Source organism: Lytechinus variegatus, chromosome 14 (assembly GCF_018143015.1).
Source record: "Lytechinus variegatus isolate NC3 chromosome 14, Lvar_3.0, whole genome shotgun sequence".
NCBI classification, from domain to species: domain Eukaryota; kingdom Metazoa; phylum Echinodermata; class Echinoidea; order Temnopleuroida; family Toxopneustidae; genus Lytechinus; species Lytechinus variegatus.
In genome coordinates this window covers 340,824-409,540 of record NC_054753.1, presented here as the reverse complement: position 1 = coordinate 409,540, position 68,717 = coordinate 340,824, and the positions used below count along the sequence as shown (strand labels likewise).

The following is a 68,717-nucleotide window of genomic DNA, read 5'->3' as shown; positions in this document are numbered from 1 at the left end:
GGGGAATTTAGGGGGCCCTTTTCTCAAATGTTTGAGTAAACTGGACCCCATGTTGTAGGAATTTAGGGGGTCTCTTTCTCGAATGGTCAAATTATGCGATTACCGACCCAACATGATAACTGATGTGTTGTCATAAGCCATGATTTTGTGACTCATAGGAGGTTGAACTACATGAAGACTTGATTTTTCATATGAATTCTATTCTGTAATTCCCTCTCAGAATTATTATATTCATATTTTTTTTGGAAATGCCCCCTCTGATTACAGTACTTTAAGGCATTTTAAAATGTCATTGTGTATTCAAATGTCTTTATATAGATATATTATATAGGTGTTTTGTAACCAAATTAGCAATCTGTCTTATTTGCGCTGAAAATGTGCCGTGAAATGTGCCATCATTTATGATCATTGTAAATTATGAAATATATTAAATATCAAACGTGCAAATTGTGTTTGAACTTGTTAGTGAAAATATGTACTAGACTGAGTTTTAATTATTGTAGAGAAGGGGGGGGGGGGGGGGTGGCTGAGGAAAGAAGGGAGGGGGGGGGGAAGGAGAAATAGAAGAAAAGGATGTGGGAGGAAAGGGAATAGTAGGAGAAGATGATATTAGGAGGAGAAAAGGGAAGAAGTATAGAAATGGGAGATGTCGAGGATGGAGAGGAGGAAAGGAATGAAAAGATATGAAAGTGGAGCCCGGAAGTGGAAAAGTAGAAGAGAAAATGAATTGGAGAGAGTGATGAGTGGAATGATATGGAAGAAATGAAGAGAAGTGAAGAAAGGAGAAATAGAAGAAAGAGAAGAAAGAGAGGAGACGAAAATGAAGGAAGAAAAGGAGAAAACATACTCTACATAATTATTTTTTATTAATCAACCAAGGGCTAGGGTATATCCTACTTTGAGAAAGATTTCAATGACTTGAATGGGTATATGATCTTATATCAAGTAACAGGAGCCATTTACTTCACCGATGCCCACTTGACTCTGTTTCCTCTAACAAGTTTCTATTTGGGTTGGATTTCTAGTAGCAGTAACTTGGCCAGTAGACTAGCTGATGCAGGAAGCTCAGAAAGTAAAGCTATCGAAAGGGTGGAGGGCATAGGAAGCGAGGGAGGTAATTAAAGGAGGAAACGATGGAGGATAGCAGAGATGCCAAGTTCAAAAAAATTTTATGCGTGAGATTTTCATGACTCGACGTCTCTGTGCGCGTGCGACCAGTACTTACACTCGTACGTTGCGAAAAGTCGCGCGCGCAATGCGTGCGCTCATGAGATATGGGCTTCAAAACCATGCGATGCACGCACGCAATTCATCGTATCACGTACTAGCTGTGCGCTGACTGCACTCTCGATTCGTCTCGCGTGCCGGGCTAGACGCGAAGGCGGTCGGCCAGTCGTATAATCTGGTGAATAATGCTACTTTTTCTCTTTTTTTCTGTCGGGTCCCGATGCGTGAGAAAAATGGGTGCCATGCGTGAGATCGTGAGACGGACCCTGAATGCGTGAGTCTCACGCACAATGCGTGAGACTTGGTAGCTCTGGGAGAGCGAGGGAGTAACAAAGGGGGGGGGGGGGGGGGTTGGGGTGGAGGCGATAGATAAACGATCGAGGAGGATCAGGCAAGGAGCCCTAGGCCCGGAAAGGGAAGAGAATAGATACGAGGGGCGGGATCAGGAAGAGTGTGGACAAAATGAGGGAAAAAACATTAGGCTAGGATGATGAGGAGCTGGAGGGAGGCCAAATGTTTTGGTTTACTGACTACTGCTAGTAGTATGGTGAAGTTGGATGAACTTATGGTGTAGATGTAGCCATTAATCTGGCCATCCGATCCGATGGATCATCAAGCATGATCCATCTCGTTTCAGTTCCTCCGCTGTTCAGAGATCGGCAATTACAACTGCAAAGTTAACTCAATTAGTCTGGTAAATGTCAAGTGCAGGGGGATTGAAAGACAGGCAGGTTGACAGGTTAAGGAACAAGAAAAGGACGTGCAGCTTAAAGATGAAGTGCAGGGTAGCTTTTACTTAGGATCAAGGCATTTAGCTTATGAGGGAGGGAAGCATCATGGGGTAGATGGCTGCTGTGAGTTGGCAGGGATTGGTATAGGAGGTTGCTGAGGAGGGGAAATCTTTTAGGAGATTCCTTATCTTGTCCAAGAGAGTGTTACTAAGGTGGAGGGGCCGTGGGCATTTGGCAAGGTCAGGATATGCTCTGTAGTGTCCTCTAAAGTTTACACAGCTCACATCATATCACAGGTTGGGTCTGTGATACCGTATATACCGTATATACCGTACCGTTCAATACATCAGTCAGACGTGCGCATGCGCGTTCATCAAGTAAGAAGTGCTGTGCAGCGGATTCTGTCACTGTAAGTTGGTCATTATTTGCGTCTTAGTTTCCAAAGTGAATTAAGCAAAATAAACATTCTTAATTCCTTAAGATGAACAAAGATCGATTGATTATTGTAAATGTAATTTTCGTACTCTAGAGTCATGTTTTGCTTGTAAACACAAACGACATTAACCTATTGTTTAGTACAGTCCCATACGCGTATATTTTTGTGGTAAATTCGGCCAATATTTTTTTATATCTGTTTGGGGCTCTTTATATAGTGAGTGATTGTATTACCGACCGGCCTTGTATTACCGAACGCGCGCATCATATGCGTCAGAAAATAATCCAATACGCTCAAACCCTTGCAACTTCCTTCCAAAGGGAACTTAAATAGAAAAATGATGAAAAATTATCAAAAACACAATTTCGAAGTCTTTATTTTAATTATATCCTCGAAACAATAAAATATGGTCAAAATAGCTCATCAGTGACTTTGACTGTTGTTTTCCCAACTTTTCCCATAGAAAACACACGTTCGGTAATACGATACCTTTTCAAGTGACCAAAATTTTTCACTTGCGAAGAGGGGTCCGATTGGAAGCTGATGTCGTAAAAATGAAAAACAATTTCGGCAAAATTTCTCCATATTTATATTTTGTAGGTATTTGTGTATTTATGGTGAAAGTTTGGTAAATTTTATTGGAATAATGTGTTTGATATGATCAAATTCATGAAAAGTGTTCGGTAATACGATCCACTACCATACTTCATTTAGGCCTATCAATTACGAATATAGCCCGACTGACGCTGTGATCTTCTCCGCACAGCTGAGAGGGACATGGGGTATATCTCAAATCAGTATCTGAGCAAAATGACCTCTTAGTCTTATTTAGTTATTTCAGACCTTATGATTATGATGAACCGTGAGCCGAGCATGCAGCTGCAGTGCAAGAAGTCTGAACTTGAACTGAAGTGCAAGTCAAACTTTTTTCTCATGTCTGTTTGTTGGAGCTGGATTTTTATTAACATTGTTTTTCTGGAGATTTAACAATAAAGTTTTAATGTTGCTTGGATGTAGTTCCAACCAAATGATCAGTCTGTTGCACCATCTGACCATTGGCATTTGGACTAGTAATATTAATAAGCACTTTACTCGGGCGAGCAATCGTGCGGACAGATGACAGAGCACTAGACGTAGATATTTGCATTGCAGTGAATGGCGAGCGCATGTCTAACACACACAGTTTGCTCCGCTCAACTCTTCGGCCAAGTGCTGGAGTTGCATTCGGAATTGCTTGAAAAAAAACAATCAGTTTCCTCCTTTATTCTGCTAGTTTTGAAATCAATCTGTCTTTATCTTTTAAAAATCCTAAGATTATTATTTGAATTTTCTTTCTTTGATCACAAATTATATTCATTGAAAACTTAATTTCTAATGTTCAAGCAAGAAATAACAAGTCATGTTTACCCTGTGCACAAACCTACCACAGGACACTTACCCACTTAACTGGGCGTTGTGGAGTGCGCCTGTAATCCAGGCTGTGGGGAAGTTACAAATTGATGCAGAGGTTCGAGGTTCGAGCCCTGGTCACGTCTTTCGGATGGTGACGTTAAAGGTCGGTCCCAGACGTAAATAATCATATCTGATTGATACACGTCTGACAAAACTCAAATTCACACACACACCCCGAAATAGGGATAGGCAGGGCTTGACACTAGCGGCGGTCCGACGGTCCCGGACCGGTAAAAATCGCTGTCGGGCCGGTAGATTTTCAGAAATAGGAAGATTTACTGGTCCGACATGACCAGTAAAAAATATCATTGTCGGGCCAGTAATTTTTCCAAAAATAGCAAGATTTTAAGGGTCCGACATGACCAGTAATAGAAACCATTGTTGGGCCAATAACTTTTCCAGAAAATGAGAAATGGTCAAATTCACTGCAAACCATTCCCCCGACAAATTCTGTCATTCACACACAGAATGAATCGCACGTAATTGCTACTAGAGCAGATACAGTACAGTGTACATATGTAGCTAGCCAGCCACACAACTCACGTGGTAAATACTGGCTGCGCGAACGAAGCTTGGCTAAACTCTGGCAGAAAACTCTCACAGAACTGTCAAAATTCGCGGTTCATACTCATGAAAGGCTCTTATAATGTCCATATTTCCTAAAAATTGGAGTAACTCTGTCATTTGTAAGCAGTAAAAGGATAAATTTTCACTTCTGTTTGGTTCAAACAGATCGGGTTTCGGGTGATATCGTCTGAATACAAGTTAGCCCCACATATGCATTTATGTGTGTGTTGATACACTTGGTTTCTGACTTTCTTTCGTAGCTACCGTATTTTAATTGAGCCAAAAAGAAATTGATAAATTATTTATGATGATAGTTTTAGCTTTCTTCCTCTGTTTTATTCCTATTTTTCTTTCCTTCTTTCTTTTCAATCTTTCTTTGTTTCTTCCCTAATTTTTTTGGTTACTGTCTTTCTTTATTATTTTCCTTTTTTTCTTTCATTCTTTCTATCCTTTAAAAAAATATTTTTCTCTATTTCTTTTTTTTTCTCTTTCTTTCTTTCTTTCTTTCTTTCTTTCTTTCTTTCTTTCTTTCTTTCTTCTCTCTCTCTCCCTCCCTCCCTCCCTCCCTCCCTCTCTTTCTTTCTTTCTTTCTTTTCCTTCCTTTCTTCCTTTCTTTCTTTTTGATATTTTTCTTTCTTTAATTCTTGAGTCCATCCATCCTATATTCATCTCTTCTTCCTTTCTTTCCTTCCTTTTACCCTTTTCTTTCCTTCATTACTTTGTTTCTTTCTTCCTTCCTTCTCCCTTTCTTCCTTTCTTTCTTTTTGATATTTTTCCTTTCTTTAATTCTTGAGTCCATCCATCCTATATTCATCTCTTCTTCCTTTCTTTCCTTCCTTTTACCCTTTTCTTTCCTTCATTCTTCATTACTTTCTTTGTTTCTTTCTTCCTTCCACCAATCATTTATTTACCTTTTTTTATTTCTTCTTTTCTTTGTCTCTCAGTCTTTCTTTTTTTCTTCCTTTCATCTATTCTTTTACCTTTTCTTTTTTTTATATTACTTGCGTCTTTCCTTCTTTCCCTTCCTTCCTTTATTTCTTTCCTGCTATCTATCATTTTACCTTTATTTCTTCCTTAATTCCTTCTTTCAATCCTTCCTTCCTCTTTCTTTCTTTTGTCCTTCTTTCCATCTCTCCTTTAACCCTTTCTTTTTTTATTGCTTCTTCTTTCTTTCCTTTACTACTTTCCGGATTTGTTCTTTCTTTCTGTATTGCTTGCTTCATTTCTTTCCTTCATTTCTTTTTTCCTTTTTTCCTTTCTTTCTTTCTTTCTTTCTTTCTTATTTTTGTTCCTTCTTATTCCTTCCTTCCTTTCCTTCTTTAGTTCTTTCTTTTTTCCTTCCTTCACATCTATCCTTTCTTTACCTTTTCTTTTTTTACTTCCTTCCTTTTTTATTCTTTCTTTCTTTTCCTTCCTTTCCTTCCTTCATTCCTTTCTCTTATTCTTTCTTCTTTTCCTTCCTTCCTTCCTTTAATTCCTTATCCTTCCTTTCTTTCTTTCCTTCTTCGTTTCTGTCTTGCTTTCTGTTTGTCCTCCATTCCTTCATTTCATTGCGGGGGGGGGGGGAGGGGGGTAACGAAAGGCTAGACAAATAAACTTGCGCCTTTTTTTTAATGTTTTCTTTATTTTGGGGGACCAGTAGATTTTAGGTTCGGACCAGTAAAATTTTGAAAAACTGGGTATCTACTGGTCCGACATGAATAGGTTGGACCAGTAGAAAAAATGGGTTAGTGTGAAGCCCTGGGATAGGTGTAGATTTTTGGATAGGGGTACAGTGTAGTTGTCCGGGGGGGGGGGGGGGTAATCGTCCAGGGGTAGTTGCCCTTGAACCAAATAAATCATATGCCAATATGTCAAATCAATCTGAGTACTTTAAGATTCAAATAAAAAGCTTGTACAATTCCCCATAAGCTATGTATTTTAAATGTGCCATGCCCAAAACAAAGAGAATAATAAGATTTCGCAATCATCTTTTGTCCACAAAAAGCCCTGTTTTTGTATCACAAAGATGACAATAACTCGACTTTTAGATATTGGAAATTGAAAATTCAAACAGTTTTGTGAATCGTAGATATTGTGCACATTCTGAGCATATCAAACATGCTGGAACAGCCTTTCCTAATTTTCACCTGAAGTGCCTAGAATTATTAAGAGATTGCCAGTTGAATAGATGCCGTAAGATGTATACACCCTTTCTAATAATTGCAAATGTGGCGGCCTAGATGTGCAGAAAGTGATGGATCGCGATTGTGAGTGGCAAAATGACTAGTCGGTACTTGGTCTCGATGCAGGCAATTGGAGAGCTGTAGCTTTCTACTAGCGGAAGGTTACTCTCAAACATGATTTGTATTCTTGTAATCAATCATATGTCACAAATAATTGAAACATCACAAATATCACAAATAATAACTGCACTGTCTGCATGTACACTAAACAAGTTTCAAAAGTTAACTTTTAAATATACAATATTTGTTCTGCATGTTTTTACAAAATGAGGATGGAAATCTGACTTTCCATTTAAAATCAGTGCTAGAATAAAAGATTTTTTATAAAAAATCATAGACATGGCAAAATTCATTGATGGTTATGCAGCAATTGATCTTGGTTTTCGTCATGGGAAATAATTGTGCGATCTTCTGGCCGATCACAGTCAGCAAATTAAAAACATGAGTGTTTTGATTTTTCAGCTATTGTCACTGCAAAACTGTGTAATGGATCAGATTTGTGATGTAGATCATGTTTAAATCTCATTAATAGCCAAATTCAATTATTTATTAACTATTGTCCACAATGTCAGTTGCTCTGTATAAAAAGAAAAAAAAAATGGAATTTAGAATAGAATAACAATAATCCAATTTAAAGGACAAGTCCACCCCAACAAAAACTTGATTTGAATAAAAAGAGAAAAAATCAACAAGCATAACACTGAAAATTTCATCAAAATTGGATGTAAAATAAGAATGGCATTTTAAAGTTTCGCTTATTTTCAACAAAATAGTTATATGAACGAGCCAGTTACATCCAAATGAGAGAGTTGATGACATCACTCACTCACTATTTCTTTTGAATTTTATTATATGAAATATGAAATATTGTTATTTTCTTGTCATTGTCATGTGAAATGAAGTTTCATTCCTCCCTGAACACGTGGAATTCCATTATTTTAACATTTTGTGCTTCAGGCAAGGAGGTCCTAATCGTCAAATTCGTAAAAATTGAAATACTGTATAATTCAAACAATAAAAAACAAAAGAAATAGTGAGTGACATCATCGACTCTCTCATTTGGATGTAACAGGCTCGTTCATATAACTATTTTGTTGAAAATAAGCGAAACTTTGAAATGTCATAACTTTCTTATTTTACATCCGATTTTGATAAAATTTCAGCATTGTGCTTGTCTGATTTTTCTCTATTGATTCAAATCAACATTTTTCTGAGGTGGACTTGACCTTTAAGTAACATTACTAAACCTATTACATGAACTTACTTTTATTTGGTTACTTCATTCACTTTATAGGCAATTGAATAAGATTTCTGGTCGGGATTCAACAAGCTGACTCAGACATGAACAACAAGACAATGCTAAACAGTCCTTGTTCCTTGGAGCAGTATCTTCTCCTGGCCAAGACAGCCAAGGGAGCAGCTATGGTGGCCCTTATCAAGCAGTGTGTGGAGGCCCCAGGGGTCTATGTCTTCGGAGAACTCTTAGAGATGCCAAACGTTACTGAGGTAAAAGAATAATTCCAGTGCCCATTTCTGACTGTATGATCCTTTTTACCTCCTTATTACCAGATGTACTGAAAAATGCAGAGATCTGCAACCAAGTTTCCAGGGCCCCATTTTACAAAGAGTTACGATTGATCTGATCAATCGTAACTCTATGGAAATCCATCCATGACAATTTTTTCTACAAAAAAAATTGTACAATGTCCTTTGTATGCAAAGAGAAGCTCAGTGAATTTTTTTAGAAAACAATGAATGCACGAATATACATCATAGATGTATAATATTTTGAACAAACATGCATAATAGATGTTAACATTGCTGGCCTCCCATAGTTGCAATTGATCAGGTCAATCATAACTCTTTGTAAATTGGGGTCCCTTGCTTTCATCCTAGCTCGATCTTCCTCCACAAGTTTAATGACAGTGTCAGTGTCCAGTGTACATCATGTGCAATGTAAAATCAGAATATATAGACAACCATTTACTCACATAAACCCATAGTAATGAATTCTCACAGGTGGTTTGAATTTTACTGTTCAAATGTTGTGGCATAAGTAGGCTAAAAACACAAATATTATTTATCAGGAATCATTGGATTATTCCAAGTGCATAAAGGTGAAATGAAGCTTACCTATCTGAAAAAAAGTAAGAGGCTACAGTCTATTAGCCCCCAATAATATTCATAGTGCAATAGAATCTCTGAACACAATGGATGGACTTCGATGTTCATGGGTATGTTTGAGGATGTAAAAAAGAAATGTGACCTATAGAGCAGTACATCTTGTACATGCCAATACCCTGTGAGTAATCCCTACCCCCCTGGCTTCAGAATGAAATACACCCAAAATTGTTTTAGGAACTGAGAAAAGATTTTGATCCAATAGCAAACTTGTATCGTTTCAGGCAGATTATTTTGTAAGTCTTCTATTAATGAAAGAACCAAAACAAGAAAGAGTTTTTGGACCAATTTACTTTGTTCTGGTATTGTTATCCTAAGCACTTTATATTTCTTTGATTGTTTCCTCTCTTGTTATGTTTAGCTCGCCAATGGACCTAATGTAAATTATGTAGAACTGTTAAACCTTTTTGCCTTTGGAACTTACAGTGATTATTTAGGTAAGTAGAAAATGTGAACTATATTCATGAAGCATGTAATTCCACAAAAGGAAAGGACTATAAATGTATTAGTTTGCAGTAGAATTAACATTCAAAATTGTGCAGATTCTATACAGTGTAAATATCTGGTGGTCAACCTCCCATCTTTATTTAACAGATCAAATGTTGTTTAATTTCCAAGTCAGTCAACATGAATATTTTTAGATCAAAGTTCAAAGCACACACCGTATCATACATTTTAGCTGTAGCTAAGTACAATATTATCCTTTGAAATGGACAATGAATATATGAATTGAATTAATTTTAAGCAATTAAATCGATTCAATTTACATTAAAGCAATTACATGTATGTTGGTAGTCTTAGGTGATGTTTAAACTAAATGTAACTAAGTACCATGAAATCCTTTAAATTATGACAATGAATAAACTTTTTTGAATGCTTTTTATGACTGAAAATTTATATTCATGACTTGAACATTGCGATTATGCTGTCGGTACATGTATTTCCTTGCTGAAATTGCTGAAAGTACATACCAGTACCTTTCATTTCATCTTTGAAATTGTGGCATATGTACAAATGTATTATTTGAATTATAGAAACCTTCAAATAAATGGATGAAACAAACAAAATTAACAAAATGAATAAAACAAAGTTTAAATTGAGGGAAATTCCAAAATTAACTATATGAACAAATAAATGAAAGGGAACAGAATGATTTATTAAAGTGGATGATATTTATTTACTCTGTTAACCTCATCAGTGTATTATTTCTCATTGAATTGTAACTTATTTTTATATTTCTTTTATTTCAGCTAATGTTAATAAATTCCCAGAATTGACAGACCCAATGGTTTGCAAGTTAAGGCATCTGACAATTGTGTCATTAGCAGCCAAGTTAAAGAGGATACCTTATTCTGTACTACTCCAAGAGCTTGACATGAAGAACCTCAGGGAGTTAGAGGTACTAATATTTTTTTACATTTTATATGAAGGCTTTATTTTTGTTAAAGGTCAAGTCCACCTCAGAAAATTGGTGGTTTTAATCAATAGAGAAAAATCAGACAAGCACAATGCTGAAAATTTCATTAAAATTGGATGTAAAATAAGAAAGTTACGACATTTTAAAGTTTTGCTTATTTTTCACAAAATAGTTATGTGCACAATTTAGTCACATGCAAATGAGAGAATCGATGATGTCCCTCACTCACTATTTCTTTTGTTTTTTATTGTTTGAATTATACAATATTTCATTTTTTACAGATTTGACAATAAGGACCAACTTGACTGATCCATAAAATGTTAGACAATGGTAATTCCACATGTTCAGGGATAACTTTGTTTCACTGAACAATGGGGAGAAAATTAGAATATTTCATATTTCATATGATTAAATACAAAGGGAATAGTGAGTGATGTCATCAGTTCCCTCATTTGCATACTGACTAGGATGTACATAAATAGTTTGTGAAATTAAGCAAAACTTACAAATGTATTAACTTTCTTATTTTACATCCCATTTTGATAAATTTTCACGTTATGTTTGTTTGATTTTTCTCTATTTATTCAAATCAACATTTTTCTGGGGTGGACTTGTCCTTTAAGCATGATGATGGAGTAATAAATAATGTAATGTGGGCAAGACCAGACGCATCAAATGTGAGGTTTGATCAGACACTGTAAATGATAATTTGATGTACAAAGCACCAAATCCACTCTGTAGAGTGCTCAAGGCCCATAGAGAATCATTACTATTTATTAAATTCTTTTATAAATTAACAGGAAAAGTATTATATTTCATACTTTTCATAAAATATACATTCCAGGTTTTTTTTAGTGCTGGGTTTGGTGCATAAAAATTGAGGTTTGGGTTTGAGAAATGGGCTCTTATATATTATGTGCCTTGCCAAATTTCAGAAGTAAGAATCAACTTGATTATTAATCTCATTTCACCAACAGGATCTGATCATCGAGACAATATATTCAGAGATTATACAGGGCAAACTGGATCAGAAAAATCAACTCTTAGAAGTCGAGTTTACTATCGGACGAGACATCAGACAAGACGCTATTGCTGATATTGTTACTGTTTTACAAGAATGGTAAGATGATGCAATCAGTATTTTGTTAAAAGATTGTATGCAGTATTGTCTCTGAGTGGACCTTTATGCACCTATAAATATTTTCAATTACTTCCCTCCCCCATCAGCTCTTATCAAGTCAATTAGGGAAGTATGTAATTCTCAATAGAATTGTGCATGGACCTACCGTTTCCAGTAGAAATTGGGGTCAGAGTCCCAATTGGGATTAGGTTGAAACAGGTCTTAATTTTTGAGTTGGTATATTGGTGTACTCCTCTTAAAAATATATTCTTACTCATAATTCCTGACTAAACAGTGATCTTCACTGTAGACTCAAGTCCATACCACAACTGAAAATCCATGCATCCTTTAAATTAGGCCAATATCTTCTAATTATCATTTCATCAAATGCCAAATATTGGTATCCTACTAAGATTTTACTAATCAAGCATCATGTTGTATTGCAATTTCAGACCTGACGGACTATTACCAATGATACATGATGTCAATGTAACATTGGTAATCAAGTTGATTTAAACTACAACAAATCCAGAGAGGATTTAAAGATCAAACATGAATTACTATGGTAGGAGGCCTTCATGTTGATACATCAACTCTAAGCCACATCTGAAGTGATCTTTACTGTGAAATAGAATAGTTCACAATAGTTTTTTACCTAACCTGATGGAATTACCCAATCACTCTTATTCTTAATGTAGGTGTGATGGTTGTGATACAATGCTGAACAACGTTGAAGAACAGATCCATAGAGCAAACAAACATAAAGAAAACTGCTTTAAAGTGAAGTCACAGATAGAAACAGAGGTAGGTCATTATATTCCTTTTGTTGAATCTCATGTTAGAGTCTGGATCATGTTACGCTTGTGTGTTAATTTAGGTTCTTTCTCGTTACTGTATTGTTATTTAGGGAAGTTATTTGGGTTTATTTCCAACTCGGCTAATGCCAATTGCCAACTCGTCTTCTATCATTTGGTCTACCATCAATTCGTCCACTATCCACGTGGTCTAATTCAGTTTGTCCAAAAGCCATTTAGTCCATGCCATTTTGTCTAATTGAACTTAATGTTAATTTTGCAAAATTGTGCAAAATGAATGAAAATTAATGGATATTAGACCAACTGGTTATGAGATGAAATGGTCGTAGACGCAATGGTGATTAGATGAAATGATGATTGGACAAAATGTTTATTGGACCAAATGGTTATAAGATGAAATGTTGATGGACGGAATGGCTGAAAATGGACCATGTGGTGAGTGGTCGAGTTGGCAGTAGACGAATTGGCAATTTACCCTTATTTGCACTTTAAAGGACAAGTCTACCCCAACAAAAACTTGATTTGAATAAAAAGAGAAAAATTCAACAAGCATAACACTAAAAATTTCATCAAAATCGGATGTAAAATAAGAAAGTTATGACATTTTAAAGTTTCGCTTATTTCTAAAAATACAGTTATATGAAGGAGCCAGTTACATCCAAATGAGAGAGTCGATGATGTCACTCACTCACTATTTCTTTTGTTTTTTATTGTTTGAAATATGAAATATTTTGATTTTCTCGTCATTATCATGTGAAAAGAAGTTTCATTCCTCCCTGAACACATGGAATTCCATTATTCTAACATTTTGTGCTTCAGGCAAGTAGGTCCTAATCATCAAATTCGTAAAAATTGAAATATTGTATAATTCAAACAATAAAAAAAAAGAAATAGTGAGTGACATCATCGACTCTCTCATTTGGATGTAACTGGCTATTTTGTTAAAAATAAGCGAAACTTTGAAGTTTGAAATGTCATAACTTTCTTATTTTACATCTGATTTTGATGAAATTTTCAGCATTGTGCTTATCTGATTTTTCTCTATTGATTCAATCAACATTTTTCTGAGGTGGACTTGACCTTTAAAAGTATTTATTCAAAGTTGATTATCAGCAATCGTTCTCATGGAGCATTGTGGCCCAGTGGATTAGTCTCCGGACTTTGAAACAGAGGGTCGTGGGTTCAAATCCCAGCCATAGCGTAAACTCCTTCGGCAAGAAATTTATCTACACTGCGCTGACTCGACCCAGGTGAGGGAATGGGTACCAGGTGGGATTTATTCCTTGAACGCTTTAGCACCTATTAATATGGCAGTTCAGTTACAGCCAGGGTAATAATATGATACCAAGTATCAAAGCGCAGTTGAGTATGTGCACATAGTAATTGCGCTATATAAATGGACATATTATTATATTAACACAGATATCAGTGAAGATTCAAATGGACAGGTAACAATGAAGTAGTTCTGTCTCTAATCATCAGTAAATCTTATTAGTATTTGGGTGTAACAATTTGGGTATGAGTGATCTAAACACGGTCTGATCGGTCTACATTTAACAATCTATCAAACTTTCTCTGGTATAAGGGTTGTGTTAATGTTTAGTGCAAGTGACTGGGGTTGGTGTTATGAGTCACGCCTCTTAGAAAATTTCTTCCTTGAAGATAGCTGACTCACTCAAGGGGTTAGTCTTTCATAATCATGGTAATAGAGGATCTGGGAATCTTAGATGTCATGGGGAGTCGGTAAACAAATGACTGACTGGTGTCAAGTGACTGTGAACGACTGAAAGGATAACAGGACAGTTATAAATGTATAAGAGTAGACCCAGTATATATCCCACCGCAATACTTACGTCCTTTGGCAAGGCGTTTACATTTGCCACACTCTACCCAGGTGTATGGATACCGGGTAGGAAGAAATTCCTTGAGTAGCCATGCTAAAGCTGTGGTATTAGTATGCAGTGCTTATAAACATTGTATTAAGCACTATATAAATGTTACATATTATTATTATTACAATATACGTGTACATGTAAACTGAATCAATTGTTGACCAAATTGGCTACACCTCTTGTATGAGACGATCTGAGCATTAGACCAACTGGTTGTGGACCAAGTTGATATAAACTCAATTTATTGTTATCCGTAGGTGGTGAACATCAAGAAAGCCATCAAAGCATCGTCAGTGGTCCAGGAAGGGGATGAAGCAGATATGGGGGTGGATACCAGAGAGATGGAGGCTCAATCTATGAAACCTTCCAAGAAACCATCCAAGATGAAGAAGTAAGAAAACACAAGGGCCTGAATTCACAAAGGTGGTTTTGAAAACCATCAATTGAACCCATGTTTATGCAGATTTCTTGTATAAATTGCGCTTATTTACTGCTTATGTTTAAAAGTGTCCAATGCTGATGCACGCTTTTGTCACAGTGTGCTAAAATGATGTCTGTTGCCATGGTTAAGTACGCTATTTCATTCTTGAGTCCTCGGTTTAAAGAGTGGACTCATTAATTCAAAACAGTGGACTCATGATAGCATACTTTTAACCATGGCAACACGCATCAATGTTGACACACTGTGACTAAAGCGTGCATCAGCATTGGACATTTTTAAAAATATATGCAATATATAAGCGTAATTTATACAGGAAATCTGCATAAACCATAGTTTTAATCGATGGTTTTCATACCCTCCCATCACAAGAAATATGAGAGCACTTGGAGGTGTTTCATGGAGTAAATACATGCAGTCAGAGCAGCATTTCATCAACACTTCTTGTCTGACAAGTTGTCAGATCTGACAACTTTCCTTGATTTTGATTGGCTGAAAAGTACTGTTACTATGGTAACTGGGATAAAACAGTACTTGTCAGAGAGAGCATCCATCAAGTCCTTTCATGAAATGCTTCCCTGAATTCCACAGACTAATTTGTTTTCAGCCAATCAGATGTTAGGATTTCAGTAGCTTGTAACAGTTGTCAGTGATGATCTCTGACTATTTGTTTTAATATATGTTCCCCAATTGCATAGAAGTTATGTAACTTAAAATCCAAGTGAATTAAACTCCAATAGTTACTAAAATGGTAGTAACCAATCAAAATCAAGGATTTCATGGAAGTCATGATTAGATGGCAAAGATCAGCTACATGTATTTGAAAACCCCAATTGAATGTTGCGTGACTCATCCTAGAAATTATGCTAGATTGGGTGGGCTGGAGGGGGGGGCTAATGGTCTGAGCAAATTACATGTAGCTTTGAACTTGGAAACAATGGCAAGTGAATGTACATTAGATTAGCTTGGGATGTCAAGTTTGCAAATACATACTATTATGCCTCGACATTAAAGAGGAAGTTCCCAATGACAATAAATTGGTTTCGATAAAAACAGAAAAAATGGAGAAAAATATTGGTGAAGGTTTGCTGAAAAAACCCCAAAACATTAAAGGAGAAATATATTGATTATGAATGTGGTCTTATTATATATCAACGGAAAGGTAATGATGTGGGGATCATCAGTGGGTCATTAAAAAATACCGAAATAATACAAAAAGGTGAAAATCGCTGATTAAAAAACGCTAAAATGCCCCTCCGAAATATGCCTCGCATCGGTCTCTGAATTGACTGGAATTTGATGACGTCACTGTCTGTACGAGAGGCGTGATTGGCTCTCCCACGTGAAGCTCCACTTGCATGCAAAACCTGTTGCATGGGTACGTTTTCTCCACACTGTCACTGAATACTTCTATCACGAAATGAAAGAAAACCCAGAATTTTATCTAGATTTGGATTTTCAAATTGATGATTTTAAAGATGAAGAGAATGATGATGAAGTGAACAACACAGTGACGTAGTTGGAGGTAAATTGGGGGAACTATGCCGATGATGATGATGATGAAAATTCAACTTGCCTGACGATCACAAGTCATGTACATGCCGATTCGCTACCAACTCATGCAGCTGCTGCTACAAGTGCTAGCTACACCGCGCGGGCCAAATTAAATCCATGAAAATGAATAACCACATCCAGACAGAGTCTATCATAAGAAGGAAAATAATGATATAACTGTACTTACAAACAAGTGAATAATCCGAACCTGAAGGCAAATCAACTCAACGAATAGCAGCAGACGATATGCACCGACGATAAACTTCATGTGGCTGGGATAGATTGTCACTCGTTCTGTTAGATGTAATTTGTAACTCATTAATTCGACAAAATTACGAAACTCTGGAATTATTTATAAATATAGTAACATCTCTCATTATTTTTTGTATTACGATAAAACCTGTTTTGAAGGAAAACGTTGAGGTAAACTAAAATTACATGTAAAAGATCATCCCCCAACATGCGTAGCTTGTATGTCATTGCAAACAAACCATCGCAAACATGCACGTATTCCTTCCTTGCTGATTGAGAGCTGTGCAACACGTGCATAGATCTATTCTCTCAGTCTCAGCCAAGGTGAGCAAACAATACGGCATGTGTTGTTGTTGTGGTTTGTTTACGATCACATTTTGATGGGGATGACCTTTTACATCTAATTTTAATTTACCTCAACGTTTTCCTTCAAAACAGGTTTTATCGTAATTCAAAAAATGATAAGAGATGTTACTATATTTTTATATAAATAAATAATTCCCCGAGTTTCGTAATTTTGTCAAATTAATGAGATAAAAGTTACATCTAACAGAACGAGTGACAATCTATCCCAGCCACATGAAGTTTATCGTCAGTGCATATGCCATATCGTCTGCTACTATTCGTTGAGTTGATTTGCCTCCAGGTTCAGATTATTCACTTATTTGTAAGTACAGTTATATCATTATTTTCCTTCTTATGATAGACTCTGTCTGGATGTGGTTATTCATGTTCAGCATGAATTCAATTTGGCCCGCGCGGTGTAGCTAGCACTTCCAGCAGCATGAATTGGTAGCGAATCGGCATGTACATGACTTCACTTGTGATTGTGTTGCAAGTTGAATTTTCATCATCATCATCGGCGTAATTCCCCCAATTTACCTCCAACTATGTCACTGTGTTGTTCACTTCATCATCATTCTCTTCATCTTTAAAATCATCAATTTGAAAATCCAAATCTAGATAAGATTCTGGGTTTTCTTTCATTTCGGGATCGAAGTATTCAGTGACAATGTGGAGAAAATGTAGGTTGCAACAGGTTTTGCATGCAAGTGGAGATTCACGTGGGAGAGCCAATCACGCCTCGCGTACAGACAGTGACGTCATAAAAAATCCCCAATTTCGCGGACGTAATTCTGCGTGTTTGAAGCATTCAGAGAGAGAACTTTAAACTATCAATTAACTGAGTTTCATCGGTCTCCATGATAAGTGATGTACACCATCGTGTTCTCCTTATTTTCTCCTTTATTGTGATATATGATTCTCCATTTTTACGATTTTCAATATAAATCTACTTTAAAGAATAAAAGAGGTATAAATTTTTGAAGTTTTAATTTAAATCTACATGTAAATCATGAAAAATATGTTTTATTTATTAGATGTCAATCCCTCTCATCTCTCTTCCCCAACTTTCTTGCTCTCTGTTTGCAGCTTGAGAGGGAGCGGCAAATTCTGGACAAAGTCAAACTGAGAAACTGCCAGGAATACGAGAGCATGCTGCCATCACCATGGTAACGGCCATGATCTTCCAGAAAAAGACTTTTTTGAGAGACATTGATCTCAGAGACATGACTAATACCAGGCTTATTGTGCTGGAGGAGATGTATATACTAAAGGATATTCACTCAGTGAAATTAATATGGGTGTGACCCAAGATGATGATTATATCATGGAAAGCTGATCACCATGGAAACTCCTTAGCCAGGATTGGAGTCCGTTTGGACTTCTACTGACTCCATAATGAGGGAACATCTCTACACACTACACATGTTTGATAGTATACCAATATTGACTGCTTTTAGGGGTATGGTAAAAATCATTTACAGTGCTATGCCCCGAGATAATGTCACCGATGGCAAAAGTTTTAACATGATCTCCCAAAAAGCAGTCAGTAGTTGTGTTGTATGTCGTAGCCCCATTTAATAAAGAATTAATGCTATATTCCGGCACTGAAAGTAGAATGTGTTTGAATAATTCCCTCTTTTTTTTTCAAAATGGCAATGTTTAGACGATGAGCAAGTCTAGCTGCACACATGCAAGATGAATGCATGCCTACAGATCTCGTTGCGGGCCACTAGCTAGCTAGCTTTCTTGTCTGGTACTAATATCTACACGCAGCTGTTGTCTTTATAGTATTCATTACATGTATTGTGGATGCAGGTACAAGTACAACTAGGCCTCTATACCCAGTCAATAGTTTTCATAATATCCTACATAGATTAAATCCTGTATAGTGATTGGTTCAAATAGCATCATGTTAATACCAAACATATTCTAGCTATACTGTTGACACAATGCCCACTGAAGAATATTTGCTTTGATGTAAACGATAGAATAGTGCGCTATTCCATCAGTGACGTCACAGATCATGCAACCTCTCAAACACACTGATCAGCGAAGTGTCTCTACCGGGCAAGTCCCATGAAGGAACGGCTGAGGCACTAATCAGGTCCCATTTGGCGCACTGGTTTCAGGTAAAGCAAGTCAGCCACCGCAATCATCGATCGCAACCGGGCTCTGCAACAGCAGCGCATTACCGGTATCTATATTTTGGTTCAGATTAGTGATGAAATACGAGGACTAGATAATCAAGGTCTAGTATTATGACTTATTAAAATCAATCAGGCATTGAGCAAATATAGATGGTATTATTCATCCTCTGTTGTACGAGCAAAATTACTATTCTCCCTCTGGGCTTCCTCCTCTGGAAAAAAAGTAATTGCCAGTCAAACCTCAAACAAATAATTCCCACTGTACTTCCTCAAAGCCTGGTATATTTGTATACTGTAATTCCGGGTAGTTAGTACTTGTTTCCATATATTGACCAGTCAGAAGCCTAGAGTATTTATATTGCAAGGTTCAGTCTTACCTGTACATAAAGACCCTCCAAGAAAGACAAGAAGAGTGGTATTTATGGACAGTTTCTTTTGATGCATGTTTCAATCGGAAATAAAGATTTGAGGGAAAAAAATTTGGATGGTCTTTATAATCAGGCAGTTGTTCTAAATAAAGCAGATTTGTCTGCTTTTGATGGTAAAATACAGAAGTTTGATTCCATGAGACAAGATGGAAGTGTGGAGATAGGAGAATATGCAGGAAATTTTGCAATTGATTGCAAATATGAAGTACAATTGATTTTACAAATATATAGATTAATGATATACTCTTGATGGATCATGTTAAACTGAAGCAATTTTTTTTAATTTTACTTTCTGTTGTAAACAAAGACCAGCAATCAGTTACACATTTGAAATTAATTGCAGCACTCACAATCAACATTTTAATTTACTTTTGATTTATGACCAATTTCATTGTTTTTTTTCTTGTATGAATCTCCTTTGAACATTAAGGACTTGTCTCATCGTTCCATGCAAGCCTTGCATGTGACTTCTGGGTATCTTTTTTGCTACCCACAGGTCACCCACAGTGATAGTATCTTGCACACATCTTATACACCAGTTGCCTGCATAAGCGCACTTATGTCTGATTTGCATGCAGAAAAGTTTTGAACATGCTCAAAACGGGTGAATTGCAGGCAATCACCCACACTCACCCGGAAGGATTGCAGGCAATCACCCACACTCACCCGGAAGGCTTGCATAGAATTGAAGTGACAGGGCCTCTTTTACATACCAGTTTTAGACAAAATTACTATATTTTGTGGTTTGTTTATGGACTTATAAATACAAATACATGAGAAAAAGAGTGGCAAATTCTACACATACTCCGCCAATTTTTGTTTATTGAATTCATTTAAATGACTGTATTCTACATTATTGTTAGCTCTGGGGTCTGTTTCAGAAAAAGTTTTGATCAAGGGCAGCTATAAACATCAAACGCAACTTGACTTTGCAATGAAGTGCAGCTCTTTCTGCAAAAGGGCCCCTGATGAGATTTTATTTTTATTTTCTTGCTCGTAGGTAGATTTACTAGCTAAAACATGTTCATCACTTGGGCTGAAATATTGCATTTAATCATTCTATGATCGCAACATCTGGCCCCAAAAACAATCTAAAGAAAAAAAGAAGAAGAAAAAATCTTAAATCTGAATGGAAAATTTCCTCTTGATCATATGTACAAGAAGTAAACTGGTATTTTAGAGTACCTTATTTAAAAAAATCCCAGTTTAATAGTGAAAACTGAAAAATTTCCTCCTATGCATGTACTATGTAAAATAGGATCTGACTGTACCAGCTAAATGTGGAATCTTCATTGTAACTTGTTATGGTTAGATCACAAACTTTAAACCTACAAAAATGGAATTATTTGTTATTCCATATAATGAAATACAAAAGAAAAATTGTGATTATGTGTCATAAAATCTCTCTTCTGTATATCACTTGTTTGTTTGTTTTAATTTATTTAGAACCCTTTAATGAAAGTCATGTTATTTGGGGGGTTTGGGTGAGCTTGAGCCATGGATCGGTAAGTGGCCTGCAGATGATATTTCAAATAAAAAATGGAAATAATAATCGTAAGTAAATATAAGATCTCACATTGTTGTATCATTTTTGCTTTATGGGTGCATGAATGGATGAACTTTACTTTGCGATCTGTGTCAGATTTTTTAAAAATTGAACCGTGTAAGGATTTTTGTGAAATAATGTAGAGACATTGGGAGGGATGGAGGGAGGGGAAAGAGGGAGAGGGAGAGAGATAGGTGGGGAGATTGAAGGGATCGAGAGAGGGAGACATTTGAAAAATAATGAAACAAATTGAATAAAAGCAATCAATTAAAAGCAATAAAAATGGAGGCGGGGAGTGAACGAGTATGCGCGTGCCTGTGTTTGTGGTTTGTACATTGGTTCAGCACAATCTGCTATCAAAGGACGGGCTAGAGAAAGGTAAAGGGGGGGGGGGGGGTAAGAGATGAGCACACCTTGCCATAGGAGAAACGGTTATATCGAGGGTTTTTTTTCACAAGAGAAATTGGAATAAAAAAATCATTTGAAAAGAAGGTACGTGGCTTCTTTCACTATACTTCTTGTGATTTTTTGCTTTTATTTTTGTTTGTTGTTGTTTTATCGGGGGGGGGGGGGGGGTTACATCTACAAATATACCGTACCTCTATTATAGATTTTATGTATATACCCATATAAAAAGGACATGTTAGTAGCACCCCACCCTCTCAGTGTTGTTGTGTAACCCATTTCTTATGCTATCTTTGTTAATAACGTTTTACTAATTACTAATAATGGAAGATCCGATTCGATTTAGGAACGGGAAACACGCAGTGTTAGATGGATCCACCTTCCTTCCGAAATCAATAACATGGACGTTTTTAATTGATGTAGATGATGTGATGGATGGTGTGTCTGGTCATTCCAGAACTTTAAGAAAGGAGAAATGTGTGACAATCAACCTCAGGCGTAACTCCAAGCGGCAAACCTATTGTTCAAGAGAGAGGGAGAGAGAGAGAGAGAGGGGGGAGTGATATATTTTCACCCCCCTTGAATAATATGACGTCACCGTGATTTACGCTAATGCTGTCAACTCGAACATGAATTCACTCTAAGACATGTGAAACGTTTGGTAGAAATACATGGCAACATACAACACGGCCAGCCCACCTCCATACCCTATACGCTTGGATTACGCTGATGATGATGATATTGGAGGTGGTGGTGATGATGATAATGATGATGTTGATGATGATGTTTACAATAGTTATATAATAATAATAATAATAATAACAATAACAGTAATAATAATAATAGTAATAATAATAACGATAATAACAGTAATGGCAATGATAATATCAAAGCCCAGCGAAAGCCTAAAGGAAGCTTGGTAGCTCTTAGTAGCTGTAATTGGAATCAAGCTCTTTTTATCCTTTCTAATCAATGCCGTCCGCTGATAAGTAGCCACTCTGATTTTTTTCTTCAAAATTTACTTTTTTATTGATTTGGAATATTTTCTCTTTGTTCTACATCCTGGAGGGGCCACTTCCATTGACGAGTGGCGTGTGAAACCCTACACTTAACAAGTATTGGAAACAAAACGATGCTGAATGAACCCCTAAACAAGTATAGCGATATTTAAATTGTTCTGTCACGGACGTCGCGTCGGTCGTCAGTTTTACCTTTACCTACATCATTGGGTTTAGTACAGCCCCACCTCCCAAACCCCTAAACAAGTATAGCGATATTTAAATTGTTCTGTCACGGACGTCGCGTCGGTCGTCAGTTTTACCTTTACCTACATCATTGGGTTTAGTACAGCCCCACCTCCCAAACCCCTAAACAAGTATAGCGATATTTAAATTGTTCTGTCACGGACGTCGCGTCGGTCGTCAGTTTTACCTTTACCTACATCATTGGGTTTAGTACAGCCCCACCTCCCAAACCTCGCACAAATAGTAATCTACATATAGTGTTGACTCTTGGGGCAAAAAGTACATCCTTTATAAAACAAAGTAGTATTGATTTTGTGTACTCTTGCAAATTTGACCCTAAACACGTAGCCTGATCTTAGCGAAAATAGGTTCCTTTTTCATTATTTTGTGTTTTTGACACCCTTGTCACATTACGTACGTAACGTGCCCTATCGTGAAAAGGACATCCTTTTTACGTGTTTTTTGGTCGCGCATGGTATCCACTCGTCAATGTAATTGTGCCCCCGGGATCTTACGATTTCAATATTGGCGGTCTGTGATGAAAAGTAACTGCAGCGTTGCCGCACGAACCGCTTCATTTCATAATTTCCTATTGCCACAATCTGCTGGATTATAAAATTCTTGAAAAATTTGATTTCTGTAGATTTTATTCATTCACTCTTCATTTTGGAATAAGATCGATCGCTGAATTCGCTGAATCAATTGGAATTAGTTCAGGATCCAATATCAGCTAGAGAAGGTAAGTTAAGGGTAGGGAGGTAGGCTTATAGTTACAGAAAATAAACGTGAGAAATTATTGACAGGCCTATGCAGGGATCCAAGGAAAAAAGCAAGCAAGGTGACAAATGTTGCGGTGTATTATCATAGGCGGCGGAAGCGGGGGGGGGGGGGGACAGGTCCCCCTAAATTTGAGGTGGAGGGGACGATCCCCCTAGATTTTTAGTTGATAACTTTTTTTTTTTTTTTTTTGCTTTTCGATTTTGTTTCCTGCGTCCCCCCTTAATTCCGACGAACCTCCCCTAAAATGTTTCTGGCCCCCAAAAAATTTGGTTGATAACCTTTTTTTTTTGCTTGTCAATTTTTTTAGTGAGCTAGTGATATAAGCTTAAGAGGATCCCAAATACTTCCATATCATGATATCGATCACGGCCCTAGAACGATGGGGGGGATGGGGGTGAGTCAAAAGTGGGGGAGGGGCTAACCATACAAAAAATCCGAATCAGATGGTACGTTTTTGAACACGGTTTTGGAAAGGGGGGGGGGGGGGAGGCTGAAGCCCATCCACCCCTCGTTCTGCGCCCCCTGTATATCCCTACATCTTTGGCATGCATCGTTTACCACATGAAGTTCGTCGTTTATTTTCAAAGCATAAGATAGTGCATTGCAATATGCACAGACACAAACTAAAATCTTAATGGATAAATTATTATATTTCTTTTTCTTTATTTATTTTTTAAATATGTACTTGATCTTTTATCTTCCTTTAATTCTTTCTCAGGTTCATATACATACATACACACACACACACACATATATATATAGATATATACATATATGGTTATATATAAAGGGTAGATAGCTCTGGGGAACTTTGATTTAAGCTACGCCTACCCTTGTTCTCTTCATACATTTCTTTCACAATAATTATATATATATTTCCCAATTCAATCTCTCTCCTCCTCTCTTTCATCTCCTAGTACATTTTTGTTGGTAAGGAAACCAAACCACACGCTTCCTCTTCACCTCAACTTCCCGATTCTTTATCCATGTTTATACTTGACGGAAATTTATCAATTCCATTGTGTCAAGTCTGTCAATTTAAAGGGGTAATCCGGGCTGAAAAAAAAGTTAATCTATTTATGAATAGAGTCAAATCTACAGAGTAAAATGCTGAAAATTTCATTAAAATCGGATAACAAATAACGAAGTTATTGAATTTTAAAGTTTAACAATATCTTGTGCATAGTTATATGCACGTCATCATGAATATTCATTAGTAGGGCTGATGATGTCGAACACCCACTTTCCCTTATCTTATGTTGTTACAGGAAATAATTTTTGTTTCATTTTTTTCTTACATGAGTGAATATTGTGTCTTCTTTATAATGAAATAAGTTACAGCAATGAATATCTAATAGATTAAATCAGCTGTCAAACCTATTTTTCAGTTCTTGGTAGAAATTTTATATAATAAAATACAAAAGAACACGTGGGGATATGACATCATCAATTTGCCATTGAATATTCATGAAGACATGCCTATATAGAACTGTTTCACCGGAATAATGCAATTAGGGCCTACGAGTATTTAAAATGCCATAACTTTGTTATTCCTTGTCAAATTTTGATCAAATTGTCAGTGTTTTATTTGTCTGATTTTCCTTTATCTGTTTATATCATATTATTTTCAGTCTGGATCATCTCTTTAATTGTCAAGAGTTTCTTCAAAGTTTATCATTCGAAATAACTAATGGTATAGCGTTATGTTTCCTTTTTTGTGTGGAGTTAACGTACTCGTTTTCTTTATTGTTTTATGAGAATGATGACCAAAACATTATCTACTGGTATATAAGCACGATATTTGTAATTCAATAACTTTACGAGGTTAAGACGATCATCTACAATGGTTATGATCAGGGGTGGATCCAGGTCTACAATAAAGACGGGGGTGGGTTGGTGGGCACGTAGCCTACAGGAAACTAAAACTCGTTGTTACTCGAAAGTCGATCTCTGATATATTAAGAATATTTACAAAACGCCACCACCCCGATTAAAAAGAGATTTACACATCGAGACTTGGCATATAATAACTGAGAAAAAATACCATCATTAAATTAAATTTGGGAGCAATGGGAGCATTTTCCCCTTGCCCCCACGGATTTATCGACGCAGGTGATACGTGATCATCTCCACTGATGAAACTGCATGACGCACGATCTATTTACATCCGGGAGTCGAGTAATATTCATATTCAACATTTTTTTTGCTCCTAATAGACACTTGGGTCTAGTTGATGATGTTCTTTACAATATACCCTTTCCCTCCTTCACAGGTCCCCTATGCACCCCCAAAATAATATGGAAGCGTGCACCAATGGAAAATAAAAACACTTTATTTTGAAGTTATAAGGGTAAAGAGGCAATGACGATAGTTTGATAGCTAGAGGTGGATATATCAGAGAACTAAAAATAAACTATCCCAGATCTATTTTCAATTCTTTCATTTATTTATCCTCTATTCCCTTTTCTTGATTTTGTCTTCTTACTCCTCCTCATTATTTGTAAAATTATATGGGATCGTTCTCTTCCCCCTGTAGCTAGGGCCGCACCTCAAGGGTATAGAGACGGCAAATGAAAGCCTGATCGTTTCATTTCAACAGTGAAACTTAAACCCATGTATAGATCATTGATGTAAATTATACTTGAGAAGTATTCCAATCTTGCAAAAGTGCAATTACCTTTCAATAATTCAACGGTTTTTTTTTTTGGGGGGGGGGGTGGTGGTGAAAATTTGAAATTGGTTGAAAAAGCAATATTTTGCGGTAAAGTTGTATTTTTCTTAAGAAAAATGATAATTTGAGCAATTATTTTACAAATTAAGTGATTGGATATCAAGACCACTCATTAGTTTTATTGGCATATTTCAATGAACACAAGGTGGATTATGATATTGAAATAATTATGATCTTAACATTTCAACATAACGATTCAAGAAAATTGAAATAAATGGGGATTTTCAAATTAATGGATTTTTTCTTACAAGTGTACACGTTGGAACTCATTAACTCTTAACTGTTTAGTGATTTAAAAGCAGTGCATATAAATGCCTTACCCAAGGTGCAATGACCAGTAATCGAACCCCGAATTTTCATATGTCAGGTCAGGAATCTATAAATGACCACTTGGGCATAGATTCATCCGCACCAATTGATTAATTTCGTATACTTATGGAAACATAATTGCAAGTTTTGCTTAGTTTTGACATGTTTTTTTATTATTATTTCCAGAGAATCGTAGATGAGGGCCTATTTCTAACCAAGATCAAAGGATGGACATTGTCAGGGTACAAGCTTGTTTAATGTTTCTGGGTGTCCTGTTGTCACTCTCCTCAATTGTAGCTGAAAACCTGATATCCAAGACGAAAAATGTCAACAGAAGAGACCATGGATCAGCCCGTATGGCTAGAAGCTACCCCATATCTTGCAATGAGGCAGATCTACCCTGCCTCTGCAACGGACCTACCCAAGAGACAGGACCTCTCATCGAGTTCACCAGCATTTCGTGTTTCCTCTCCAGCAATTGGAACGTGACCTTGCAAAGGATTCCCCGCACTCGGTCGCTCACTCTGAACTGCTACTCCCATGGTAATCGGACGAACGATCCAGCAGACCTGAAGGTGGATCTGTTTGACAACCTCTCAGGGGTTTTGCAGGAACTCACAATGATTGGGTGTAAGATTGGTAGTTTTCCAAGCGAAATTTTCGCAGACATGGCCCTTCTCCAGAAGCTGCTTCTGGTGTCTGCAGATTTAGACGGTGATCGCTTGGAGGCGATAGGAGGAATCAAAACAAATGCCTCCGTCAAACTTTCCTTAAATCACCTCCATTCGCTGGACGCACATTCCTTTGGTTTTCAATTAAGCAATATATCGACACTTGATCTGTCCTTCAACAACATAGCAGAGATCGGGATTGATACATTTATGGTGTTTCCCTCACTTCGAAAGCTCTTCCTGGGAAACAACAGCGTCAGTGTCGTCACTGGAGATGGGTTCCGTGGACTGCAAAGTCTTACAGAACTCAACATTAGAGCCAACAACAACCTATTTAACGATGAAAGCCGCTGCTTGTTTCAGAACACTGCGTCCCTGATCACTGTCGATCTATCTTCCACCGGCCTAACTAATGCAAGTCATTTCAACTGTGCTCCTCTTTTACATTTAAGAAGGTTGATTATCCATGATAATAATTTGCCGTCACTTGATGGTTATGTTTTCGTTCACATGCCGAATGTAACTTTCATTGATTTGTCAAACAATGCTTTAGAATATATCCATCCCAGCGCGTTTCACGGTGGACTAAATGACTTAAAATATGTAAACATGAGCGGTAATGATCTCCAAGAGTTCCCAGTCTTTGCTTTCGAGTCAACCCCAAATATAAGATTAATCAATATCTCTCACAATCATCTTCGTGTGATTAGGATGGGGACATTCAGCAGCCTCCCTTCTCTCCAAACGATAGATCTTTCATTCAATCGGCTTCAGACCATAGAAGTCCTTGGAATAGTCAACCTTGATAGCCTGACCATGATTGACCTCAGATACAACGACTTTGTCCTCTTTCCCGACGATTTGGTTTGGCCTTTCGATATCCGACCGCCACATATACCGATAGATACACTCCTTCAAGGTAATAGATTTACTTGTGGGTGTCCAGTGATGTTGTTCATACGAAGAGGTGATTTTGAGGATACCTATCCGTTTTTCCATCTTCCCGACAACTCGAGTTGGACTTGTAATGCTCCATCACCCGTAGCTGCCAAGTCTATGATGACATTACCCCTTGAGGATTTTTGGTGTCCATACGAAGACAACACATGTAAGCAGGGGTCGTGCGAATGCTACAGACGTGACATTGATCGAGCAAATATATTCTTCTGTCCTAATAACTCGCTGCACTCCTTGCCAAACATTCCTGCAGAAACTCTCATCTTCGACTGCAATGGATGTCTTATTGACGATCACTATACATTGCGTGCAGAAGATTTTCAAACAAGTGCTAAGCTTGCTGTTCTTGCTCTGCGTGATATTGGTCTCGAAACTATTTTATCTGATGCTTTGCTAGGATTTCCCAATCTACAACAGCTGAATCTTTCAAATAATGTTTTAAACAAGTTCGACGTTGATATTCTTACTGATCTAACCGATCTAAGAGAAATAGACCTTTCTAGGAACGGAGTAAATTCTCTCAGTTCCCATACATTCGAAAGAAATCCCAATCTCACGACTATTTACATCCATGGCAACAGTCTCCAGTCCCTCGAAGACGGCATCTTCAACTCTACGTCGCATCTGAAGGTTCTGACCTTACACGACAACCCTTTCATTTGCAACTGTTCTCTCTTTTGGTTAAAACAGTGGCTCCAGTCACACATTGACGTTGTTCCTCGGCTCTATGATGTCGAGTGTTACGTCAATTCCTCGGACAATGCAATGTACCCGATCATCCAGGTGGCTGACCAGGACTTCGGATGCTCATCTCCAGATGTCTTGACAATTCAGGAGTACAACGCAGTCATTGCTACATCAACATTAACCTTGTTTTTCCTGATGGTTATGGCAGTGATCTTTCGGCATAGAAGAGCCATACGCGTCATTCTCTACACCAGATACGGATTCCACGTCCTGCACGATGACGACGACGATGATGTCGTCTTGGACAACATCAGGTGGGAGTACGATGCTTATATTGCTTACAGCGATGAAGACATCGATTATGTGCTCAAGAACATCATACCAATCTTGGAAGAAGATGTCAACCTGCCTTACAAGCTGTGCATACGCCATCGGGACTTCCCGCCCGGCGGATGCATCGCTACGACCATTGTTACAAGTCTTGAGGCAAGCCGACGTAGCATCATCGTCATAAGCAGAAGTTTCCTGCAGGATGAATGGCGTCTCCTCGAGTTCAAGACGGCTCACCAGCGTGTCCTTCAGGATAAGCGAAACAAGAACCTCATCCTCGTATTCCTCGAAGACTTGGACAGGGATGAGATGGACGAAGACATGAGGTATTACGTCACAGCCAATGCGTATTTGTCGGTCACGAATCGTTTGTTTCGTGAAAACCTTCTGTACGAGATGCCAAGACATCCTCTGGCTGAAATTCATGGTGATGGAGATCACCAGAGGTAGAGTCTGACCAATGTCAGCGTATAGCTGATCATCGATGATCGCCACTACTACTTGTATTACTTATATATCTGGTGCATGTTATAATATGTACACTCTAAAATATCAAGGATTATTTAATAAAGTCAATGGTTTGGTGGATATGCTCGACTGACTCTCAAATGTTAAAAACTGTGTTAATGACCATCAAATCTGTAATAATTTACCAATAATTGTCTACAGACACGTGATCCATCAACAAATGTATTATGCTAATTTTTTAAAAAGAGTGCCACACTGCTTAATCATAACAGCATTTTTTAAAAATAGTATTTTGTTGATAGAAAATAATGTAGTGCAGAAGATGACCCATCATTGCCCATGGCCATCCATCGGTCAGAAGAGTCGGTATCGTTAATGTTGGGACAGCAATATGGCAGGATTTTAAGTGTTGATGAAAATAGAGTAAGACTAATTTTTGCTCTTATGCCTTTTACCCTATCAATGCATTTTCAACTGAAAAGGAAAAACAGAAAAGTTTTTAATTTTCTTCTTTTTTTAATTTGCAGGACATTGCAGGACATTGCTAAGGTTGTACTTATGTTGGTCTTGGCAAACAAAAGTAGTTGTCTATAATACATAGATAGAGAAGACAATAATAACGAAACTATAAGACCGAGACGAATTCTACAGATGACATTAGATTCTTTATTTCACATTGCAGTGGATCAGTTCTAGGCGTTTAAAGTCGCATGTAATATTTTAAGATTATGTTCTTCCAGTAGCACGTAATCTAAAGTAAGGCTCAATTAAGATATAGGTTAAAGATATGGTAGAACTTTCAATGGTAAATATAAAAAGCACAATATTTACCAGAAGAGGTTTTTTCAGCAAAGTTGAAACTTCAATTAACATGATTTATATTAACTGTCTGCGAATAATGAATAAATAGTTTCCATGACCCGCATTTCGAATCTCTCAAGAGGAATTAAGAATTAGGTTTCAGAGGAGCTGTATTCTTATCCTAAATTTAAGACTCTTGTCTTAAATAAGTATTGGTCAACTATGAAAAGATTAATTTGGCATGTATATCTGAGAGCAGAGGTCAAATCCAATGTAACAACGCAATTAATTGGCACTTATCGATAATTGTTTCGAAAAGATAACTGCAATAGCTTTCTACCATTAAAACCATTCTTACACAAACAGACAAAGTTATACAAATAATATAGATTTATAATGCTTGACACTCATGGCGTAAAATAATTTTGTCACAGAACGTGGCACCGGCTTCCGAATATAGGCCCTGCGTATCGCCGATCATCTTGTGAATAATACTTTATGATTAAACTTTATTTCCTTCCTTTTTTCTCATGGTGGAGTTCCTGATTAGAAGTTTATCTTGATTGGCAGGAAATCTTTCTATCATCACCATTAGAGTTCAGTTTTATCTGTTGACAAAAAAGGAAACAAAAAAAAATAAAATAAAGTGATATGAATATGGGGGAGGGGTGAAATAAAGATAGAGAGAGAAGGGGGGGGTGTGAGTGGGAGAGAGAGGTGAGGTGTGTGGGGGGGGGGTATGCGTGCGAGTGAGTGGGGGAGAGAGAGGGAGTGGGAGCGTGCGTGTGTGTGAGTGGGGGAGAGAGGGAGGGAGATGAGGTGTGGGGGGGGGTGCGTGCGAGTTCGTGAGAGGGAAAGAAAGAACAGGGAGGTGTTTGTTGGTGCATGTGTGTGTGAGAGAGAAGGGGAAGGTTGTGTGTGTGTGTACGAATGGAGGTGAGAGAGGGGAGATGTGTGAGTGGGTGAATAGGAGGGAGAAGTGTGTGTGCGTGCGTTGAGGGAGAGAGGTGGGTTCGTGTGTGTGAGGGAGTGAATGGGAGTAAGAGGGGGGGGGGGGGGGTGAGTGAGTGGAAGAGAGAAAGAGAGCAAAGGCGAGACATACATACAAATTTGAAAGGAAGAGGAATAGTACCTAATAGATACAAATTTGGAAATGCCGGGTGCGGGGGTCGGATAAATATATAAAAGATAAGGAGGAGAAAAGATAGTATAGGCTCGATAAACTTTGGCATAATATATATATATATTTTTTTTCAGAGAAATGGAACATTCAAAGCCGGCTGTTTGTTTGTTTTTCTAAAGAACGGCACTTCTAACAGTTATTTCACGAAATTTTTCATTGCATATCGCAGGGGGGGGGGGGGGGGTAGGAATGTATTTCGTTTGGGGGCAAAGAAAAAAGGGTACTTATTATGTCAAAATGGGGGCATTTTGGTGCAAACAGATTTTTCCGCAATAAAGCGTAGCGAAGGAGCGCAGCGAGAGAGCGCTATGGAAAAAATAAAATTCTTAAGTTGTGAAAATCGCTTTTTGGTCAATTATGACGCAAATTAGTGTTAAAAGCGCATCCTTGAGAGATGTGGCAAGCACGGAGCGCGAGCTCAAACTTCTGGACATTTTATGCAATAAGACCTGAAAATTAAACATCCCGAGCAGTTTTTGTTATTCATGAAAAAGATTTGCATTTGACTATACAATTTTATTGACGCGAGCACGACGTCTGAGCTGATTTTTAATATGCTGACCAGAAAAGGATGCTGATAAGAAATGCATTAATAACTGATGAATAGGAAACATATCTCACCAATCGTATAATAAGGGCGCGAAGCGCGAGCTGAAAATTTGCAATATTCAAACCAGAAAACTGGACAATCTAAGCACTTTTTGTAACCAAGAACGGAATGAGTACCTTACTAAACAATAATTGGTACGAACGCGAAGCGTGAGCAATTTTTTTTTTGATTTTCTAACCTAAATTGTAATATGTTTTACTTCAAAACGTGTATCATATTTTGAAAAAGGGCACATTTCATTTGGAAAAATAGGTCATTTTCCCTTTTTGAAAAGAGGCATTTTTTTCCTACTGGAATTTTTGAGGGCAATTGCCCCCCCCCCCTCCAGGTTCCGCCGCCTCTGCATATCGGAGAGATATGTGCGCATTCTAAATTTTGCACTTTATCATTTCCGCTGAAAAAAAATAATATACATTGACAAAAAAAGTCGGGCTCTCAATTTTTAAAAATTGATTTGCTTCGATGTATATGTTTCTTCTGCAATATTTCCGTAGCATAATAAAACAAGTGGAATGCCTCTGGCCGTCTCACCTGCATCACGCGGTTCAATATAGCAGCAGTGCTGACTTTGAAAACTACTCTAACTCGCACAAGATGTTCAGTGATACATGGTTACTCTTATGTCCACTTTTTATGAATTAGACCAATAAACTTACAGAGATATGATGGTTATTCAACAAAAAACCCCAACATGGCCAAAGTTCATTGACCTTACATGACCTTGGACCTTGATCATGTGACCTGAAACTCGCACAGGATGTTCAGTAATACTTGATTACTCTCATGTACAAGTTTCATGAATCAGATCCATAAACTTTCAAAGTTGTGATGGTAATTCAACAGATACACCCAATTCGGCCAAAGTTCATTGACCTTTGACCTTGGTCATGTGACCTGAAATGTGCACAGGATGTTCAGTGATACTTGATTACTCTAATGTCCAAGTTTAACGAACTAGACCAATAAACTTTCAAAGTTATGATGGTAATTCAACAGATACCCCCGATTCAGCCAAAGTTCATTGACCCTAAATGACCTTTGACCTTAATCATGAGACCTGAAACTCGCACAAAATGTTCAGTGATGCTTGATTACTATTATGTCCAAGTTTCATGAATCAGATCCATAAACTTTCAAAGTTATGATGGGAATTCAACAGATACCCCCAATTCGGCCAAAATTCATTGACCCTAAATGACCTTTGACCTTGGTCATGTGACGTGAAACTCATGCAGGATGTTCAGTGATACTTGATTAATCTTATGTCCAAGTTTCATGAACTAGGTCCATATACTTTCTAAGTTATGATGTCATTTCAAAAACTTAACCTCAGGTTAAGATTTGATGTTGACGCCGCCGCCGCCGCCGCCGTCGGAAAAGCGGCGCCTATAGTCTCACTCTGCTATGAAGGTGAGACAAAAAACCAATACTCTAACAATACTTTCGACGGGATATGCTAAACAAGTAAGCTCTGACTAATCTGAATAGAATTTAAAGTACCAAACTGATAATGAATTCACATTATGCTTAACCCTAAAAAGACTGGGGGGGCCTTTTAGGCCCCCCCTGTACATAAATCGCGATAACTTTTTTGCGCATGAAGCGTTCGCGCCGCCATTTCATGACTTTTTTCTCTTGAGTTTTGCGCAACTTTTGATACCAAATTTGTATACCCCCATGCCGCGGTTGCGGAGTTACGTAACAATTTCGTATCACATGTCACGTAAGAAATTGAAATTTGTATTCGTTTGTGTGTAAAGTGTATGGTATTTGAATGAATGTTATACACATTGTTTTCTAACTACATTTTTATTTGTTTCTTTCTATATCATGTCACTTGTGAATTCAAGTAGCAGTTCTAGGATATGAAAATAATGAAAAACATTGCATAAAAAATAAAGAAATACATAAGAAATGCAAAATAAAGAAATACATAAGAAATTAAAATCAAAGAAAAACATAAGAAAAGTAGTGCAAAATACCAGAATCGCTTGCACAACTATATTTAGTAATTACTAATTTGCATAAGCATATCTAATAATTCAAGCATGAAAAAAAAAAATTCCATGATAAACAACCTCTTCTTACAGCTGAAAACCTTGAAACAGGAATTTATGGACCGCAATAAGTACCAAAATATGAAAAATTCAATTTTTTGATAAAAATTTGCATATTCACATAATTAATTATGAATATAATTTGCATAAATTATGTGATATCTCTTATGCTTTGTTTTCACCAGCTAGTGTACATGTAACACATCACTTGTTTATCTTCCAAGATTGCTTTGGCTCATTGCAAGAGAGTGTAATGCAATAAAACATGCCAAATGTTGTATTTCTCTACATAACGCGTGCAGAGTACTTATTTGCATATTTAGTGATTACTAATTTGCATAAGCATATCTAATAATTCAAGCACGAAATAACACAATTCCATGATAAACAACCTCTTCTTATAGCTGAAAACCTTGAAACGGGAATTTATGGACCGCAATAGGTACCAAAGTATGAAAAATTCAATTTTTTGATAAAAATTTGCATATTCGCATAATTAATTATGCATATATTAAAAAATACAATGAATATCAGTATTTTGACTATGTTTTCTTTTAGAGGACATGACAAAGGATGTGTGTGCCAAATTTGGTTGCGATCGGACGACCAACGGCCGAGATCTTAGGGGGGGGGGGCAAAAGGCCCCAACTAGTTTTTCTAGCCTCCAAAATAGCCCAGTCTTTTTAGGGTTAAGGAAAACTGTAATTTAGCAAATGCATGCAGCCCGAAAAATTGAAATGTATACTTTCTATCTGAAAGCTGACCTTAATAAATCTCTGACAGCACATGTATGGTGATACACTAATCAATCTCATTTCACAAAACTTTTAAATAAGTACTATTGATAATATCCAAATTTTTATTTTAAACATCACCATATAAGAAAATCTTACATTTGCAGAGTACACTTGGTTTCCAAGACCCGTCGTTGCAGAAAGTCTTCGGTCCACCGAGCCTGACCATACCAGGTTCATCAACGCATGTGATAACTTCAGAATGGCCATGGTTAAACGTTTGACCCTCCATCAATGTATTCGACGGGGCTGTGCAGTTAGCTGAAATATATATATATAAATACGTTGCATCATAAGACAACGGAAGCGGTTTGCGGCGTTCAGTTCAATTTCTAGAATAAGATTAAGTTTGAGTTGTTATTTCTCTCTTTTATATGGAAATCATGCACGGTTGTTCCTAAGATATACACAAGTAAAAATCTATGGGATTTAGTGACCCGTCTCGTGCCCTTGGGGTTAAGACCATTTTTTTTAGAAAGAAATAGAAGAGCAATTATAACTCATTATGAATGATAATCGTTTTTGTACTTTTTTGGTGCCCCAAAATGTTGAAACCCTAATGACAGCTTCTAAAAAAACCATGAAGTTTCATAATAGCCCTTCATGATAAGGTGAAAATGACACAGACGAAGAGGAAGGCGCTTCTGGTCATTCAAAAATTTATATAATTAGATATTGAGGGTTTTTTTTTTAAAATGTGGAAAAATAAGGAGAAAGAGAACGAAAGAGGATAGCCAATCGATGTCTGAACCAACACTGAAACAAATAAACGTAAAAGTAAAACAAATAAACAAACAAAATCATAAAAACAGATAATAAAAAAACAGAGAAAAACAAATGAACAAAACAAAAAGAAATATACATCGACGCCCTCACCCCTGCACGTTGGGGAATCCCCGCCTATGCCGATGGACCACGCCCCTTTGTTACAGCTGGTCTTCCACGGACCATCCACGTAGAGACCTCCTGTACAAGAAAATCTCACAGTGTCCGCGTGGTCGTAGTAGGACTCGCCAGATAAACCAGAGAGGTCAGAGGTCACGATCAAGTTCGAGTCGGAGAACGTCGGCACCTTGCATTTATCTTCAGAAAGTGAGGGAGAGAGAGAGGAGAGAGGGAGAGTGATCATGATGAGACGGGATGGGGAGAGGGACCCAGAGGGAGGGATAAAGAGAGGGAGAGAGAGAGAGAGGGGGGGGGGGGAGAGGGGTAAGCAAATTATTTCCGTTTTTTCGTCTTTAAATTCATACAAGCTCAGGGGCACATTCCTCACCATGAGGTATATTTTTTTTATTTATTTATTTATTTGTTTCTGCATGTCATGATAATTTACATAGTGTAACCATCACAAAATTGATTACATTGAATTTTACATAATAATAATGTATAATTATGATGATTAACATAACATTAACATAACTGATTATAACAAGGTTAATTTTTGCAGACATGCAGTGGTATGACAAAATAAGCAGATGCTTGAGCTGTTGTCAGACCTTTGAATATATGAAATGCATACATAAATATAAAAACAATACTGAAAAGTCAAAACTAATGATTACTCAAAGAAGGGAAAGAATAAGAAAAACTAAACAAAGAAAACTAAATAAACAAATTATTATGTTCCACAACTATTTACAAATATTTACAAGGAGTGTATGAGGCGTAATAATACTTGAAATTATATCAATCCTTAAGTTTAAAATGTACAGTACAACAAAATGTGTCTTGCTAAAGAAATTACATCTTAGAGACAAGTATGCGTTTTACCGCATTTTTGAAGGAATGCACTGATAATATATTCCTAATACTAGTAGGTATCGAATTCCAAACATCAGGTCCATAATGTCTGACAGATTTGTGAGCCAACAGTGTGCGAGGTTTATACAAATGCATATTAGATGCTTGTCTTGTGTGGTAGGTATGGATAGTATTATTTTGTTGAAACATATTGGATATAGGGATAGTCCAGGATAGAAGAGGCATATATACAATATTTTTTTATGGTTTCTTGTCAATTCGAGGGTGCTGATTACGAATCTGGATGATGCCACTCGTGTAACCTTGAGCATTTTCCGCAAATTGGCAAAATCCAATATGGCCGCCAAAATATGCAAATTACCCATGAAAATCATAAAATTGTCCGCACATTGGCTGTGAAATGCATGCAATTGTGTGGCAGGAGTGAAATACTCTCTGAAAAAATAATTTTTAACAAAGTATTTATTTTTCTGATATTCAAAATGGCCGCCGAAGGTCATTGTATACCTTATTATGTACAATATGAATAGGGAAAACTAATTTTCACAAAAATGAGCACTAAATTGCAAAAAATCGCGATGTATGAACAAAGTAATATATGCAAATCATTATTACTAACGAGATATATCATTTATAATGTCATATATGAGAACTTTGCTGCATTTTGATATCTAAAATAGCCGCCACTGGCCCAAACAGTATTGCGCACAATGGCAATGGGGGCCAAAAAAATCACAAGAGTGATCACTGAAATGCTTATTATGAAGATTAAACAGATGGAATACTGACTATAAACATAATTATTAACGAAATATATTATTTATATGCCATGTATGTGGTGAATGTTGTATTTTGATATTCAAAATGGCTGCCAAAGGCCCTAAAAGTATAATGCACAATGAGAAATGGTAGAAAGGAAATCACAAGAGTGAGCGCTAAAATGCATATATATGTGATAGATTAATTGGATACTGTCTAAAAACGTATTTTCTAGCGAAATATATCATTCAGGTTTCAAGTTTGTGTAAAATACTGTATTTCGACTTTCAAAATGGCCGCCATCGACATTAACTGTATTATGTACAATGCAAAGAAGGAAACCAATATTCACAGGAGTGAGCACCATAATGCACGTAACAGTGATCTATGAGTAAAATGTTGTCTGGAAGCATAATTTCTATTAAGATATATCATTTATTCTGCCAGTTAGCTGATAAATACGGTTATTTTAAAGTCAAAATGGCCGCTACAGTCCCTTACGGTATTATGCACAATATGAATGGGAACAAATCATTTCAACAGAATTTAGCTTTGCTTGGTCAAATGGTGATGTATGAGTGGAATGTTGTCTGAAAACATGATTTATAACAAAATATATCATATCTTATGTAATTTAGGTGATAAATACTGTATTTCAACATTCAAAATGGCTGCCATATGCCCATTTTGTGAACATTATTTGTCTCCACCCAAATTGTATATTATACGATAAGTGCCTATGGTGGCCATTTTCAATTTAAAAATGCAGCATTTATCACCTTAATTACACAACATTATGATATATCTCGTTAGAAACCATGGTTTTAGACAATAATTCACCCTTACATCACAATTAACAATTATATGCAATATTTAGAGTCGAGCAAAGCCAAATTCTGTCAAAATTATATGTCCCATGTTACAATGTACACAATACTTTTAGGACCTATGGCAGCCATTTTGGATTTCAAAGTACAGCATTTATCATACCTCCATCATGTCCACGACCCATATGTGATGTTTTTAATTAGAAATAATGTTTCAGACAATATCTTTACTCGTACATCACAGTTATATGCATTTAATGATTCTCACTCTTGTGAAAATTAGTTTCCCTGTTCGCATGTTACGTAATTTAGTTAGGGCTAGTAGAGGTTATTTTGAATGTAAAAAAAGTATTTATCATCTATATATATGGAAGAAGAAATGCGATGATTAAAAAAAAAAGGTTTTCGAATAACGTGTTACTCAAGCAACAGGATTATTTAGATGTCATAGTCTAGCATAATCCAAATTATATGTCCCAATTCACATTGTAAATAATACTGTTAGGGCATATATGGGCCATTTTGAATTTCATAATACAGTATTTATCTCATGTATGACTAAAGAAATGATATATCTTGCTATAAAACATGTTGTCAGGCAATATCTTACTCATAGATCACAATTACATGCATTTTATGTTTCTTACTCGTGTGAAAATTAGTTTCTCAATTCGCATTGTACATGATGAATATAGGGGCTATGGCGGCCATTTTGAATTTCAAAATACACCATTTATCACTTAAATGGCATATTTACAATTATGTTTTTATTCAGTATTCCACTCGTTTATCTTAATAATATGCATTTTAATGCTCAATCTTGTCATTTTTTGGCCCCGGCCATTGCCATATTACATAATACTCTTTGGGCCAGTGGCGGCTATTTTAGATATCAGAATACAGCAATGTTCCCATATTTGACATAATAAATAATAAATCTCATTAGTAGTGATGATTTGCATATATTTCTTCGTTCATACATCGCGATTTTTGCAGTTCAGTGCTAATTTTTGTGAAAATTAGTTTTCCCTATTCGTATTGTACATGATAGTGTATACAATGGCCTATGGCGGCCATTTTGAATATCAGGAAAATAAATATTTCTTCAAAAATTATTTCTTAAGATTGTATTTCACTCCTGCCATGCAATTTCATGCATTTCACAGCCAATGTGTGGACAATTTTATGATTTTCATGGATAATTTGCATATTTTGGCGGCCATATTGGATTTTGCCAATTTGCGGAAAATGCTCAAGGTTACACGAGTGGCATCATCCAGATTCGTAATCAGCACCCTCGAATTGACAAGAAACCATCAAAAAATATTGTATATATAAAAAAACAAGGTTTGGTCAATTTTCTATGGGGCCTATCCTGGACTAGTACGGCAAACTTATGTCAGCTATTCCATTGCCACACACTTCACTTCTTAAACATTGTAAAAGGAGTCAAACACCTATGCTTTAGACTTACCATAGCAACGTAGTAAGAGGGGGCTGGGCTCCCATTCTCTTGACGAATTACAGTAAGAGAACTCGGGTCCGAAGGGCGTGGTCTCCCCGTCACATGACAATGAAATTCTGAAGTTTACGTCATAAATCGTTTCATCCGGTGCATACGTCACATTGGTGGGCACCGTGGGAGGTATACAACCTAAGGGAATGGGAGGGGAAATTCGCATCAACGTCATATACATGTACATAATTGATTGGAAAAATTGAAAACAGGGTTGAAAACGCAAATGTATAGATAACAAGTTATGTAAAATGAAATAAGAGATATAGTCATAATGGCATATGCGATTACACTGTTAAAAAACCCTGATTTTACAGAAAAAAAGAAGATTTTGCAAAAAGCAATAACAGAATCATTCTGTAAATTCATAAAATTGAAATTTTTCTGCAATCTGCAAAAAATGGTGTTTTATTAAGGGAAATTTGTAAGGTTAAATACACCAAATACCAATTTCCTGTAGTTTTACATGATATAATGTAAGATAACACAATGGGGGTAAGATTACAGGTGTTCTCGAGACTCTGCTGCAGGATTTTTTGTTATTTTAAGGATAAATTTTCTAACAGTGTAGAAAGAACCTGGTCTTTATAATGTTGTATATGATCAATCGAAACTTGTCCAGAACTTATTCGTATATCTAAAGATAAATGTATTGCTATGACCAATAACTAAAATAATGTAGACCAGTGTCACAGTGAGACTAACATTAGTAATTATATTTTCATTACAAGGCTAGTTGAAATTCATGAAACAAAGGGTGAAGAACGTCACTTTTGTATTTTCATACAAATATTTAATTTGATGCAGGTGTATTTTATAAATAATCAAATGCTATTTTATTCATACCACTGCTTGAGCATTCGACATTCGGGCTCCACGAACCATCGTCACAGGTTGTTTCTATTGTGATGTCACCGATGGAAAGCTGATAACCTGTATCGCACATGAAAGTTTCTGTGCTTGTGTGTTCATATGAACCTGTTCCATTTGAATTATGAGGAGCCGTGCAACCATCTGAAAATAAGGATAAAATGGATATCTTGATGTAATCATTCTGTTGATAGCTCAATATTTTCTGTAAGTTCTATTTTCTTTTAGTTATTTAGTATTCATAACCCCACTCTTGTAAAAAATAATAAGATTAAGAATTAAGATCAAATTTCATTTCCGATTAGAAAGAAAAATAAGTTTGAAATTATGCGTTCATTCTTGAAAACGGAACTTAGACTTGTTTGCAATTATGAAACGGTCAACGCAAGCACCTTTTTTTGGGCCCTCTTACTTTTTGGCCAACATGGCATTTTACTCCCCTTAGTCTAAAATTTGGCGCCCCATGTACATCTTTTTGGAACCCCCTAAGTTGCACTCCAAATATCTCGAGACCCCTATAAGTTAAGATAAACTTGGCGCCCCTATGCCGACATTCTCCCTATACTCTATTTGCTCCATAGTACGTTTTTCATCCATCCATTTTCATCACCTTTTCTTACATTTTACCCCTTTTTTTCTGTTTCATTCCTTTCCCCTTTTCTCTCTTTTCATCCGCTTGTTGCTGCATAGCACGCCAAGGCGGGGATATGGACCTGACCCCCCCCCGGATGCGCGCGTGGAGATATCTAGAGATAAATGGGTGCAAGTAATGAAATATATGGAGGGCAGGGGTCAAGTGTATATGAAGAGGCATATGAGCGTAGAGACCTATACGAGAGAGAGCATCTAGGAACGAGGAGCCTCTACTATACCCCCCCCCATTCACCCTCACCTCCACCGACCCCACCTTACCTAGACACGATGGTTTGGTTCCGATACTCCATGTTGCATTGCTGCCGCAGGTCCCTTCTTCTGAACCGACCAAGGTTCCAGAGGTACACGAGAAAGTCACCTTCTCACCGATCGTGTAGGTCGTTTGTTCCGGTTCCACTGTGACGTCAGAATCGATGTTGGGCAACGAGCAGGGTTCTGTGGTTCAAGCAATTTAATCATGATAATTATTTTTTGACCATTATTAGATGTCTTGATTTATAAGATCGATAATCACTTTTGGAAACAAATTGAGAAATAACCGTAGGATATATAAAACCCTTTAGGGAACATTAATTAGATGAATCAATTAGATAATCATAAGTTGGCATTATATAGTCTAACAGCGAACTTCCATCTATTAAACTATAAATCGAATCAATCAATCAATCAATCAATCAGTCATGAAACTTGGAGGGGGGGGGGTGCTCCACGGCCCCCAAGTCCCCCTGTACTTCAGCGTATCTGATCTGATCTAACTAACATTAATGATTATCATTAGATATACATAGTTGGCATTATATTGTCCAACCGAATTTCCATCTATTTAAACAATAAATCGAATCAATAAATCGAATCAATAAATCGAACCAACCAACCAACCAACCAATCAATCAATCAACCAGTCATGAAACTTGGAGGGGGGGGGGGGAGGTGCTCCATGGCTCCCAAGACCTCCCCCCTTCCCTTCTCTTCAGTTTATCTTATTTGGCGCCCGTAACAAAAAAAAGTAGCAATGATCGTAGAACATTTGCTACGATCGTAAAAATGAAGCGTATGTTCAATCACTAAATTTTGTGTTACAGGACCCAAATGTAACTTTCATGGTCTTACGTTGACATTCGACAGTACTAGGGTCAGGATCCCATCCTGTTCCGGGGTAGCAGTAACTATACGTAGTCCCTGATTGCGTGTAACCATCTTCACATGATATCTGGAGGTAATAGTAATCATAGTAACTGCTTAACTCGGCGCTTAATACCACATTATCGCCAGTTGTTGGCCTCGTGCAAGCTGGAAATATTAGGAAAATGAAAAACGATATATACACGAATTTAGAACCATAATCTCAATAAGTTATTTTATTGAATATATAGCTAGATGAAAAGTGAAAAAAAATAAAAGAATTTAAATCATAAGAACAGCAAAAAATTTGCAGTTAAGATATATGACAGTGCTAGAGGTGAAGGGGTTGGAGTAGGGTAAATAGAAATATACAAAAAGAAAGAGGAATGGCCGAGTCGTACAAGAAAAAGAGGAAGAAGAAGACGACGACGAAGAAGATGAAGAAGAAGAAGGAGGAGGGGGAGGAGGAGAAGAAGTTACACACATTAACCAAAGGCCTATCCAGCCCAATCATTATTATATCGTTAACATGATTATATTAATTGAAAAAATATACATATTTTGTAAAACTTACCTTGAAAAGTTCCTGGCAATGATGTCACTGCCAGCAAAAAGATGAAAGCCAATCTTTCCCTCATCTTGATTCGGAAACGATTTTTGAAAGTTGAATTCCTCAAGCCTCCATTCATTGAAATACTAAGACATTCGGAAAATACATGTATTTCTCATTGATATTCCTCAGTACATGCAGACATGTCTCTCATTTTCAAACATTCCATGCAGAATTAATATTCAAGACCATTCTGAATATTGACGAATCAATACAATTCTCTCTAGTTCATTTTGGATCCTAGAATGGCAGACGATATATTTTTTTTATTTCCTGTCGCACAATAAAAAAAATAAGACCGATTTTAATCCGTCTAACCTATAATTGTCGTATCATTTATAAGGCACATTCTGTTACAGTGAATTGAACCATTTGTGAGATGCAGAGCGAAGATTCTTGTTTGCCTAAACGGGAATGTCCGTATTTATATTGCAAGATCGTTATCAATTCTTAAATCACGATTTGTTTCATTGTGTATAGGTCTACCACAATGATGATGATGTGTACAAAGATTGGTCAATTATTAGCTTGTAAGTCCAAACAGATTATGCCGTGCCACTTCTTCCTTTTTCATTAGATGTAACATTGGTGGGTCTTCGGCAAGGACGAGGGCTGTATGTATAAACACTAAAACTAAAGATTGGGCTAATTTGCAGGAATTGGGTACCATGCCGGATCCTCTTCTTGTCTCAGCCGCCATCTGCGCAACCGTGCCGATATGCGACTCTCACATCATTAATATAGTTACCCTTCTTACTCATTTCACATTTTCTATTGATCACCACTTTGGAATTTCATTTTTCAGGTGTAGGCAGTGGCGTAGCTAGGACTTTTTTCCTGGGGGTCCTTGCTTTTTCAGGGGGTGGGGCACCGGCCATTTTTTCTGGTGTGTGTGTATGTGTCACAAGGGCGGATCCAACTTTCGCCAATAGGGGACGGGGCCCGAAATTATCTTCACCTATAGTTTCCCCGATCAGTCACTTCTTAGTTTTATTCTTATAAAACAACATAAACATGAAGTAATCTCATAAGCCTTATAAAAAAGTGCAAGCGAGAAGCGCGAGCGATTTTTTTTCTTTTTTACTTTCATGTACAGTCCCAAAAATTTAATATTCTGGGCAATGTTATGTGTGATCCTGAACAAGATTCGTATGTAACTAGATGGTTACTGCGTACACGCCAAGCACGAGCAGAAATTTGTATTAACTGTTCTAGCATTATCTAAAAGGGACCTGTTAAGGACTGCTTACAGTTACCCACGAAGACGGTATATATTTCAATAATGCGAGCGCGAAGCGCGAGCAAATTTTTTTGACATTCCAACTTAAAAAATGGTCATTCTAAGCACTTTTTGTATTAATAAATCGGATAGGTATGTAACAAAACAATTGATGCGAGCGCGAAGCGCGAGAGGAAGAAAATTGAGATTTTAGACCTAAAAGCAGGGCACTCTATTCATATTTTGTAAATCATTAATAGGATATAGTTAATTGGGTATCATTAATAATGCGATCGTGAAGCGTGAGCAGACAATTATTGATATTCTGATGTGAAACTTGATAATTTAAGTACATTTTGAATTAACAACATGCAGGCTATCGCGCATGTTTTAGATTTAGACCTAGAATCTGGGCATTCTGAATACATTTGCTTAATGGAACATTATGGAATACACGTAGACAATATGAACTTGGCAAATCAAACAATGTGACAACGCAGCGTGAGCTTAAAGTGCTGATATGTAGACCATATAAAACGGACATTTTACAGACCTAAATTTGTAAATGAAAAAAATAATGAAAGGTCGATATCCGAGCTAAAATATGTTTTGTATATTGACTTCAAAACTTGCTCCATATCAGCCTATTGAGCAAGATATGAATCTCATCGAACAGGCAATTCTTGAGCGAAGCGCAACGAAAATTTTATTGAAAGATTTTTTTGCAAGTCTTCCCCTCACATTATTTCATTCACTCGTCTTCCTCCTCTTATTTTTTTCTTCTGTCTTTTTTCTTCTTTTCCTTTTTTCTTTTCTTCTTTCTCCCTTTTTTAGCTCTGCCAATTTTTTTTTCTGGGGGGGGGCACACCAAATCTCAGGGGGGGGGGGGCACGTGCCCCCAGGCCCCCCGTAGCTACGCCACTGGGTGTATGTGTCATAATCTTAATGATGGATTTTCTAAAAGAAAATTGTGTTAAGTCAACATTTTCCTTGTTTCCCATAATCATTCTCATTATCATCATGATCATTATTATACTCTCCATTACGATCATCGGTCAACATCACTATCATCACCACTATCATCACCACCACCATCACCACAATTGCCACTACCACCACATTCACCACCACCACCACATTCACCACATTCACCACATTCACCACAAACACCACATTCACCACAAACACCACCACATTCACCACCACCATCACCACCACATTCACCACCACCACCACCACCACCATCACATTCACCACCACCACCACCACATTCACCACCACCACCACCACATTCACCACCACCACCACCATCACCACCACCACATTCACCACCACCACATTTACCACCACCACCACATTCACCACCACCACCACCACCACCACCACATTCACCACCACCACCACATTCACCACATTCACCACCACATTCACCACCACCACCACCACATTCACCATCACCATCACCACCACCACCATCATCATCGCCAGTCTTTTTATGTTGACGATCATCCATGCATCAAGTCTTTGATCAACTAAATGTCGATCATGGCCCTGGGAAGCGGGGTTGCTGGAAATCAGGTGAAGCTTTTTTTTGGGTCTTTTTTGCTGTCCCTTTTTTTAAATGACCCAATTTCCCTACATTTGGAGCGAGATGGGTTTTTTCGGGGGGGGGGGGGGGATCTGAATGAAAGGGAATGGCATAAGCGTTACAAATATGTATCATTTTTTTATTGAAATCATGTATTTTAGTATGATAGTAATATAAAACATCCATAATCCCCTTTATATTTTTTGACGCACTGTACAAATATAATTTTGGAGACGGTAAAATAGATAAAAAATAAAAATAAGAAGATACAAGAAAATGAGGACATGACAATCATCGGCACACTCCAATGCAGGACGTGAAAACAAATGTCTCACCAAAGAAATAAAAAATAATAATAGAAAATCAAAAAGTTATCAATAACGTTATTTCATTATTTTCTTGCTGCTTGTTATATTACATAATTATTATATTTACTACATAGAACCTTGCATACCTCTTACACCAAGACGCAATAAAACAAAAAGTTTCTAAAACTTCACCCTCACTGTGCATCTGGCTAACATTATTTTCCACTAGCAAAAAAAATCACAATCAAACAATAACATTCTCTAAAAGACGGAAGTTTAAGGAAAGTTATAATAGAATTGTGGAATATTTTATTTTTCTGATGATACAAAAATAATATAATCTTGTCTAAACACATAACCACTACCACATAATTAAACATCAAGGCACAACCGATCACTTGCCTTAAACGAAAAATACATTATCAATTTGTAGTTGATAATGTGACCTACTTTGCACATCCACTAACAGTAAAAAAAAGATACAAATAATACCGGTAAAAAGATTCATTAATGAAATCTGCATTTAAGTACAATTGAAAGACATAAATATTTCTGATTAAATAATGGCTAAAGGAACAATTTTTCAATGCACATTTTTAGAGTCACGCAAGCATGTTATTTCTCGATCATAATATTTGAAAATCTGTGGTTTGGTTCTTATGTATACTTATATATTTATGTACAATTACCATTCAAATCTCATGAGAAATATTTTAATAATCTTTTCAACACAACATGTGTCATATCTTCCAAACACCAAAATTACCAAAGATTCTCTAAATTGTAGAGGAATCAGCCTATGGAATTATTTGAATAATGATATTAAACAAAGTAAAACTCAAAATAAATTTAAAAAAACTTTTGCAGATGAAATTCTCTCTCAGTATAGCCAATAGCACACTTTGGGTCACTATGAATAATTATTATTTCTTGTTTTTTGGTTTGTTTATTTCCTCTATATAATTGTGTTTTGCATTGTATCTCAATGTCGTTATTTGTTGTTAACTCTTTCTGTATGTTTTACATTAATTTGTATTTAATTGTATCATGGTGGTGCCCCACTTACAAGTTTTTTATAACGTCCAAGTGCTCCCAATCAAATTTTTTTTATCATAAAATTTGTATACATTTGTATTTTTATGATAGATTGAAATGAACTTTGAATTGAAAAATTGAATTGAATAAAACATTACCTTAATAGTTGTAGTATTATTAGTAGAAAATATAGTCATAATAGCAAAGGTAGTAATAATAGTAGTAGTAGGTAGAAGTAGTAGTGGCAGCATCAGCAGCAGTAGTAGAAGTGGTAGTGATAGTCATAATAGCAAAAGTAATAGTAATAGTAGTAGAAGAAGTAGTAGTACATGTAGTACATGTAGTAGTAGCAGCAGTAGCAGTAGTAGTAGTAGTAGTTGTAGTAGTAGTAATAAAAGAAGTATTAGATGCCTAAATTTTCTTTCTCAACTGAATAACAGTAATAGTACAATATGATACCGATTGAGTAAAAAAAAAAGAATTTACACCTCAAAATGTCAATAGAATGACATTCCCAGTCTCAAATACACTAATGGGTAGACTATCTTCTCAAAATATTTGATACCATGTTTATGTAGTGCATATTTACATCTAGATAATCAAGAGGTACCCTTTGTTACAAGTGCTAAAGTAAGGTATGAAGACAATGACTCCAGATGTCAATAAAATCATAATCCTAGTGGAGTCAGGGTTGGGCTGAATTACAAGGTAATTGATCAATCATATATTTTTCTAAGTAATTATACTTTTAACCGTAATTGAAGTTTTGAAAGGGAAAATAAATTGCAATTGAAAAAAATGTAATTGAGTTCGATTACTGTTAATTGCTTTTTATTAAATTCAATTACATGTACTTTACAGTAAACTTACTGAATTTATGATTTAATCTAATGACCTTTTTCATGCCAAATGCTTCAGCATAAAAAAGAGTAACAGGCAGAATCTTTAACCCAAACCCTTGTCTTGTCAGTATCTCTGTAACTTAGAATTATTTTGAAATAGGTGGTACTATGTACAGAATATAAACTGATTTCATTTATGACTTTTATAGAAAGTAATTGAAACTGTAATTGACAAAAGTAATTGGGAATAAGCCAGTTCTTAGTTCCTTTCTCCACATGATCAAAAGATTCTGTGCATGATCAGAGAAAGGTTATTGGTACTAAAGTGACAAGGTGGTTTAAAATTCAATGAAATAAGCACTGACTTTGATGTCTTGATTATTCATATATTCTTTTGAATTGTGTTTTTCATTTACATCCACAAAAAACAACAATGCCTCCACGAACGACTGGTATTTCACAGTTTGCCAAGTACATTGAGCAACATGCTATAATATGCATTCAAAGTAGAAATGCAACAAATACCTTCATAAAGTGTTCATTGAAGTGCTATTCTAATCTCCTGGTCTATTCAATTTCTTCATCCTGCTATGTAAGGCATGCTTAGTAACATCTTGCTTTGAAATCTGCCTATCATAATGAAAGAAATGAAAGGTCATTTGACCAAAACTGTCCATGAAGTAACTACGAACTGGTCTATTGTAATTGAACAAATGTAATTGAATTGAAAAGTAACTGTAATTGAACATTTCTTCAATTATGTACATGTAATTGTAAGTGTAATTTCAATTGAAGAAAGTAATCGAGCTCAACCCTGACAGGAGTTACAGTAAAATTAACAGTATGATACACATAAGTCCTTAAAAATAACATTACAATTGTTTATAAACACAATATATCATCATTTTCAGGTAAATTCAATTATGAAGGTATTTTGAAATGACATTTACTATTACATGAAGGATCATGGCTTCATCAATGACTGCAGTCATGCACTATTTTGGCAAAAGTCAAATTTTTCATCACAAATGATACCACCTGACTATGCACACGTAAACAAATACTAAATCAAATTGGTATCAAATCATTTTGGAGACAATAGGCCTACTCTTTCAGGAAATTCAAAATTGTTTTGTGTTCATGACAATTTTTACAATACATTAACTAAAACATAGCAAACATGCAGTATGGGATATGCCAGGAAATGGCATATCCAAGAATTGCACGTTCATAATCCAATTTTCCCCAAATCTTTTTTATTCATAAATAAAATGTTCTAGAAAATATAGATTTATTTCATGATTAATTCTACTTCAAGGTAAACATATAAAGGTACATAATTTGTGCTTTATTTTCAGCCTAAAATGCATAATACGGGCCTGTGTGTCTTTTCAAAGCGCCCTTCCTGCATCCCCCATGGTTTTGTCTTTGACAAAGTTTTATTATTAGTAATGAAAGGCCACCTGCAGGATCCCCAAGCAAAAGATGCTGCTGTAACCTTGGTACCCTAAAGAAATTTATCCCTTGATGACTCACTCGTGCTTGAGTCAACAGAAAGTCGACTTGACCTGCTACTCCCAACTGTCCCACGTGTTGTTGTGAAGAGCCGGGTTGGCGCGGGCATCTGGCTTGGGGTAGTTCACTGGAAGCGCACCTTGCTGTAATTCGTACAGTCGGTTCAGAAGGAATTGGAGGACAACGCCCTCCTCATCGGAGAGGTCTTGCACCTCGTTAGGGTCATCTTTGATGTTAAAGAGCCAAACGCACTTGCCATCGGGTACAATCGGTACAACTGGGGATAATCCTGACTCAGGAGGGGGTATCCAGTTACCAGGTCCTATAAGTATTATTATAACAAAAATATGATATAAATAATTACGATGTTCATTATGATTATGATATTAATAAGAATAACAATAGCAATAAATATGACAATAATATTAATGATGACAACAATGATAAAAACAATTAATAATAACAATACTCATACAAATTACATGTATAATGATAACAAAAACAATAATAAATGAAAGTAACAATAATAATAATACTAATAATAAACTTATTCCTAATTAATTAAGCTAACTGCAAACTTTTTGTGCAATGACTCTGTGGGAATCTAGTCAAAAATCTTCTGAGCAGAGCAGAAATAAACGGCATCAGGGAATCTATTGAATCTCCTCTTTTTTAGCTTTTATTACTTCAAATTTTGACAGTATGAAGAAGAAGAAGAATTATTCTTTCAGATGTGCTGATTATTTTATTTTTACTCTTTGAAGCTCTGGGTAATATTTTGGCTATTTAAAATAAAACTCTTCCCTGTTATACCAGATTTTTTATTCGAGACCAGTCTTGGGGCACCCTGAAAAGTTGACCTATATTTATGACCCCCTATTACACCGGAGTTGTAACGAGTCTCGGGGCACCCCGAGACAGCTTTCTTTGTGTTTACACCGAATTATCAAGCTGTCCGAGATAGGCTGGGCAGGGCACCAAGCGCGTGCTGTGTTTGTTGTTTGGATAATTTATCCACATTGTGCTGCACTCGACCCAGGTGAGGTGAATGGGTACCCGGTAGGATTTTTCCTTGAACGCTTTAGCGCCTATTAATATGGCGGCTCAGCTACAGTCGGGGTAATAATATGATACCAATTATCAAAGCGCAGTAGAGTATATGCACATAGTAACTGCGCTATATAAATGGACCTATTATTATTATTATTATAATCGTTCCACGTGTAGCGCATCAAGCAAACCTGTCTCTGACCAGTCTTGGGCAGGTTTGTGTTTACACCAAATCCAAAGCAGTCTCGAGGCGCCCTGAGACCGATTTCGGAACATATCTCGAGGTGGTTTGAGATAGCTTTGCTCAGAAGGGGTCTCGGGTAGGTTTGTGCGTTCACCCCAGATTAGAAACCTGCCCGAGACTGGTCTCGTGGTGCCCCAAGACTTGTTACATGTACGAAATCCGGTGTAACAGGGGGCTAATTGATCTGATTAATTGTTACTTTTTGGGTAGTGGGTCACCAATAACAAATAGAATCACACTTACCAGGATTGCCGGTGATAAGTTTCCAATCCTTATATCGTATGGCTGCCCTTATAGACACATTGAACTGTGTCTGGAATGTGAAGTTACAGTCAGGGATCTGTCTCATAGGGTCTATGTTGTGGAGAAGCTCATATCGTGGTGAAGGGGACCCAATCTCACTGTTTGGAGATGAGAGGGGAGGGAGGGGCTCTCTTTTATTTGTCAAAATGAAAATCATGCAGAGTTTTCTGGATGAAAGATGAGTTATCTTTGTCCCTTTTTTGCTTCATGGGAATAAAAACAGTCGCTGGAGTTATATCTTGACTTTTGTGAGTAGATACAAAGTGCAACTATCATCACCCTGGCTTTAGCTTGAGCTACCACTTTCTCAGCAGCGCGCTCAGAGCATTCAAGGAATCAATCGTACCAGGTACCCATTCACTTCACCTTTGTCAAGTGTAGCATAACGTGGATAAGGTTCGTGCTGAAGGAAAACACACCATGACTGGGATTTGAACCCATGACCCTCTGTTTCAAAAACATGAGTGGGAATCACTAGACCACGACATGCCCATGAAGATAAACAATTTTCATTGATGTCCTTGGCATCTAGTAGACTTTTAGTTCTTAATCCCCTGCAAATCTACAATTACATATGATATCTGGTTTAAGATCAAATAGTTGCAACAATGATTTCATGGGAAATTCTTATTTAAGGTCAAATGTCATCATATCAAAGTATACCCAGATCTAGTATGCTCACGTTTAAACCTAACTTTGAAACCCATGAATCATGGAATCTTAGCTGATACTCAAGGACACTGAAGACCCCCTATGGGTGGGACTGTGCTTTGAAACCCATGAATCATGGAATCTTAGCTGATACTCAAGGACACTGAAGACCCCCTATGGGTGGACTGTGCTTTGAAACCCATGAATCATGGAATCTTAGCTGATACTCAAGGACACTGAAGACCCCCTATGGGTGGGACTGTGCTAATGCACAGTCCTACCAATAGCTTTGCTTGGAAAAGTTGGTCTGCCAACTAAGAGGAAAGCAATGATGCTTCTTTTGCTTATTTCTCAGCATTTAAGCCTACTATAATATTTCTACAAGAATCATTTGGCACATATGGGTACATTGTGATATAGAGGTTCTGACTACTATATTTCAAACAGAAGGCCTTGGGTTCAAATCCCAACCATGGCATGAATTCCTTCAACACAAATTCTTCCACACTGTGCTGCGGTGGACCATTTTGAGGTGAATGAGTTCCTGGTAGGACTGGTTCCTTGCTTGAGAGCAATGAGTGCTGCTGTCTAAGCAGTAGCTCAAAGCCGGGGTGATAAAAGATGTGTTTTTTAATCCTCTGTCAAAAAGCACTATATAACTCCAGCTATTATTACGATTTCATTTTGATATCTATAGATACAAACTTACCTCATCTTTCATCCATAATTCTGCATAATTCTTATTTTTACGAGTAAAAGTTAATCTTCTCCCCTTAATCTTCAAAGAGTGAGAAGGAATACCCAAAGGTTTCCTCACAACATTGATCCATTTAAGCCATGCCTGAACTCTTGTTTGATGGGCAGTTCTACCTATCTATGAATGAAACTTCAGATTTCTGACTCAATGTTTTAATATTGGCAGCATATGATATAAGGATTGGAAACTATAAATAATCACACAAAATATTTTGTTGCTAAGGAATATAAATTATTGATTGCTCATGAGAACATATAATAACCTATTGCCCTGGAGTGATCTTTGACTATAGGCATACTATTGTTCCTGAGACTGAAGGTTGAGGGAAAATAGGTCCTTTGTCTCAAGATTATTATTTTAGGGTAATGGTTTTTACTAATGCCTAAATAAATTTGCAGTCAATATTTGTTTTATAGTTATATACTGAATTATTGCTTTTTTGGCAGGGCAATAGTAAAAAGCTAATGCCCCACTCAAATCCTGCCAATCAGTAAACATGCAGAATAATACTTACCAGGATTGCCGGTGATAAGTTTCCAATCCTTATATCGTATAGCCGCCCGTATTGACACATTGAACTGCGTTGGGAATGTGAAGTTACAGTCAGGGATAGGTTTGGGGTTAGGATTATCCAGCATGTGAGGATAAGGATTATCCAGCATGGGAGGATAAGGATTATCCATAATGGGAGGGGTATCACCTGGTCCCATAGGATCAATGTTGTGGAGGAGCTCAACTCTTGGTGAAGGGCTGTCCAACTCACTGTTTGAAAATTTAAAGGGAGTGGTTATCTTTTTTGTAATGAAACAAATTATGCAGTGTTGGGTTCCCTGAGACAGCTTGAGACAGTGATTGTATGTGTCATGACTTGTCTTGGTCTCAACAAGCCATATGAGACAAAGTAGGTGATGTGTAATGTGTTACAAACATTACTTACATGTACAAGCCCAAGACCAACAACTCCTAGACCAACAACTCCTAGGCCAACAAGTCCTTGACCAACAAGTTCTTGGCCAACAAGTTCTAGGTCAACAAGTTCTAGATTCCATGAATATCAACAGATCAACAAACTAAATAAATCACCAGGGGTGTAACTGATTTTCAGCAAATCTGAGTTGAGATAAATGCCAGTTGTGGTAACAATCTCAAAATGACTCTTTACAGAATCCAATATAATGACCCCCCAAGTGTCTGTTTGTATGACTAAAAAATATGTGCCAAAGGATTCTGGAAGAAATTGTGGAATTGCTGAGAATTAAGCAAAATAAGTGAAATTATTTCCCTTAAACCAGTTCAGGTAACCAGTTTAGAAGATTGCTTTCCTAGCATTCTCATCGCAATCTACTGAACTGGAAAACTGGATTGAGTAAAGTGATCTCGTTGCTTTAAGAACTGGGTAAATGTTTAGCGTGAAATTTGCAACCTTAGTAGCGTAAGCATAATTAAATGTATGCAAACTCAACCTGAAACTAGAAAATAATAGGTCTTCCAGGGGAAATCTGATACATATACAGTACAGAATATCATTAACAATGCATAAAGAGGCAGTATTCTGCATACAAAGATAACATATGAACCGAGTTGTGCAACCAATATACATGTACACACTATATTTTTTCCGGGTAAAGAACACTTTCTGAAGACCGGTTGTGTCCTCATTTACTCTTAACTCTTTGCATGATGAATTAATTTTGGGGGATAATAATGACGATTGTTTTCATGTTATTTTTTTTAATTCAAGATTTCCATATTGCACCGTTGATGCTTATTATTATCATATAAAAATCCAAAAACTATTGCCTTTTATTAGCTTATCTTATTTGAAGGTAGGGTAGAAAACTAATATTTATGATTTTGTTTTATTTTATTGTACGAATATGCGGTTTCCAAAATGGTTTCCCAGACCATTTAAGATTGCTTCCAAGACTGCTTCAAATGTTCTCATTCCACATTTAAATTTTCCACTCAAATGGTTTCCACTAGGTGAAGGAATAAAGACGAACATCTACATCTGGATCTACATGAAAGAGGTGAAACCAGAAACAGTACTCCTTTGTGGCTGACAACTATATGCATATATATATCTACACTCTCTTATTCTTTGCATTTTTCTTGTGCACCTCAGAAGAGAATACTTCTAGATAGAGGGCGCTACATAAATACCTATTATCATAATTATTACCTGATGGTTTTCCAAACATTGAATCCATCCAGCTTGGTTCCTTCAAGGTTCCAGCCAGCGATTCCTTCGACTAGAGTTGGGTACCAGTCACTCACATGTATTAGCTCCCTGTTGACAGTGCCTTTAACTTCTTCAGGCAGCAAAGGACTGGATACGAAGCCTACACCGTGCATACCTCCTTCCCACAGGGATGCCTTCCAACCACGCAGAGGCCAGTTGTTACCACCGGCATAAACCTGACCACCGTTGTCTAAATGGAGAAGAGGAAGAAAAATTAGACACAAACCATCAAAACAAACATTTCCACTTACCAGTGTTACTGTTGGGTTTCCCAAGATTAGATTAGATTAGGTGATTTATTGTTCTAATAAAATGATTTCACATTCAGTACCATGACTGGTGACTCTTTCTTGTTCTAAAAGAGATAATAATCATACTTGCTTATTTGGCGCTTAAAACTTACTTTGTCTGAAGTCTCTAAGTGCTCTACAGTATATGCAGCATAATTACCCTAGCTTTAGCAGTGCAGCTGGCGCTGCGTTTCAAGGAATAAATTCCTGCCAGGTACCCATTTCCCTCACCTGGGTTGAGTGCAGCACATTGTGGATCAATTTCTTGCTGAAGGAAATTACACCATGGTTGGAATTCGAACCCACGACCGAAAGACAGATATCAGCTTAAAACAAATGGAATATAATCCATTTAGAATGTGGCTTAGCCCAAGAAATGGTCATTATTGATAGATGTTAGTCAATCATTCAGATAAGATCCATATTCAGAATTTTAAAACTGAGTACATTTTTCTCATGGCCATCTTGTCTAGTAAAGTCACTATCATCCCATCCTTGGCCCTAGAGTTTCTAAACTAGCAAAATTAACCAAAAGAATGTTTGAGATTGATTCTGTGAAACACAATAATTAGCTGAGCCCTAAATATGTAGGTATGTTATGGGGATTCCCATTGCTTTAGACTTATATTAAAATAATTATATTAAAATCAGATTCTGCTTTTTTGTAATCCATTTTGTATGAGGGTGATGTTAGACAAACTTTAATTACCAGTGGAAAAAATGAGAACCGTGTTATTCCACAGGCCTTCTGTCTTCAAAGTGGCGGTGATATTTCCTACCGCTTCATCCATGCACGTCGTCATTCCAGCATAATTCCGACGATTTCCATTTTTGATGAATTTGTATGGCTCCACGTAGCTGTCCGGGACTTGAAGAGGACCATGAACCGCTTGGAAGGGTATGTATAGGAACAGAGGCTGAAATAAAATGACTACTGTTAACTCTTTGTGCAATTCATTAATTTTCAATAACTTTAAGGGGATAATGAAGACACCTTTTCTTTAGATTTGGTTTTCCTCATGCACTTTTGGCATTGGTATTTATTACATAGATGCTACCTTGCTATTTTGAGGGTTCTGTACATCTAGGTGAATATCTATTTGAAAAGGATTAGCTACACTCCTTTAAATTTCTGTGTTGTGAAGTCATCATCACTGGTCTCATGTGATTTCACTGTCATGAAATGCAGAGCTTTGATCAACATCTCTATGACTCTTTTTCTTGAAATAGGTACAAATTTCAGGAAATTAAAATAGAAATTGCAAACTTGAAGGGGGATGATGATTGCTGACTTATTCACAAGTATTTTAAGCTGGATGTTAAGCATGATAACCCACTCCAAGGAAAATTGTAAAAGTAAACATGTACATTTATGTAGTTAGATTTTGAAGAAAAAAATCATCTTAATGGTTAACACCCGAGTTAAAATTTGGAGAGCTGGATCATGGATGAATTGGTTCTAAAAAGAAAATTCACAAAAATCTGGCAAGCATGTAAAAACAAAAATCCTCATTTCCAGAAGAACAAATTCATCTGCCTTTCCCTCTTCAAAAAAAGGATGTACTTCACGTGCAGTATTAATGGGATAAAAAATGTACAAATTGGGGCTACAAAGGAAGGAAGGAGTGGATGGGAGATCACTCACATAAAAAAATGATAAAAAGTGTACAAATTTGGGTCATGGGGGACATACCTTCTGTTTATCATGCTGCTGTATGATCTGCTGGGCTCGCTGAGCGAAGACATGAGTTGAATAGGTATTGGTATAGTTGGAAGCAGGATCAAGATTATCTCTAAAGTCAAGACCAAACCACTCCTGACCGGAAAACGGATATCCACGGGTGTGATTATAGTAATTCTCTGATCCTGTCAGGTAACCTGTACAGTTGGATAAAAGGTGGATCATTAAAGGGGTACTCTAGGCTTAAAATACAAAAATCTGAATAAATCAAGTGAAATCCAACAAGCAAAACGCTGAAATTGTTTTCAAAATCTGATTTGATTTATGGAAATCTATTTCCAGGGAATCAGCCCCACATAATCTGTCTCAAGCATCTCCGTATAGGAAAATCTGCAATGTACTTAAAATGGGAACTCATATATATTTTCCCCATATTCTTCCAATTTGACAACTACTCTTTGATTTGTCAAATTTTGAATTGGATAATATGAAGGCCATCATGTTACAATCAAAAGTAAATAAGCAAATATAAGTTGCACTTATTGCAGGATGGATTAAAAAAATGTGACTGACCAGCATTTAAGAACCCTTAAAAAAGTAATCAGTTTCCACTGACAGATTACTATGATGTCCTAAAAACCTTTCCCAACAAATTAATTTACAGCTTTGGTTGTCAAATTAAATCTGGTATTCAGTATTTATTACATCATGTATTTTACAATATCATATACATAATCAATTTCCAGATTATTGTAAAGGTGGCAGTGCTAATAAGGCTTTTCCTTTCTAGTTGCCTCCTCATTCATTTTTAAATTATGTACACTCTTTTTTATTCAACTGTTTCCCAGATTTTATCATTGTATTATCTGAAATTTTCCCATGTAATTTATGTAAATTTTGTATGTGCTTTGTTTTGTTTTTACGATAAATGGAATAAATGATATTAAAAAAATAAAATAAATACCCAATATGCAGTAATCAGACACCTCAAAGTAATACAACTGACAAATAAAAATGTAATGCAACTGACCACAGCACTGTCCATAATTAAAGACCCCCCCAAAAAAAATACAATACAAACATTAGGGACACTAAGTGAAGTAAACATTGAAATTGCCAAGGCTGTGTCTCAAAGTGGAATTATTACAATACGTATTTTTTAAGATATCTAACAACTTAATAATCATATAATAAGTGGAATGTACAAAGTTCTAATTAACACCATGAAAAGAGAAGCCAGAGTACAAGTTGGAACTTCCTGTGACACAAATCTTAGCAATCAATCACACAAGGACTATTAATGGCAAACAATAATCAATTTGATCCATTGTCAAAATTGAGTCCTCTGATCGATTGCCGAGCTTTGTGTAACACAGTCAAGGGCTCTGTAACACAAAGCTTAGCGATGAATAGCAAATATGAGAGATCACTTCTAATTGGTTCCTGGTCGGTATTTTGCGCCAAATACGTGTGTAATATTGATTTTGATTGGTCAGTTCATTTAGTGATTGATCGCTAATATTTGTGTTGTGGAGCCCTGATCTTGCTTCAGGGCCCTGTCTTACAAGAGTTGCGATTGATCCAATCAACCACAACTATGGAAAGCCAGCAACATCTATTATGCACATTTGTTTAAACATTTCTAGCTGTGATGTATATTCATACATTTATTGTTGGAAAGAGTTCCTCTTGCGACAGCCACCCAAAATAAAAGATTGTTGGAACTTCTGGTTCATTCACTTCCTGTTTCTCTAGATATATTATTTTTTAAGTGTTTTTTACCATAGCTGGGACTCAAAACTCACGTCGTAACTGCAGTCAAGATTCTTCCTGCTATGCTAGCAAGAAGCACTGATACCGCGAGGGGTTTTCTCGCGATCATAAGCCAATACTTTGATTAGTCTAGGCTTTGAGACCATTTACTGACTAAATAAACCAATGTCTATGGACAATTACGAGCAGGGTGACCAGAATTCACAAAATGAAATACGGGACAATCAACAAAGTACGCTGCATGAGCGGATCGACTGAGCCAGGTCTTAATTAACATAAAGAAAAAATCAACAAAGAAGGCTACACAGTGTTAGACTTGTGAAAAAAATATCAAGTATTGGAAGGGAGGGTAAATGAAAGAATGAAGGAGAGAATGAAAAGACAAAAGAAAAGAGATGAATTGAGAGAAAAAAAAATGAAGGGGATAATGAAGGAAAAAAGAAGAAAAAAATTGAAGAACGTTAGAATAAAAAGATCAAAGAAAGAATAAAAGAGAGAAAAACAGGTTTCTGTCATTCTTTGAAATGAATAAAGAAGGAAACAAAAAGAAAAGAAGGGGAAGATAAAAATAAATGTGTGAAAGATAAAATAAGGGAGAAAAAGGAAAAAAGAAAGTAAGAAAAAAGGAGGAGGAAAGAAAGAATGAAGGAAAGAAAATGTATCTGATTGATTGTATCTGTCTGACAAAGCTCAAATACACACACACATTTCTGTCATTCTTTGAGAGAAAGAAACAAAGACAGGTAGGGAAGGAAAGAAAGAAAAGGGGAAATGAATTTAGAAGGAAAAAATAAAGAAGGGAGGAGAGAATGAAAAAAGGGGAAAAATGGAAGAAGAGAAAGAACGAAAAGAAAAATGAGAGGAAGGGAGAAGGAAGCAAAGAAAAAATTAAGGAAAGAAAAAAAAATGAAGGAAATAAAAAGGGAAATTTTAATAAAGAAGGAAAGTAAGACAAAGAAGGAAAAAAGAAAAATTAACAGAGAGAGAGAAAGGATCAGGAAAGAAAGATAGGAAATAAAGATAGATGGAACAAAAATGGGGCAAAGAGGAAAGATAGAAGGATGAAGAAAGAAGGATAGGGAAGAAAGAAAAAAAGTTCAAACTTGAAACAAACAAACAAAATCACATCATGTTACAAAATCATGATATTGGGTGTTCTTAAACATATAAAAAAATAGAATGTTTTACAAATGAATAAAATTTAATAGCGAAACATTGTCAAACTTTAAAATTAGATGGAACATCGTAGCATCATACACAGGCATCTCTCCCATCCCATTTCAAGTTCGCACAGATCACGACCAAAGACTCACAAGGGAAGCTGGAACAACTAGATCTAACATTAGTTATGAAAACTCAATAACCTGTTCCTCCGATTACAGTCATCATCGAATCAGTAATCTGAGAATCCATCATAAAATTCCTGCCGATTTTGTGATTATTTTGGTAGAAATACTGTTATCATTGTTTGCACCATTAAGATTTTGCTCCCATCCTATAGCTAGCAGCCTGCCACACAGAGAAAGGAGGCCAGTTTGTTTGCGATGTATCTTGATGTAGGCCTATTGGGTTAGCAAGAAAATCACCGCAGAACTTGCAAAAGTTTACAGTTATCGATTTTATTGTTGGTTATTTGATGAAAATTTGTCACTTTCAAATGTTTTAACTATATTTGTTTCAAAATTCTGAAATATGGGACAAATATGCATCTCGGGGAGGGTTTGTCGGAATGCCGGGACAAAGGAGCAAATACGAGATGATCCCGGGAAATACGAGACGTCTGGTCACCCTGATTACACGCACTCGATTCTGCTCGAAAATTTGACCGAATAAAGCCATATTTTGGTACGTATTTCCACTCTCCCATCATATATGTTCTATATTAGGGCTAAATATATTATTTTGAACCTTCTCCGTATTCTTATTTTTGATTTTGGGTGGCTGTCGCAAAAGGAACACTTCCCTTATTGTTTTCTTGAAAATTCAGTGTGCTTCTCTTCATTTACAACGGACATGTGCACATTTCTTGTAGAAAATATTATGACAAAAATGGATTTCCGTATAAGTTGAGATGGATCATATCAATTGTAACTATTTGTAAGATGGGAGCCAGATGAATTGACAGACCTAAGAAGGATTTGAAACCTCTGTTTGTCGGCCAGCAAGCTTTCTTATAGAAACCAAGATGCCATTTCCCAGTGATGTGAGATTCGTAGCCTGCCTCGGTGAGTTTGTCGGCCACGGTTGGGTCATCGAGAGGAAGGCAGTTAGGTTGATCAGGCCAGATGATACCGTGTTGGAGACCCGTGTGAATCTGCAAGAGAGGTAAAGAAATAATCAAGGCTCTAATCAATTTTCTTGTAGGCCCGATCAGTCCACCAAAATCATATATTTTTCGTGGCCTGCAAAGCAAATTTGTTGGCCCTAAAATAATAGAAAACTTTACAACTTGGCAAAACATCTGTAGCCAATCTGGGCCAATCTGAAAAGTGTGAACTTTTCAGAATTTTGGTGGCCCGACTCCCAATTTAGGTTGCCCTGGGCCCGTGCTAATGTCGAGCCCTACAATAAGAATCCTCTATATAGAGTTTAATACATCAGAAAAATGTATCTAACATAAATGTACGTTTCTGATATCACCTCTGTCAGTGATATCAAACCCTGACTTGTCTACACACAATGCACAATACTTTCTCCCCTCACCTTTATAATCTGCCTCAACTGTATATCTTGACCACATCTTTATGCAGATAATTGAATTGATATGAACTGAATCATCAACACAGTCATCAGATGCAAGCACATAATGATTCAAGTGTATGCACTTTCTCGGCTCGCTTGGGAGCATTCCAACAAGAGTTTCACACTCAATTGCACATACATGTACGTAGATTCTTTCGTATCCTAAAGCCGAATATCCATTTAGCACCTGGGTGGATAGCACCAAGGCCCAAATTCTTGTCACTAAATCATTAAGAAGCAATTATGGAAAAGCATATAGCATTGTTAGTAGAAGTGCAAGTTGACCTAAATCATATGAAACAAATATTAGAAACGTTGCTAGTAGACCTGTACTGATGTAGAGTCTATACAATGCAGAATGTGTATCTGAGTGTCTGCACAATTGACACTCACAATCAATCATTGCCTTATCATGAAATGGGTCACCTCCCTTCTCGTGTGTGTGCTAACCCAGTGTGCCCAGGACGTGTCCAGGTTGTAACACTAGGCAGAAATGGCCGGGTACTCTCCAAAATAGGGTAGAATTGGGTTGCAATATCACTCCAAATAAAAGGGGAAAAAAATAAATTATGCACTTACAGTGTACCTCATTTATAATTTTCATATGGATGAAGGTCTATCGTGACACAGAATCCTGACATTGAGGCACCAACTGGACCCTCAAAAAAAGGAAGAGTTAAGACTTCCATGTCGCATTCGTTCTCGGTATCGATCGTTCATTGTGTTTTCAATTTTGAAAACAGGTGAACAAATGTGACAGAATTTTTCCTTTTTTATGAGGGTCCACTTTGTGCCTCGTTGTCAGGATTCTGTGTCACGATAGACCTTCATCCATATAAAACTATAATCATGGTAAGTGCATTATTCATTTCATCCCCTTTTATTTGGGGTGCTATTGCGACCCCATTCTACCCCATTTTGGAGAGTACCCTCTGCCTAACTAACCCAGGGAGCTCCCTGGGTTAGTGTGTGCATGCACTCGTTGTGTACAAAGTCTATGGGAGTGGAAAGAAGTCACCAGCACCCTCTGACAAAATTAAATTTATATGGCAGAGAATGGACTTGAGACTTAAACCAGGATAATGCCTAAATCATGTCTTTTTCTCAATTGTATCAAAATAAGGCCTGTCCCGGGGGGGGGGGAGGGGGGCACTCAGTATATAATGCATATTGGGTATGTGCCGCGGAGGGGACCCCCATTTTTACACTCAAATTTCCGTTCCAAGGCATAGCATTTTTGTCTTATTGAGGAAAAGAACAAAAAAGCCGCTCCAAGGCATAGCATTTTCTTATCGAGAAAAAACAAGAAAGAAATCCGCTCCAAAGCTTCGCATATTTTTCGTTACGCCGTTCCGATCGCATTTATCTGCTACGGCAATGAGCTGCAATTTTGGTGAAAAGCGGCCGCAGAGCTCACCCGGCGGAGGCCACGCTAGCTGCATGACTGTTCCATAGGGATGCATATTACCTTATTACCTTATTACCGGATCTACTGGAAAAATGCAATTAATTATGCAGTCGTGTTTCCAGGTCTATCACTGTTGCTATCTCCATCTAACTATTAAAATAATGTGTGCCTGTGTGCTGTGCCAGAGTTACTATTCCCATGGGTGAGCATATTGCACTGCAGACCAAAACTTGTCTAACTGTGACTTGAATCTGTTCAACGTTGATGCAGTACCGTAACTATCTCTGCCGGCAAGGAGTTCCAGTCATTTACAACTCTGGCACTGAAAGTATTTTTTCTAACATCCAGTCTGCTTCTCCTCACATACAATTTGCATAGATGTCCACGTGTCGTCTGAGTTGATGCAGATGTGAAGAACATGTCCTTGTTCAAATCATCAATGCCATTGATGATCTTGTACGTCTGTATCATATCCCCTCTTCGCATTCTGTACTGAATGGAAGGTAACTTCAAGGAACGAAGCCTTCTACTGTATTCTTGATCTTTCAATGATGGCACCAACTTGGTCGCACGTCGCTGAACTTTTTCAATGGCTTTAAGGTCACAGACATACCTTGGGTGCCAAATAGCATTTCCATACTCAAGAATAGGTCTCACCAATGCTTTGTACAATTTAACAATGGTATCTTTATCTCTATAAATGAAAGTACGCCTGATCAGAGCAAGTACACGGTTGGCTTTCAGTACGGCACTTGCAACATGGGAGTGGAACTTCAAGTCAGAGTCAATGATAACTCCTAGGTCTCTCTCTTCGCTGACTTTTTCAAGCACAGTGTCATCAATCTGGTACTGAAAGTGTACGCTCTGCTTTCCTATGTGAAGAGACTTCCACTTAGATGCATTGAAGCTTAGTTGCCATTTCTCTGACCACTCCACCAGCTTATCTAGATCATCCTGAAGTCGGTCACAGTCACTCCTTTGCTTGATTTCACGAAATAGTTTTGTGTCATCTGCATAAATCTTGACAATGCTGTCGACAACTTCAGGCAGGTCATTGATGAAGATCACAAACAAGGTGGGGCCGAGAACACTTCCCTGCAGAATTCCACTTTGGACGCGCTCACACACTGGCGATCCGTTCCAAGGACCCCTGTTTTCACAAACATTTGTCGTTCCAAAGCCCGTTCCGAGGACCCTCGTTTTTACAATAAGCCCGCTCCGAGGCCCCCGTTTTTTATCTCGGCTGCAGCACACCCCCACCAATTTTTTTGGTCGAGTGCCCCCCCCCCGGGGCCTGTCCTAACTTATAGGTCTACTTGATTTCATTTTTTAAACCATTTCTTTTCCACACACCACACCTGAAATTAGACCAAAAGCTTCGGTCTCTGTTATGGTTGTTCAGCTGAACTCCGTTGGCTTCACTCACCAAATACAGAGACCGAAGTTCTAGCGCGATCTGTACAGGGGACTCAATGGCCATATGTTTATGTACTTAAGATCGGATAAAACGGGGAAGTGAACAGGCAAGGTAAGTCACTGTTTTTGTTCCTTTTAACTTGATTTTTCTCTGTTTTTTGGCACTTAATGCCAAGGGGGAATATTAATTTGCATTTTGGTCGCGTTGATTTTCAAAATTTTTATTCATTAAAGAAAAAAATTGAAGAGCCCCGACGGGGGGATTTTGCATTGCAAGTCCCCTAATGGTGGCTGCACGATAGCGAGCCGTCTGTGTACGAGGAGAAATTTAAAAAAATGTTAAAAAACTCCTCGAAACAGACGGCTGCCAGCTGTCTAACCTGAAATAAGTTCGAGCACGACTGCCATGACTGCCATCAATGGCCATGATGACCGCACAAGTCACATGTAATCTGATCTGGGGCCCGTTACAGGAAGAGTTGCATTTAAACGCAACCCAAAAAATCAATTGGAAGTCCCAAATGCGCCCTGTTGATTGGTTGAAAATCAAGTTGCACAAGGTTTTTAGACTAGAGTTTCAATTGATTGCAACTCTTTCTGCAACGGGCCCCTACTCAGTGGTATGGCTTCTGCCCATGGAAAGGAAAGGAAAGTAAAAAAGGAAAAAAGGAAGGAAAGTGAACAGGAGGATAACAATAGTAAATTTTCTTCAGTCTTACCTGATATTTACCACTCAGAAGTTGGCTTCTTGTTGGTGTGCATATCGGTTGAACATAATAATTTTCCAGCTTGACGCCAGCACTTGCGAGTGCGTCCAAATTTGGCGTTTTTATTACGTTGTTGTTGTGATAGCCTACGTCATGATATCCGTAGTCATCCGCCAATATAAATACGATATTTGGAGGCAATGCATTCAATATGGAAAAGTTTGAAAATATAAGAAGAAAAATCGTGAAAAACAGAAGGGAATCCATTCTTAATCAACAAGGCGAACGACTAGTAGCAATTCCCGTCAGCGAGCCTCCCGTCACATGATCACATGATCGGCTAAGTTAGACTTCTTTTAAGCAAAGTAGTTAATATATTTTAATTTTATAAGTGAGAAAGAGATAATAATTTTTACCATAGCTTGAATTAATATAAAGTTTTATTTTATTACATAATTTAAGTTAGTAACTATTTACAATTTATCGAAATTTTTTACCTTTTTAACCTTGAAAATGGATTTAGGACGGGCATGCGTCTTTATCTAAAGTTACATTCTGATCACGTGCGTCGATCTCTGTATGTCAGGTGACAACTATTGTTTACGCTCACTGGGCTCTATAATAATTCGAGGGGTTAATATGATAAACGAAAATGTTTAAAATTCAAGAAAATTGTGTAATGTTAAAAAACAACATAATTACAAGATTCACTAACCATATGAGGCCCCATGCGATCAGTGATGCTTAAAGGTCAAGTCTACCTCAGAAAAATGTTGATCAATAGAGAAAATTTCATCAACATCGGATGTAATATAAGAGAGTTATGGCATTTCAAAGTTTCGCTTATTTTTAACGAAATAGTTATATGAACTAGCCAGTTACATCCAAATGAGAGAGTCGATGATGTCACTCACTCACTATTTCTTTTGTTTGAATTAGGTCCTATACAATATTTCAATATTTACGAATTTGACGATTAGGACCTCCTTGCCTGACGAAGCACAAAATGTTAAAATAATGGAATTCCACGTGTTCAGGGAGGAATGAAACTTCATTTCACATGGCAATGACGAGAAAATAAAAATATTTCATATTTCATCTAATATGAAGAAATAGTGAGTGAGTGATCGATGTCATCAGTTCCTCATTTGCATAGCGACCGAAATGTGCATATAACTGTTTTGTGAAATGAAGCAAAACTTTAAAATGCCATAACTTTCTTATTTTTTTTAATTCTACATCCGATTTTAATGAAATTGTCAGTGTTATGCTTAATGATTTTTTTTTTCTTTTTATTAAAATCAAGTTTTATAAGGTGGACTGTCCTTCAAAGGGATCCTCGCTCGATACACAGCATTGGAAAGAATGTTCTCGCTGATTACCGTAGAACTATAACAGCGTAACCAGCATGCTCACCAAGCTAAGTGTCCTAGCCTGTCTTCTAGATGCACTGTAATACCCTTTTCATAAACCTATCCTCCAATTAGCCGCCTAAGAGTATGATAGTTCAATAAAAATTGCGTTCACAAACTCCGAAAATACGAGCGCTCGTCCTGAAAAAGGCGGATAATCGTCATGACAAAAGACATCGCCCCCTCCGATGCGGTTGTGTTGGGAAAGGGTGACCTTGTGACCGCACCATGGCAATTATCCGCATTATTTGGAAATGCGTTCATAAACTCAAAATCTTGTCCCGATATGCTGCTATATTATGCGGATAATAGCAGCATCAAAATAATGCGGATTACTCTTGTCCTCCTCCAGTTTTACGACCAAATTATGCTGCTATTAGCCGCATAATTGGGTTTATGAAAGGGGTATAAGAAGACTCAGCATGATGTATAGGATTGTGAATGACCTTGCTGCAATACCCCAAGACAAATTCTAATTAACCCACTGTCACCAGGATGGAAGAGGGCCGCTAGTCATAATAGTATAAGCTAGGTCGCTATAGGAGAAGAGTTTCGCTTCTACTATTATAGCAACTCTTCTACTTATAATGGCTGGGAATCCTTTTCTACTACTGCTTGAGTAAAAAAAATGACACCTTATAATATGTTCTTTGAAATATTTTGATACCATATTAGGCGCTAACGCTTGGATGATCAGGAGGTATTCTCTTATCTGCGGTGATGTAAATTTTGATTTGCGCCAGTGAAAGTAATGCATGACTGCAGTGAATGAATTCAGATGTGCATCGGCAGATCCAGGATGGGAAAATCGGGTCCGTGCCCCCCCCCCTTTTTGAAAGTGATACTTTTTTTTTTGCTTGTGAATGTTTTCCTCGTGGAAAATGTGCCTCCCTTTTAGAAAATCCCATATCCGCCCTTACCATATGTCAATGATGTCATAATCCTACAACGGTTACATTAACATCCATTTCAAAACGTCTTTCCAATAATTTACATTAGAATTGTTTAATGAACACTCTTGAGTATCAATTCTCAAGTTAATGATTTGACAATATATGTTTGCTAACTCATTTAGGACTCTGGGGTGGTATTCTGAGGTCATTTTATCTTTAAAATATTTCATTTTATCTCTTAAAATAAAAGTGGTATTCTGAGATGACATTTTATCTCTCAGATAAAATTTTAGATTTTATCTTGCGTAAAAATTTTATCTACAGATCAGATGATACGCGACAGAACAATGCCTGCGTACACATACCCATCGCGTATCTGGCAATTTCAACGCAGATGATGTGCTTGCGCCCATATTACTTTGAAGAAAAAATAAAATAAACTTAAAAGAGGGTAGAGGCTATTTTATCTCTGCGACGTTGATTTCACCAGTATTTCTATGTGAATTAACCCCAAATGGTGACATGAAAATGAAGAAAAATATATTTATTGAGAATAACACCTTAACTTTGTTCCTGTACGATCAGAGAGTATTTCATAAGACTTTTCTTTACTAATATTGTCTTTGAAATGATGCTTGAAAAGATGCGATGTAGACTTCGGAAAAAGATTAGAGTATTGTCCTTTTTGTTAAAAAGAAATCTCCGTAAAGACGCGCAAGCGTATAGTGCAAGCGTATTTGAAGTCTCAATAAAGTTGACGCAATCTGGCCCCTTTGCCACACCTCCTGGCGGAATGGATTTTGATTGGTTGAGTGATATGAGAGAGCTATAAAAGAGCGTTTCTAATTGGATATTGATTAAAAAATAGGTGTGTCATACAGAGATAAAATGAAGATAAAATGGTTCTCAGAATACCGATTCGGAGAGATTTTAAGGGTATTTTATCTCACTGATTTTAACGGAGATAAAATATTTTATTTTATCTGAGATAAAATGGATCTCAGAATACCACCCCTGGCATTTGGCGCAAGTCAAAAGTTACATCACTGCAAATAATTCCTCCTGATCACCCAAGCATTGACACATGCCACATAAATAAGGTATCAAATCGATTTGGAGAAGATAATCTTTCCAGTCATATTTTAATGATTTTGAGTTCATGACACATTTTTCATTAAAATGATGATTTGTGAGGTGTCAATTATTATTTTTTTACTCACATGGGTATAGCGAACCTCTTGCTTGATTATGACTAGCAAACCACTTCTTCCATTATGACTAGCGATCTCTATGAACAAAGACCTTATGACTATATTGACTAGCTGTCCTTATGACTAGCGGGTATTATGATTAGTGGTCCCTATATGCAGTGGCGTACCGTGGGTCACGGCATTGGGGGGGCACCAGCAAAAATTTCGAATCACTTAGGGAGCGCGCGAAGCGCGCTCAGTTGTCAGGTATTCTGACCTAAGTAGAGATATTTTAAGGACATGCAGGATATGACTCTCACTGATTAAATAATGCGAGCTGAAATTTTTTGATATTCAGAGCTAATAAGGGACATTATAAGCATTTTTTTTTTAAATCATGATATGTAACTGTGTCGTTAAACAAACAATGCGAGCGCGAAGCGCGAGCTATTTTTTTTTATATATTGAACCTAAATAGAGAAATTTTAAGGACTATATTTCAAAATCCATTAAGAGTATAAATATCTCACC

General features: G+C 37.0%; 4 protein-coding genes across 5 annotated transcripts; 2 read left to right on the top strand and 2 right to left on the bottom strand.

Annotated features, from left to right (window-relative positions):
- Window positions 1-2,294: 2,294 nt before the first annotated feature.
- Window positions 2,295-17,871, top strand: LOC121427401 (COP9 signalosome complex subunit 7b-like). The gene is made up of 8 exons (XM_041623774.1): window positions 2,295-2,367; window positions 7,933-8,144; window positions 9,181-9,256; window positions 10,070-10,218; window positions 11,214-11,356; window positions 12,055-12,160; window positions 14,321-14,454; window positions 17,740-17,871. Exons 2-8 carry the CDS (start codon window positions 7,980-7,982, stop codon window positions 17,777-17,779), a joined length of 813 nt encoding a protein of 270 aa, XP_041479708.1. The 5' UTR covers window positions 2,295-2,367; window positions 7,933-7,979; the 3' UTR covers window positions 17,780-17,871.
- Window positions 17,872-26,050: 8,179 nt separating this feature from the next.
- LOC121427692 (toll-like receptor Tollo) lies at window positions 26,051-29,904 on the top strand. Its single transcript, XM_041624215.1, has one exon. The coding sequence runs from the start codon at window positions 26,471-26,473 to the stop codon at window positions 29,336-29,338; it is 2,868 nt and encodes a 955-aa protein (XP_041480149.1). The 5' UTR covers window positions 26,051-26,470; the 3' UTR covers window positions 29,339-29,904.
- Window positions 29,905-30,002: 98 nt separating this feature from the next.
- Window positions 30,003-43,303, bottom strand: LOC121427693 (complement factor H-like). Its single transcript, XM_041624216.1, has 8 exons — window positions 42,885-43,303; window positions 42,299-42,478; window positions 41,447-41,623; window positions 40,511-40,678; window positions 39,623-39,802; window positions 35,678-35,884; window positions 34,901-35,062; window positions 30,003-30,765 (listed from the first exon to the last, which is right to left on the bottom strand). Exons 1-8 carry the CDS (start codon window positions 42,997-42,999, stop codon window positions 30,749-30,751), a joined length of 1,206 nt encoding a protein of 401 aa, XP_041480150.1. The 5' UTR covers window positions 43,000-43,303; the 3' UTR covers window positions 30,003-30,748.
- A 5,657-nt stretch (window positions 43,304-48,960) lies between these two features.
- Window positions 48,961-65,015, bottom strand: LOC121427419 (arylsulfatase B-like). 2 transcript variants are annotated; one of them, XM_041623802.1, is made up of 7 exons: window positions 64,704-65,015; window positions 60,546-60,732; window positions 56,658-56,842; window positions 55,674-55,881; window positions 54,615-54,864; window positions 52,947-53,194; window positions 48,961-49,749 (listed from the first exon to the last, which is right to left on the bottom strand). In XM_041623802.1, exons 1-7 carry the CDS (start codon window positions 64,956-64,958, stop codon window positions 49,484-49,486), a joined length of 1,599 nt encoding a protein of 532 aa, XP_041479736.1. In that variant the 5' UTR covers window positions 64,959-65,015; the 3' UTR covers window positions 48,961-49,483. The 2 variants fall into 2 exon arrangements, with proteins under 2 accessions (XP_041479736.1, XP_041479737.1); XM_041623803.1 differs by lacking the exon at window positions 52,947-53,194 and adding an exon at window positions 50,965-51,122.
- Window positions 65,016-68,717: the final 3,702 nt, after the last annotated feature.

Excerpts from the sequence above, each read along its gene's own strand:
- LOC121427693 (XM_041624216.1), bottom strand. The coding sequence starts at position 42,999 with ATGAATGGAGGCTTGAGGAATTCAACTTTCAAAAATCGTTTCCGAATC. Across the intron at positions 42,479-42,884 it reads ATTGCCAGGAACTTTTCAAG|CTTGCACGAGGCCAACAACT; the intron begins GTAAGTTTTACA and ends TAATATTTCCAG. Across the intron at positions 35,885-39,622 it reads CCTCTTACTACGTTGCTATG|ATAAATGCAAGGTGCCGACG; the intron begins GTAAGTCTAAAG and ends CACTTTCTGAAG.
- LOC121427692 (XM_041624215.1), top strand. The coding sequence starts at position 26,471 with ATGGACATTGTCAGGGTACAAGCTTGTTTAATGTTTCTGGGTGTCCTG.
- LOC121427401 (XM_041623774.1), top strand. The coding sequence starts at position 7,980 with ATGAACAACAAGACAATGCTAAACAGTCCTTGTTCCTTGGAGCAGTAT. Across the intron at positions 11,357-12,054 it reads GTTACTGTTTTACAAGAATG|GTGTGATGGTTGTGATACAA; the intron begins GTAAGATGATGC and ends TTCTTAATGTAG. Across the intron at positions 12,161-14,320 it reads AGTCACAGATAGAAACAGAG|GTGGTGAACATCAAGAAAGC; the intron begins GTAGGTCATTAT and ends TGTTATCCGTAG.
- LOC121427419 (XM_041623802.1), bottom strand. The coding sequence starts at position 64,958 with ATGGATTCCCTTCTGTTTTTCACGATTTTTCTTCTTATATTTTCAAAC. Across the intron at positions 60,733-64,703 it reads TTCTGAGTGGTAAATATCAG|ATTCACACGGGTCTCCAACA; the intron begins GTAAGACTGAAG and ends CCTCTCTTGCAG. Across the intron at positions 49,750-52,946 it reads ACTTATCACCGGCAATCCTG|GACCTGGTAACTGGATACCC; the intron begins GTAAGTATTATT and ends TAATACTTATAG.